This window comes from Scyliorhinus torazame, chromosome 11 (assembly GCF_047496885.1).
Source record: "Scyliorhinus torazame isolate Kashiwa2021f chromosome 11, sScyTor2.1, whole genome shotgun sequence".
NCBI classification, from domain to species: Eukaryota; Metazoa; Chordata; class Chondrichthyes; order Carcharhiniformes; family Scyliorhinidae; genus Scyliorhinus; species Scyliorhinus torazame.
In genome coordinates, this window is record NC_092717.1 from 64907905 (window position 1) to 64979993 (window position 72089).

The following is a 72089-nucleotide window of genomic DNA, read 5'->3' on the forward strand; positions in this document are numbered from 1 at the left end:
GCAACGAGGTCCCTCTCTCGAGTGAGTACTGAAGCAAAATATTCATTCAGGGCCTCCCCCATTCCCTCAGACTCTAGGCAGAATTTCCCTCCACTCGCCCTGATCGGCCCTACTCTCACTCTGACCATCCTCTTATTTCTCACATAAGTGTAGAATGCCTTGGGGTTTTCCCTAATCCTTCCCGCCATGGCTTTTTCATGTCCCCTTCTAGCTCTCCTAAGTCCATTTTTGAGTTCCTTCTTGGCTGCCTTGTAACCCTCTAAAGCCGTGCCAGATGCTTGCTTCCTCAACCTTACATAAGCTTCCTTGTTCCTCTTGACTAGAAGCTCCCCACTTCTCTTGTCATCCAAGGCTCCTTCACCTTACCATTCCTTCCTCGTCTCAGTAGGACAAAACTATCCAGCACTCGCAGTAAGTGTTCCTTAAACAACCCCCACATTACTGTTGTGCATTTCCCCAAGAACAATTGTTCCCACTTTATGCTCCTCAGCTCCTGTCTAAAGCAGTATAATTTCCCCTCCCCCAATTAAAAAACTTCCCACACTGTCTGTTCCTATCCCTCTCCATGACTATGGTAAAGGTCAAGGAATTGTGGTCACTGTCACCAAAATGTTGTCCCACCGAGAAATCTGACACCTGGCTTGGTTTGTTGCCGAGCACCAAGTCCAATATGGCCTCCCCCCAGTCGGCCTATCTACATATTGAGTCAGGGGACCTTCCTGTACTCAACTGACAAAATCTGCTCCATCCAAACCATTTGCAGTAAGGAGGTTCCAGTCAATATTAGGAAAGTTGAAGTCACCCATGACAACAACTAAGTTACTTCTGCACTTTTCCAAGATCTGCCGCCCAATCTGTTTCTCTATCTCTTGGCTGCTATTGGGGGGTCGATAGAAAACTCCCAATAAAGTGACTGCTCCTTTCTTGTTTCTAACTTCCACCCATACTGACTGTAGACAAACCCTCCTCAACTAACCCCTTTTCTGTAGCTTTGATGCACTCCCTAATTAACAGTGCCACGCCCCCTCCTTTTTTACCTCCCTTCTGAAAACATCCAAACCCCAGAACATCTAACAACCATTTCCGCCCCTGTGACATCCATGTCTCCGTAATGGCCACAACATCATAGTTCCAAGTACTGATTCATGCTCTCAGTTCATCTCCTTTAATCAACTGTCTATCCTTCCTCTCAGACTTACTGCATACTATTTCTGCCTGTTCAACAGCTGCCCTATCCTCTGATCCATAGCTCTGGTTCCCATCCCCCTGCCAAACTATTTTAAACCCTCCCGAAGAGCTCTAGCAAACCTCCCACCCAGGATATTGGTGCCACTCCAGTTTACGTGCAAACCATCCTTCATGTACAGGTCCCACCTTTCCCAGAAGATATCCCAATGATCCACATATCTGAAGCCTTCCCTCCTGCACCAGCCGTCTAGCCACGTGTTCAGCTGCACTCGCACTCTGTTTCTTGCCTCACTTGCACCGGTAGCAATCCTGAAATTACTACTCTGCTTGGCCTGCTCTTTAGCTTCCAACCTAATTCCTTAAAATCACTTTTTAGATCCTCATGCCTACGTGCACCACAACTTCTGGTTACTCCCCCTCCCCCTGAAGGATCCTGTAGACTCGATCTGAGACACCCCTGGCCCTGGCACCCAGGAGGCAACATGAGGGCATTTAAAAGTTTATTGGATAAACATATGGATGATAATGGTATAGTGTAGGTTAGATGGCTTTTGTTTCGGTGCAACATCGTGGGCCGAAGGGCCTGTACTGCGCTGTAATGTTCTATGTTCTATGTTCTATACCTTCCGGGAGTCTCGTTCGCGATCACAGAATCTCCTATCCGTTCCCCTAACCATTGAGTCTCCTATCACTATTGCTTTTTTATTCTCCCCCTTTCCCTTCTGTGCCACAGAGCCAGACTCAGTGCCAGAGACCTGGCCGCTAGGACCTTCCCCCGGTAGGTCATCACCCCCAACAGCATCCAAAACGGTATAATTGATTTGAAGGGGAACGGCCACGAGGGATCCCTGCACTGTCTGCCCGTTCGTTTTCCTTCTTCTGACTGTAACCCAGTTACTCTTGTCCTGTACCTTGGATGTGGCTACTTCCCTGTAAGTCCTCCCTTTCACCCCCTCTGCCTCCTGGATGATCCAAACTTCATCCAGCTCCAGCTCCAGTTCCCTAACGCGGTCACTGAGGAGCTGGAGTTGGGTGCACTTCCCGCAGGTGTAGTCAGTGCGGACACCTGTGGTGTCCCTCACCACCCACATCCTACAGGAGGAGCATGCAACTGCCCTAGCCTCCATCACCTCTGATCTGAACCCGAAATAACCCGAAAAAATATACATATACTGCTACTATTCTCCCAAGGTAACCCTCTAAAATAAGTGATTCAGCGAAATGGTACAAAGATAGTTTGCTGCCCCCAAAAAACAAAACACAAAAATTAAAAATTAAAAAACCCCAAAACAAACAACTCTTACCTTACAGAATGTAGCTGCCCTGTGAACGAACTGGAACTCCGCCCTCCGTCTCCACTCCCAGTCATCTGCACTCTCTGTAAACGCCCGGCTCCCTTCACGCTCTTTGAGGAAATGTAGGAAATGAAATGAAAGGAGCACCTTGCTCCCTCCTCACCTAACTCCATCAGTCACTCTTTAACACTCTAATGCACCCAAATTCAGCACTCCCTCTGTCACCAAACTCTCACTTTAACACTCCAATGCACCCACATTCAGCACTCAGTGCAAACAAAGTCAGCACTGTAAGCTGATTCACATTTATACTGTCTGAATCTAGCCTCTGAAAACTGGCTTAATCCAATTAACTAATTAACAAGCTGCAGCTGCAAGTAGCTGCAAGTAGAGCTTCTGTTTAAAGCTAATTGAAAATTCACTATCTTCTAACCCAAATAGCAACTTTTAAGTTAATTTACCAAAATAAAAGAAAGACTAGACTTTAGATAAAAATAAACCCTCAATATCCCTCAGTCACCAAACTCTCACTTTAACACTCTAATGCACACAAATTCAGCACTCAGTGCAAACAAAGGCTGAGCGTTTTACGTGGCGTGGCTGCTGGCCCCTCACCGGTCAGAGGATCGGTGCTGGGGCCGCGACAATTTTTCCCCACCTAAAACGCCACGGATCTTCTGGACATAACCCCAAAATGGTAGAATTCAGCCCATAGTTTTAGGATAAGGGGTGACAGAGATGAGGAGAAATTACTTCCCTCAAAGGGTCGTGAATTTGTGGAATTCACTGCCCCAGAGTGCAGTGGATGCCGGGACATTGTGGGTTTCCTCTGGATGCTCTGGTTTCCTCCCACAAGGAGATAGGAGAGGTGCTAAATGAATATTTTTTGTCAGTATTCACACAGGAAAAAGACAATGTTGTCGAGGAGAACACTGAGATACAGGCTACTAGACTAGAAGGGCATGAGGTTCATAAGGAGGAGATGTTAGCAATTCTGGAAACTGTGAAAATAGATAAGTCACCTGGGCCAGAGGGGATTTATCCTAGGATTCTCTGGGAAGCTAGGATGGAGATTGCTGAGCCTTTGGCTTTGATCTTTATGTCGTCATTGTCTACAGGAATAGTGCCAAAAGACTGGAGGGTAGCAAATGTTGTCCCCTTGTTCAAGAAGGGGAGTAGAGACAACCCCGGTAACTATAGACCAGTGAGCCTTACTTCTGTTGTAGGCAAATTTTTGGAAAGGTTTATAAGAGATAGGATTTATAATCATCTAGAAAGGAATAATTTGATTAGGGATAGTCAACACGGTTTTGTGAAGGTTAGGTCGTGCCTCACAAACCTTATTGAGTTCTTTGAGAAGGTGACCAAACAGGTGGATGAGGGTAAAGAAGTTGATGTGGTGTATATGGATTTTAGTAAAGCGTTTGATAAGATTCCCCATGGTCGGCTATTGCAGAAAATACGGAGGCATGGGATTCAGGGTGATTTAGCAGTTTGGATCAGAAATTGGCTAGCTGTAAGAAGACAGAGGGTGGTGGTTGATGGGAAATGTTCAGTCTGGAGTTCAGTTACTAGTGGTGTACCAAAAATATCTGTTTTAGGGCCACTGCTGTCTGTCATTTTTATAAATGACCGGGAAGAGGGAGTAAAAGGATGAGTGAGTAAATTTGCAGATGACTCTGCTAAAGTCGGTGGAGTTGTGGACAGTGCGGAAGGATGTTGCAGGTTACAGAGGGACATAGATAAGCTGTAGAGCTGGGCTGAGAGGTGGCAAATGGAGTTTAATGCAGAAAAGTGTGAGGTGATTCATTTTGGAAGGAGTAACAGGGATACAGAGTACTGGGCTAATGGTAAGATTCTTGGTGGTGTGGATGAGCAGAGAGATCTCGGTGTCCATGTACATAGATCCCTGAAAGTTGCCACCCAGGTTGATAGGGTTGTTAAGAAGGCGTACTGTGTGTTAGCTTTTATTGGTAGAGGGATTGAGTTTCGGAGCCATGAGGTCATGTTGCAGCTGTACAAAACTCTGGTGCGGCCGCATTTGGAGTATTGCGTGCAGTTCTGGTTGCCGCATTATTGGAAGGATGTGGAAGCATTGGAAAGGGTGCAGAGGAGATTTACCAGGATGTTGCCTGGTATGGAGGGAAGATCTTATGAGGAAAGGCTGAGGGACTTAAGGCTGTTTTCGTTAGAGAGAAGAAGGTTAAGAGGTGGCTTAATTGAGGCATGCAAGATGATCAGAGGATTGGATAGGGTGGACAGCGGGAGCCTTTTTCCTCGGATGGTGATGGCCAGCACGAGGGGACATAGCTTTAAATTGAGGGGAGATAGATATAGGACAGATGTCAGAGGTAGATTCTTTACTCAGAGAGTATTAAGGGTGTGGAATGCCCTGCCTGCAACAGGAGTGGACTTGCCAACATTAAAGGCATTTAAATGGTCATTGGATAAACGTATGGATGATAAGGGAATAGTGTAGATGGGCTTTAGATTGGTTTCACAGGTTGGCGCAACATCGAGGGCTGAAGGGCCTGTACTGTGCTGTAATGTTCTATGTTCTATGTTCGAAGTCCCTAAAGACTTGCTTGTTAGGTGAATTGGACATTCTGAATTCTCCCTCAGGTGTACCCGAACAGGCGCTGGAGTGCGGCGACTCGGGGATTTTCACACTAACTTCATTGCTGTGTTAATGTAAGCCTACTTCTGACAATAATAAAGATTATTATTGCTATAAAGATTATGAAATTTAAAGAGATAGAGAAATATTCAATTAGTAATGCAGAAAAGTGGAGTTGAGGCCAAGATGAGATCAGCCATGATCGCATTGAATGGTGGAGAAGGCTCAAGGGGCTGAATTGCCTACTCCTGCTGTTAGTTCTGATGTTATAATGCCGGTTTGTTTGCAGCTCAAGTAGTAACCCAGGGATTATTACCTTTGTGGTTCTACTTTTTTTATTTTCTGCCTTGCTGCTTCTCCTCCCTCAGCAGAACCTTAGTCCTACGTATGTGGTTGGCACCTACATTCACCATGGAAACTGGATCCTTCCCCTCCTACTCAAGTTCATCTACAGCCTAGAGGAGACAATTTGAACCCAGGCACTGGGTAGGCAACATAGCCTTTGGGACTCAGCTCTTGACGTAGATAAATGCATCATTCACAGAAGTGGCACCCCAAGTTAGCAACGCTATAAAAACGAAAACCTGAGGGATAAAACTGAAAATAGTTAAACTTGTATTGAACCATGCTTAGGCCACACTTTGAGTGCTGCCTGCTGTTCTGATCACCATATTCTGTAGATGATATAGTGATACTGGAGAGGATGCTGAGCAAATGTAGAAGGATGATACCATAAATGCATGAGTATCCATTAACGGGAAGGATTGACAGGCTCAGGTTTCTTTTCTCTCGAAAAATGGCTGAATGTGACATAATAGAGGTTTTTCATTTTATGAAAGTGCTTGGTTGTGTCGATACAGAGAGAATCATCTCTGTGGAAGAGGCTATCAATATGATATTCACAAGAAACGTTTATACCCAGAGTGTTAAGAATAGGGAAGGGAGTGGTTAAAGCAAATATCATTTCAAGGGGGAACTTGACAAATATTTATAGGAGAGGTTTTCATTCTAGATTCAAATGGGGAAAAATGGGAGGAGGCTGGAGTGGAGTCATGGACTAATAGAGCTGAATCACCTGCCACATCGCCAATGTAATCTTACCTAATCCTGTGTAAAACAGCAAAATGAAGCCATTGTTGTATATCACAGCAAGACATGAAATAATCTGTTTCTAAACTACTGCTGTTTGTCTTGGTGTCTATAAAAGTAATTATAATATCGCACCTACATGAAGTGAATGTGGCAAAGTACCATCTCATCAGGAAAAAATAATTCAGTGTCAAATTTGATGCATAAATCTATAAATGGTGAAATACTTGCATTAATTGCTTTCTAACACATGTGAAAGTATTTCAGTCTGTTTTTCATATTTTACCCACCAGTAAGGAAGTATTCAAAAGGTAAACGTTTAAGAAATCTGCAACTTTACATACACGCTGTGATTAAACAAAATTACAAACATCTTTGCACTTTTTTCCTCCAGCATGTCTTCCACTGAAATAGGACGTGGAGTATCCGCTACAATAACTGATGAGACCAAAAATGGGCAGAAGGATGACGAAACATTACTAACTTGCTGCTTCTGATGCAAGTAACTTACAAACTTGGTGATGCCTGCTCAGTACCAACTATCAGTATGTTGTACAGTGCAGCTGAATGGCTGTATACATGAGCAGGGAGTACAAAATCATCAGAGGCCAGCACCATTTAAGGCCACAATTAAAGGTCAACTTGTACTTCTGAAACAGGACGTGCATTCTGACTATAGCAGATAGCTAGGACATAGATGGGGGAGTGTGTCTGAGTAGGAGGAACACTGTGGTCAGGCTGGCAAGGCACATAAGTCAGGGTCACAAACTGTCACATGAGACCCTGGCTGGAATCAATACTGGCCATCCGCGAGAGCACTCAAGTGAACGCATAAACTTGTTATCACTACATAGAACATAGATCATTGAACGATACAGCGCAGTACAGGCCCTTCGGCCCACGATGTTGCACCGAAACAAAAGCCATCTAACCTACACTATGCCATTATCATCCATATGTTTATCCAATAAACTTTTAAATGCCCTCAATGTTGGCGAGTTCACTACTGTAGCAGGTAGGGCATTCCACGGCCTCACTACTCTTTGCGTAAAGAACCTACCTCTGACATCTGTCCTATATCTATTACCCCTCAGTTTAAAGCTATGTCCCCTCGTGCCAGCCATTTCCATCCACGGGAGAAGGCTCTCACTGTCCACCCTATCCAACCCCCTGATCATTTTGTATGCCTCTATTAAGTCTCCTCTTAACCTTCTTCTCTCCAACGAAAACAACCTCAAATCCATCAGCCTTTCCTCATAAGATTTTCCCTCCATACCAGGCAACATCCTGGTAAATCTCCTCTGCACCCTCTCCAAAGCCTCCACGTCATTCCAATAATGCGGTGACCAGAACTGTACGCAATACTCCAAATGCGGCCGTACCAGAGTTCTGTACAGCTGCAAAGTGACCTCCTGACTCCGGAACTCAATCCCTCTACCAATAAAGGCCAACACTCCATATGCCTTCTTCACAACCCTTTCAACCTGGGTGGCAACTTTCAGGGATCTATGTACATGGTCACCTAGATCCCTCTTCTCATCCACACTTCCAAGAACTTTACCATTAGCCAAATATTCCGCATTCCTGTTATTCCGTCCAAAGTGAATCACCTCACACTTCTCTACATTAAACTCCATTTGCCACCTCTCAGCCCAGCTCTGCAGCTTATCTATATCCCTCTGTAACCTGCTACATCCTTCCACACTATCGACAACACCACCGACTTTAGTATCGTCTGCAAATTTACTCACCCACCCTTCTACGCCTTCCTCTAGGTCATTGATAAAAATGACAAACAGCAACGGCCCCAGAACAGATCCTTGTGGTACTCCACTTGTAACTGAACTCCATTCTGAACATTTCCCATCAACCGCCACCCTCTGTCTTCTTTCAGCTAGCCAATTTCTGATCCACATCTCTAAATCACCCTCAATCCCCAGCCTCCGTATTTTCTGCAATAGCCTACCGTGGGGAACCTTATCAAACGCCAGGGGCCAGGGTTTGGGCCAGGGTTTAGAGAACACCAAAGTATATCATGGAGTTCATCTGACCCACAACTGTTTATAGATTTTGATTACGAGGAGCATAAAAGCCTACCTTTCAGGTGTTATTCAACAGAGGCCTTAAGAACTTTTAATCAAAAACAAAGTTTATTCTATGAATTCAGTTAACATTTCTATAAACACACACAGTAATCATTTTTATCAACTACAAACATAAATACCCCACACAGCTACAGTTCTCTCTCTACATGTATATATATATATAACCCTTAATAAACTCCCTTTCTGCTGTTTCAACTTGATAACAACATCCAACAAAACCAGTAACAACCCTTTTTACCAAAAGGTTTGAATTCTTTACATTAAACAGTTATCACTTTTAAATTATCAAGTGATCTGGACACCTTTTAACATGCAGAGAGAGAGAGAGAGAAGAGAAGCCTTTGTCTGAATCCAGCTTCCAACTGTATAAACCGAAAGTAAAACTCAGAGCCACAGCCAGCTCCCAGCTCAAAACGAAAGTAAAACCCAGTGCCACAGCCCAGCTCCAACCACACAATGACATCACTGAAGCCATGTGATAATGCATAACATTTCTTAAAGGGACACTCCCATGACACAAACCACATGTTTTTTTGGCTGCGCGTCGTTCGTTGGCAGTGAGATTCAATCTTCCTACTGCTTGTCAATATGATATCCCATTGTAACTACCTCCCGTCACGGCTAGCGTGGCTGTACTGCCGGCTGGAAAACTGAATCACAACGACCGGAGAATTCTGGGCCAAATATTTTGGGCAGGATTCTCCGTCCCGGAACGCCTGGATCACATTCCCCGGTGGGACGGAGAATCAGGCATTGGAGCAAAATCAGTATCGACGTCGGACACCGATCCGCTAATGGTGGGAAAGAGGTCCACAAATGTACACTGGTGGGGGGATGTGAATTACTTAACAGGCCCATGCTTTGGCCCTCTGTGATTCTCTGGTCCCCGTGGCCAGGAATCACAGCATTGCGGATTACTCTACCAGTGTGGCCCTTGTGTAGTGGAGCTTGTGGTGGGCCAAGGGGATAATCCCCCCCCTCCCCCCCTCCCCCCCCCCCCCCCCAGGAGTTACCCCCTTGTCCGACCGCGAGATCCATCATGCCAGAGCCATATTGGTACAGACCGTCCGAGCCCAACTGAGGGCAAGCACCCCCATAAACCTTCCTCTGGACTCCTGTATGGACCACTATATTAGGGGACCCCCCTCACCCACCCCGGACCCTTGTAATAGGATAACGACAAGCCTTTTTCGTTACATGATACTAAATCTAAAATAGTCTGCTCCTGGTTGGCTCCATAATATTTTGCTTTAAGAAACAATTCCTCATATACTACTCACTTTGTTTTTTATATTCACCCAGATTGATGAAACATTTTGGCCCTTAGAGCCAATAGAATTTCTTAATACAGCCTTGATGCTATCTTTAACCAATAAAGCAACTCCACCTCCTGTTCCAACCCAGCTATCCTTTCGGAACACTGAGTACCCTAGGACATTTAAATTCCAGTCCGGTCCTCCTACAATCATGTTTCAGTATCATAGAATTTACAGTGCAGAAGGAGGCCATTTGGCCCATTGAGTCTGCACCGGCTCTTTGAAAGAGCACCCTACCCAAACCCACACCTCTCCCCTATCCCCATAACCCAGTAACCCCATCCAACACTCAGGGCAATTTTGCACACTAAGGGCAATTTAGCATGGCCAATCCACCTAACCTGCACATCTTTGGACTGTGGGAGGAAACCGGAGCACCCGGAGGAAACCCACGCACACACGAGGAGAACATGCAGACTCCGCACAGACAGTGACCCAAGCCGGGATTCGAACCTGGGACCCTGGAGCTGTGAAGCAATTGTGCTAACCACTATGCTGCACAGTAATCAGGCAAGGGCAAAGATCTCAGAAACTATATATGAATTATTGGTTAATTTACTTGTGTTGGGACTCCGGGGTGTGTGGAGCTGGAATCAACTGCCCACTAATCCAGGGTGTCGTAACAGGCTGGCCAGTTACCCTGACATCAGTCATCAGGGAAATGCAAGAATCTATCATTAAGGAAGTCTTAGTAATGCACTTTGAAAAGCATAGTATGATTAAAATAAGTCAACCTGGTTTTACAAAGAGAAAATCCTGTCTGACAAATTTATTAGAGCCTTTAATGATACTAGTACTGTTGAAAAATGGGACTCAGTAGACATTGTCGAGGTGGCTTTCTAAGTGGCATTCAACAAAGGGCCACACAAAATATTAATAAATAAGATAAGGGCTGGAGAGGAAGTGATGTATGATTATGGATAGAGGATTGGTTAACAGAAAGGTAGCAGAGAGTAGGGATAAAAGAGGAATTTTCAGTTGGCAGGCTATAACTAATGGATTGCTGTAAGGATCAGTTTGCTGACAGTGCAAAGATTCAAGTGCAATCTGTGACAAGGACAAAATGAGGCTGCAAATGGAAAGACAGGATAAGTGATTGAGCAACAAGGTGACATTTGGAGTATAACTTGGGGAAATGTGGGGTTATTCACTTCATTTGTAAGACTAGAAAAGGAAAGCATTTTTCAAAAGGTATTGAGTATAAGAATTGGCAAGTCATGTTGCAGCTGTCTAGAACCTTAGTTAGGCCACACTTGGAGTATAGTGTTCAATTCTGGTCGCCACACTACCAGAAGGATGTGGAGGCTTTAGAGAGGGTGCAGAAGAGATTTACCAGAATGTTGCCTGGTATGGAGGGCATTAGCTATGAGGAGCGGTTGAATAAACTCGGTTTGTTCTCACTGGAACGAAGGAGGTTGAGGGGAGACCTGATAGAGGTCTACAAAATTATGAGGGGCATAGACAGAGTGGATAGTCAGAGGCTTTTCCCCAGGGTAGAGGGGTCAATTACTAGGGGGCATAGGTTTAAGGTGAGAGGGGCAAGGTTTAGAGTAGATGTACGAGGCAAGTTTTTTACGCAGAGGGTAGTGGGTGCCTGGAACTCGCTACCGGAGGAGGTAGTGGAAGCAGGGACGATAGGGACATTTAAGGGGCATCTTGACAAATATATGAATAGGATGGGAATAGAAGGATACGGACCCAGGAAGTTTAGAAGATTGTAGTTTAGTCGGGCAGCATGGTCGGCACGGGCTTGGAGGGCCGAAGGGCCTGTTCCTGTGCTGTACATTTCTTTGTTCTTTGTGTGTAACATTTAATGTTACTGGGATGTACTCATACAAGGAACACAGGATGAGCATGCAATATGGAAAGCAAATGGCATGTTGGCCATTATTACAAGGGATTGGAGTACAGTGAAAAGGAAGTCTTCCAAAATTGTATCCAGCTTTGGTCAGACCACACAATGTGCAATTTTGGTTTCCATATTTAAGGAAGCATATTATTGCATTGGAGGTAGCAATGGGAAGGTGCATTAGATTGGCTCTTGGGATAAGAGGTTTGTCCTGGAATGAGGGGTGAGTAAATTAGGTTTTTATTCTCTGGAGTTCACATTTACATCCTCCCGCTGGCGCGCAATGATCAACCTCGATCCCGGCACTAGTGGGGAAATTGAACCATTGCGTTCGGATCCCGAATTTCCCCCAGGGCCCGATTCTCCATCCCATTGGAAAACACACTTTGGGTGCCCTGGGACAGAGAATCCAGCCCTCAGTGTTAACACCGGCACTGAATTGCATGCAGTTCATGTTCCCAGTGGGACCACTATTTCGGGAGAAATTCAGGACATGCTAATGGGCCAGCAGTCTTCTCACGTGAATCTGGAGCAATTCTCATTCCTGTCAGTATCGGATTCGCTGGGCAGGAATTGGCACTAGAGACGTTGACAAGTTGGAGATGCTTATAAACACTCCACTCCCCACACACGCATATCCAACCAAAACGATAGCTCCATGAAGACCAGCAATACGTTTCGCAGACGCGGAGCTTAATAACATGTTTGATACGGTGGAGGAGAGATGGATACTCCCTTCCCCAGGGTGGGCAGGAGGCCTAGGCAGAGTTGACCAGGGCAGTCAATGCTGTGAGGCTCACCAGGCGGACTGGCATGCAGTGCCGCAAGAAGTTGAATGGCATTCTTAGGACAGCTCAGGTAAGTCACTACCTCTGTTCCCCTGGCATCACTCTTGTCCCTCACACCTCACATCACACCTCCACTCCCATAGAGGCCAATCAAAACACGCCTTCCTGCATCTCCCTCACATCCCAGCCTGCACCAAACACCAACACCTGCATTGTTCCCTTTGGCCAGGTGCCATGCACACATGCCACCAGCTGCAGACCCCCCATGCGGAAACACGTCCATGCGTTTCACGAAGTCCTTTATGTGTCCCCTAGGAAAAGACGGCCCATTACAGCAGGAGCAAAAGAAGGCTGGAGAGGGTCTCCCAGTGCTCAGGGCCCTCATCCCCGCCAAACAGAGGGCGATGGCATTATCCAGGGAGGTGCAGGAGAAGGCTATCTCTGAGGCAGAGGTCAGAACTTGGCAACCAAGTGAGCCCCTAATGCAAATGCAAAAAAGGGGCTTTTCACAGTAACTTCATTGGAGCCTACTTGTGACAATAAGCGATTATTGTTATTATTAAGTGAGTCATCACTCTCCCCCAGACCACTTCTATCCAAGATCTCACCATGTGACTTGTCTTTTCTCTTGCAGGATCACCATCAGACCATGCCGGCCTGCCTGGGGTACCTCAGCCCCAACCACAACACCAGCACACCTCGGAGGACCAATCCTTCGATGACACTGCATTGACACTGCATTGACACTGCGATGACACTGCGATGACACTGCGATGACACTGCGATGACACTGCGATGACACTTCTCAGCACTGCATTCACCCTCCACCATCACAGAGATTATCACCTTGATGGGGTATTTTAATAAAGAGGCTCCTGGATCACCTTCTGGTGCGCACGTTACACATACTGCAGCACATCAGGCGGAGGTACAAACTCCCCAGGGGGCGGACAGTCAGAGGGCTGCTACGGTCAGGTGGAAAGTGAGCATTCCTGACTGTACTCCGAAATTCATTCTCTGCAGAGGGGGAAAGAGAAGACACATTTGCAAAATGTGTATTCCCTTGCCCATCCAGATCCAACAGGCCACATGATGACCCTGAGTTGCACTTCAGCTCCACCCTCCTCAAGTCCACCCCAATCCCAGCACCACCTTCAGCCGTTCCCCCTCCGCCCGTTATGTTGCCTTCCACACTGCATCCTGTCCCCAATCCTCACCAACCATCCCTGTCAAAAGTGGTACATTGCCACAGCCAGTGTCAGCAATAGCTTCTGCAGCCCATGTCCGTCATTCTAGTGGGGTCTATGGTGGGTGTCCTCATTGGGTGGGCCGTGTATTATCTTGTGAGCAGGGTGGCAACCTGATTGTGCGATGGAGTGGGTCACGGTGCACCACCAATCACTCCCATGCTTAGAGGCTTTTGTGTATGCAAGTCAACAAAGAACAAAGAAATGTACAGCACAGGAACAGGCCCTTCGGCCCTCCAAGCCTGTGCCAACCATGCTGCCCGACTAAACTACAATCTTCTACACTTCCTGGGTCCGTATCCCTCTATTCCCATCCTATTCATGTATTTGTCAAGATGCCCCATAAATGTCACTATCGTCCCTGCTTCCACCACCTCCTCCGGTAGCGAGTTCCAGGCACCCACTACCCTCTGCGTAAAAAACTTGCCTCGTACATCTACTCTAAACCTTGCCCCTCTCACCTTAAACCTATGCCCCCTAGTAATTGACCCCTCTACCCTGGGGAAAAGCCTCTGACTATCCACTCTGTCTATGCCCCTCATAATTTTGTAGACCTCGATCAGGTCTCCCCTCAACCTCCTTCGTTCCAGTGAGAACAAACCCAGTTTATTCAACCGCTCCTCATAGCTAATGCCCTCCATACCAGGCAACATTCTGGTAAATCTCTTCTGCACCCTCTCTAAAGCCTCCACATCCTTCTGGTAGTGTGGCGACCAGAATTGAACACTATACTCCAAGTGTGGCCTAACTAAGGTTCTATACAGCTGCAACATGACTTGCCAATTCTTACACTCAATGCCCCGGCCAATGAAGGCAAGCATGCCGTATGCCTTCTTGACTACCTTCTCCACCTGTGTTGCCCCTTTCAATGACCTGTGGACCTGTACTCCTAGATCTCTTTGACTTTCAATACTCTTGAGGGTTCTACCATTCACTGTATATTCCCTACCTGCATTAGACCTTCCAAGATGCATTACCTCACATTTGTCCGGATTAAACTCCATCTGCCATCTCTCCGCCCAAGTCTCCAAACAATCTAAATCCTGCTGTATCCTCTGACAGTCCTCATCGCTATCCGCAATTCCACCAACCTTTGTGTCGTCTGCAAACTTACTAATCAGACCAGTTACATTTTCCTCCAAATCATTTATATATACTACAAAGAGCAAAGGTCCCAGCACTGATCCCTGTGGAACGCCACTGGTCACAGCCCTCCAATTAGAAAAGCATCCTTCCATTGCTACTCTCTGCCTTCTATGACCTAGCCAGTTCTGTATCCACCTTGCCAGCTCACCCCTGATCCCGTGTGACTTCACCTTTTGTACTAGTCTACCATGAGGGACCTTGTCAAAGGCCTTACTGAAGTCCATATAGACAACATCCACTGCCCTACCTGCATCAATCATCTTAGCGACCTCCTCGAAAAACTCTATCAAGTTAGTGAGACACGACCTCCCCTTCACAAAACCATGCTGCCTCTCATTAATACGCCCATTTGCTTCCAAATGGGAGTAGATCCTGTCTTGAAGAATTCTCTCCAGTAATTTCCCTACCACTGAAGTAAGGCTCACCGGCCTGCAGTTCCCTGGATTATCCTTGCTACCCTTCTTAAACAGAGGAACAACATTGGCTATTCTCCAGTCCTCCGGGACATCCCCTGAAGACAGTGAGGATCCAAAGATTTCTGTCAAGGCCTCAGCAATTTCCTCTCCAGCCTCCTTCAGTATTCTGGCGTAGATCCCATCAGGCTTATCTACCTTAATATTTTTTAAGACACCCAACACCTCGTCTTTTTGCATCTCAATGTGACCCAGGCTATCTACACACCCTTCTCCAGACTCAACACCTACCAATTTCTTCTCTGGTGAATACTGATGCAAAGTATTCATTTAGTACCTCGCCCATTTCCTCTGGCTCCACACATAGATTCCCTTGCCTATCCTTCAGTGGGCCAACCCTTTCCCTGGCTACCCTCTTGCTTTTTATGTGCGTGTAAAAAGCCTTGGGATTTTCCTTAACCCTATTTGCCAATGACTTTTCGTGACCCCTTCTAGCCCTCCTGACTCCTTGCTTAAGTTCCTTCCTACTTTCCTTATATTCCACGCAGGCTTCGTCTGTTCCCAGCCTTTTAGCCCTGACAAATGCCTCCTTTTTCTTTTTGACGAGGCCTACAACATCTCTCGTTATCCAAGGTTCCCGAAAATTGCTGTATTTATCCTTCTTCCTCACAGGAACATGCCAGTTCTGAATTCCTTTCAACTGACACTTGAAAGCCTCCCATATGTCAGATGTTGATTTGCCCTCAAACATCCGCCCCCAATCTATGTTCTTCAGTTCCCGCCTAATATTGTTATAATTAGCCTTCCCCCAATTTAGCACATTCATCCTAGGACCACTCTTATCCTTGTCCACCAGTACTTTAAAACTTACTGAATTGTGGTCACTGTTACCGAAATGCTCCCCAACTGAAACATCTACCACCTGGCCGGGCTATTTCCCCAATACCAGGTCCAGTACCGCCCCTTCCCTAGTTGGACTGTCTACATATTGTTTTAAGAAGCCCTCCTGGATGCTCCTTACAAACTCCGCCCCATCTAAGCCCCTGGCACTAAGTGAGTCCCAGTCAATATTGGGGAAGTTGAAGTCTCCCATCACCACAACCCTGTTGTTTTTACTCTTTTCCAAAATCTGTCTACCTATCTGCTCCTCTATCTCCTGCTGGCTGTTGGGAGGCCTGTAGTAAATCCCCAACATTGTGACTGCACCCTTCTTATTCCTGATCTCTACCCACATAGCCTCACTGCCCTCTGAGGTGTCCTCCCGCAGTACAGCTGTGATATTCTCCCTAACCAGTAGCGCAACTCCGCCTCCCCTTTTACATCCCCCTCTATCCCGCCTTAAACATCTAAATTCTGGAACGTTTAGCTGCAAATCCTGCCCTTCCCTCAACCAGGTCTCTGTAATGGCAACAACATCATAGTTCCAAGTACTAATCCAAGCTCTAAGTTCATCTGCCTTACCCGTAATACTTCTTGCATTAAAACATATGCACTTCAGGCCACCAGACCCGCTGTGTTCAACAACTTCTCCCTGTCTGCTCTGCCTCAGAGCCCCACTGTCCCTATTCCCTCGTTCTCTCTCAATGCTCTCACCTTCTGACCTATTGTTCCCGTGCCCACCCCCCTGCCATACTTGTTTAAACCCTCCCGTGTGACACTAGCAAACCTCGCGGCCAGGATATTTATGCCTCTCCGGTTTAGATGCAACCCGTCCTTCTTATATAGGTCACACCTTCCCAGGAAGAGCTCCCAGTGGTCCAGATAATGGAAACCCTCCCTCCTACACCAGCTGTTTAGCCACGTGTTTAGCTGCTCTATCTTCCTATTTCTAGACTCACTGGCACGTGGCACAGGGAGTAATCCCGAGATTACAACCCTAGAGGTCCTGTCTTTTAACTTTCTGCCTAGCTCCCTGAACTCCTGCTGCAGGACCTCATGCCCCTTCCTGCCTATGTCGTTAGTACCAATATGTACAACGACCTCTGCCTGTTTGCCCTCCCCCTTCAGGATGCCCTCTATCCGTTCGGAGGCATCCTGGACCCTGGCACCAGGGAGGCAACATACCATCCTGGAGTCTCTTTCACGTCCACAGAAGCGCCTATCTGTGCCCCTGATTATAGAGTCCCCTACAGATGGGGGTGTTTGCTGGGAGTTCAGCTACAGTGTGATGTATGTTCTAGGTTGTGACAACCTGTCTGGTGGTAGGATGGATGGGAGCAGTGGGGAGGCAGGGCTTGGGGACAGCTGGTAGTCTTGCAGTGTGGGATATCTGATAGTGTCGCAGGTGAGAGGGCAGTGTGCTGGGGAGGGTGCCAAAGGCCAAAGTGCATGTGTTCTTTGTTTGGGGTGAGCTTTGCTATTACCCTGCTTCCCCTGCAGTGGGGCTGTGCTGATGATTGCACTGAGGAGTGGCAGCACCTGGAGAGCCATTGATTGAGCTTGGCCACGCTCATCCCAATGATGGGTCAGCTGGAGTCTGAGGGTTTCCAGAGGGGCAGCCTGGGTAGCTCCAAAAGGACCAGAGGCTCTGTGAACATTTACAGGATACAGTGAGCAGTCAACAGAGTGAGCAGCCAGGGGTCTGTAACTTGTACCAAATGGGCACATTTAAAATAAATACTGCAACAATGGTGGTTTGAGCCAGACCTCCCCGATCCTGAGGGAGACCTCAAATTCACGGAGCTGTCACCCAGTTCCTCCCCGCTACTCCACCCGGCCCTGGCATCCACCGCCCAGCAAGCGGTACAATTTTTAAGTTTTTCAAACTTTTCTTACCTTCGCTCTCCCCCTCAGAAGTCATGGAGCCCAGTCCTTGTTTGTTCTGGAGTAAACCATGCCCACGTGACTTCCGTCTGAGAGGGGCAGAGCATCGCAGGGACCCAGAGCATACTGAGTCAAATGCGCTAATCACATTTAAATGCATACAAGTGCCAGTTTTGCATTCTGCCGCTGGTGAGGCGAGCAAACCTCATTATCGCTACCAGCAAGGGCCAAAGCATGGCGCTCAAATCAGCACCAGGCGCAGACCTTGATCTAGGTCAAACACCCAATTCTCCGTCAGAGTGTGGTTCGTGTTTTTGACTTCGCAATTTGGCAGACCACATTTTCAAGAGCCAGGTCCAATATTGCACCCTTTCTCATTGGACTAGATACAAACTACTGTAAAAAAATTCCATCCTTCCCCTCAATTCAACCTTCACTTTCTCAAGTGTTAAAAACTCCAACATATCCCCCTGCCACGCCAGGGCACAGGGTGGGGAAACTGACCTCAACCGCAACCTGATCCGCCTTTGGGCGATCAGTGAGGCGAAGGCTAAAACATCTGCCTCCACACCCGCTACCCCGAATCTGGCCTCCAGAGGGCCCAGCTCAAGCCTCACATGTACCACCTTCGAAATTACCCTGAAAAGTTCCCTCCAATACCCCTCCAGCTTTGGACAGGATCAAAACATGTAAACGTGGTTTGCGGGGACACCCCCCCTCCCGCAATGTTCACAATCATTCTCTGCCCCCTTAAAGAGTCGGTTCACCCTTGTCTTTGTGAGGTGTGTCCTATACACCACCTTTAGCTGTATCAGCCCCAAACTCACGGACGAGGTTGAGGCATTCACCCTCTGGAGCACCTCACACCGCAACCCCTACCCCATACCCTCTCCCAACTCTTCCTTCCACTTTGGCTTAATCCCCTCCAGCGGTGCCTTCTCTTCTCCCAGAATCGCCCCATAAATTGCCGACACCACCCCCTTCTCCATTCTCCCTGTCATCAACACCTCCTCCAGTGTGGAGGTTGGTGCCACCGGGAAGCTCTGTATCTCCTTCTTAGCGAAACCTGCATATACATGAACATTTCCCCCTGCCCCAATCCATATTTCGCCTCCAGCTCCTTCAATCCCGCAATCCGGCCCAGACAAACAAATCCTTTAATGCCCTGACTCCCTTCTCCTCCCATCTCCGAAAACTCCCATCCCACTTCCTTGGCTCAAATCTGAGATTGCCCTGAATCGGCATTTTCCTTGACCCCCATCCCCAGACTAAAGTGCTGCCGCAACTTACTTTAGATTTTCAACGTCGCTACCACTACCGGACTCCCTGAGTATTTCCCCGGGGCCATCGGGAGCGCGCCCCCTCGGAGCCAATGCCCCGACCCCCTGCACAGACGTTCCTTCATTCTCACCGACTGGGAGTCTCCCCTCTAACCCAGCTCCTCACCTTCTCCGCATTTGCTGCCCAGTAATAATATAGTATATTCGGAAGACCCAACCCCCCTGACTGCCGTCCTCTCTGCAACAGCACTGATAGAAATCAGATTTTCTGGTTAGCTATAGATGAGGTAGATAGGGGGTTTAAATAAGAAATCATAGGGAATAATTGACTGAATCATATTAACCATGAGAGTAAGAGAAGCTGACTAACTGGGAATTAATCAGATAAGACTTAAAATGTTCATATTTTGCAAGTTGTGTAAACTGCTGGAGACTGCAAGGTCAAATAGCAGAAATACCCTTTGTGTTAAAGAACTGGGCTGAGGTCCCAGTTCCGTTTCCATGGTAACGACCAGTCAGTCCATGGTGACAAGTCCTGGTGGGAAATGTGTTTCGCTCAGACAATGTCATGGAAAATTACGTAAAATCATTTATCTCTCAAATTGACAGGCAGTTTGGTCGAATTGAGTGAATTATAAATTAGTTAAAGCCAATCACAGCTGTAAAGAGGGATGAATTTTAAGATAGTAATCTCCTTAAAAGATCAGTTGCCGGGATGAGAAAACACTTCTTCTTTTCCGGAATCACTCTACCCTATTTTCTAAAACCTATTCTGCTTGCTTTGCAAAATCGCCATTTTCTTTTGTTTTAAATCACTCAGTCATTTTTGTACTGTGCATCTTGATTTGAAGAAATTACCAAGAAATATAATGTTGTATTTTGAATTCAACTACTGTATTTGCTAAAGACAATCGATCTGACTAGCTTGCTGCAGGACTAGTTGGAACTTTGTCTTAATTTTATACTGAAATTGAATCACCAGTAGTCACTAAAAAGCTGACAAAAAAAGTTTCAAATAACTTTGCCAAAAAGTACAGTCTGGAATCGCTGTTATTTGGGAACTAAGAAGGGATAATGCATATCCAGGGTTCCGAATAGATACAGAGATCCATCAAACACCTTCCTAATCCTGGCCACCTCCCCCCACCCATATAAATGAGGTAATCATCTTTTCAACCTTCTTGAAAAATGCCTTTGGCAGGAAGATCAGCAGGCACTAAAAAATAAACAAGAATCGTGGAAACGCGTTCATTTTAATTGCCTGTACCCGATTTGCTAGCGACAGAGGGAGACCATTCCACCTTGTCAGATCCGCTTCACCCTCCCCAGCAAACTAGTAAAGTTAATCTTTACCCCAACCCCCCAACCCCATGCCATCTGCACCCCCAGATATCTAAAGTGAGTCCTGCCCTACGGAATGGTAGCCCCCCCACCCCTGCCCCACTTCTGGCCACGACACCACAAAATATTCACTTTTCTCCAAGTTTAGTTTATATCCCGAAAACGACCCAAATACTCGAAGCAACTCCAACATGCCCACTCGGTTACGATACATACGACAGCAAGTCGTCCGCATACAAAGATATCTATGCTCTGCAGCCCCCACCCCCCTCCCACCCCGCTCTATCCATTTCCACACTTCCAAACTCCTCAACGCGATGGCCAATGGCGCAATTGCAAGCGCGAACAACAGGGGGGACATAGGACATCCCGACCTGGCCCCACGGTGCAGAGCAAAATATCCCGACTTCATGTTATTCGTGCGGATACTCGCCCTTGGCTCCCTATACAGCAGCCTTACCCAATCTACAAATCGTGGTCCAATCCCAAACCGCTCCAGAACTGCCATCAAATACCCCCAATCTACTCGGTCAAACACCTTCTCGGCGTCCAATGCCACAACCACGTTCAATGCCCTCCCAATATTCGAAAAGTGCTACCGCCCCTTCACAAAGCCCATCTGATCTTCACCTATCACCTTCAAGAGGCACTCCTCCAACATACCCGCCAATACCTTCACCAACACCTTTGCGTCCACATTCAAAAGTGATATTGGCCTATACGATCCACATTCTGTCGGATCCTTATCCTTCTTTAGCAACAGGGAGATCGATGCCTGTCCCAACGTCTGTGGCAACATCCCGTTCCCTATCGCCTCCTCAAACATCCCCACTATCAACTTATCTTTAAATTTCTTGTAATACTCCACCGGAAACACATCTGGCCCTGCTATCTTCCCCGACTACATCCTCCCAATCGCATCTTTTATCCCCTGTTCCGCTATCACCCCATCCAATATGTCCCTGACACCTCCCCCAACCTTGAGTATTCCAAACCATCCAGGAATTCCTGCATCTCCCGATCCCGACCTATACAATCTCTCGTAAAACTCCTCAAACATCCTATTAATCTGATCTGTAGCCACCATCAACTTCCCTGCCCTATCCAGCACATGAACAATTTCCCTCGCCACTGCCTCCCTCCGAAGCTGGCCTGCCAACATGCACCCTGCCTTCTCTCCATATTCTTAAACTGCTCCCCTTGCCTGCCTCAATTGGTGCACCGCCTTCCTTGTGACAGCCGGTCAAAACTTGCATGTAACTCCTTTCTCTTTTCCAACTTTGCTGGATCCCCATCTTCTGCATTACTCCTGTCTACCTCCAACTTCTCATCTACTACCCTTTGACGCTCCACCCTCTCCTCCTTATCCACCTTTGCCTTAAACGAGATCACCTCCCCCCTCACCACCACCTTTAGAGCTTCCCAAACAATTGCCTGCAAAACATGCCTCGTCCAATTGAACCCCACATATTCCTCGATTACTTTCCCAATCTTATCGCAGAACCCTCGGTCCCCCAGCAGCCCCACTTCTAATCTCCACCCCGGCCTCTGCACTGCCCCCCTCTCCAACACCATATCCACCTAGTGTGGTGCATAATCCGGTACGCAATTGCCAAGTATTCCGACCCCTTAACCCTAGCCAACAGCGCCTTCCCTGCCACAGAAAAGTCAATTCGCGAATAAACCTGGTGGACTGAAAAGAAAAAAAAAGAGTCCTCCAGCTACCCCGGGTGAAGAAACCTCCAAGAGTCCGACCCCTCCCATTTCTGCCATTAGTACAGCCAACTCCTTCGCCCCCCTTTCCGACGGGAAGCGAGCACGGCCGTGAACTGTCCAATCTCGGCTCCTGCACCAGTCCCCACCCACTATCAATTCAGGAGAATCCAAGTCGGAGATGGCCCCACACACCTTCTTCACAAATGCTACATCATCCCAGTTGGAAACATGTACGCTTACCGGCGCCACCAGCCTCCCCTCCAATGCCCCTGTCACTATCACATACCTGCCTCCCTGGTCGGAGACCACTTTCTCCATCTGGAACCGTACGCTTTCGCTAACCAGGATCGCTGCTCCTCGAGCCCTACCATTAAATCCCGAATGAAACATCTGGCTGACCTAGCTCTTCCTAAGCCTCACCTGGTCCTTCATCCTCAAGTGAGTCTCCTACAGCATCGCCACATCGGCCTTCACACCTTTCAGATGCGCCAGCACCCTTGATCTCTTGACTGGGCCTCAACCCCCTCACGTTCCATGTAATTATCCTAACCAGAGGTCTCTCACCCGCCCCTCCCTTTTTATCCATCATCATCGTAACACCAAGCCCTGCCCCATGAGGCTGACCCGCCCCTATCCATTGTTAACATCCTCCTCTCCTCCCAGAATCCCCCCTGCACTTCCTCTCAAAAAACTCTCACCCAGTATCGCTCCCCACCCCTCCCTTTTCACACTTCTTAGACCCAGCTAAACCTGCTCGACCGGCTCCAATGTCTGCTGCCCCTCCCCCCAACTCATCTCCGTTCACTTGCCGTCTTAAGTTAGCTAGCGCGGGGGCCCCCACTCAAGGTTTTCCCTCCCCTCCCGCCCAGTCCCAGGAAAAAACAACCAAACCCAAACATCTCAATAAAATAACATAAAACCGTCGCAACAAAGAATGACAATCAAAAAACTTAAACTCTATAACAGCGTGAAGTAAATAAAGAACAATGTAGATCAAAAAACAAAAGATTTAAAATATTTACACACTGTCCCAACTCTCCATTCGCAATCCACAACCCCTCTTCAGTTCCAATCTTCACCAGTTCATACCATGAGAGCTCCTCACCCTCCCCCATCAATTCCGCCAACATCTTGGCGAAGTACTCCATCAGCCCCGAGCCCTCTCCCCTTCAGGCAAGCACACAATCCTTAAATTTTGCCACCTCGAGCAGTTCTCCAGGTCCTCCAGCTTTGCCTCAACCACCTTCCGCAGCCCATCCCCTAACGAGGTGAGCGGATTGCTGTGCTGCGACATGGCCTCCTCCACTCCCTTCATCTTCTTGCCCTGCTCTCTCACCCCAGCCGATGTCTTCGCCACAGCTACTCTCACCGGGGCAACTGCCTCCTCCCCCATATTCAAAGCCACCACCATCTCCTTCCTCAATGCCTCCAAATGCTTTGCAAACTGCTTCTCCCGCTCAAAAGATATCACCTGAGTCATCCTCTCTGCTGTGAACAGTGCGGCCCCACCCGGCAGCCCAGACTCCGCCATCTTGCTCGCTCCCTGACTGGCTCTCTCATTCGACGATGAACGCTCACTCCCTCCCTTCTTCATGGTTGTTTTTCTTAATCCTTTTGACATCCTTTGCCTGCCTTGAACATTCCGTCATTCAATCATTCGCAAATTTCCCCCAAGGCCGGACTTTAAAACTCCTAAAAGCACGCCTCAAGCAGGAGCTACCCAACATGTGACTTCCCCTCCACGTGCCGCCACCGGATGTTGCTGCACATTCACATACATGCTCAGTAATCCTGATTTAGATGAAATTACTTTCTTCCTCACTCTAACTTCACCTATTAACTGGCTGGGAGCAGCTGTGGTGTTAAATGAATATTTTGCATCCATGTTTACCAAAGGGATAGATGCTAAATATTAACAGGTGGATATTAATAATCTTGATCTTGGTATGCGGGGACAGTTTCAAAGTTTGTGGATAACACAACACTTGGAAGTATTGTAAATTGCAAAGAGGGCAGTGTAGAACTTCAAAAGGTTGGTGGAGTGGGCAGATAGTTGGCAGCTGAAGTTCAGTATGACGAAGTGTGAGGTGATGCATTTTGGTAAAAAGAACATGGAGATACTATGTAAAATAAGGGGTACATTTCTGACAGGGGCAGAGGGTATAGGAGTTCCAGCAAACGGAGCTCCTCAGTGTACAAAACGGAGCTATGTGCAGCCTCGGCTGCACGTTCCCCGCTGAGGCGTCCTATCTAAGGCGAGTGCTATTTTATAGGTTGTGTTTCTTGGTGCTGCAAGTGCAAGGAAACACATGGCTAAATACGCTCACTATGGGACTTTGTTCCCATTTAGTTAAATCAAATGCAAATGATGTGAGAAAAAACTTTTTCACATGATGAGTGGTTCGGTTCTGGAATGCACTGTTTGGAAGTGCGGTGGAGGCGGATTCAATCGAGGAATTCAAGAGTGCATTGGATGATTATTTGAGTAATAATAATAATTTTTATTGTGTCACGAGTAGGCTTACATTAACACTGCAATGAAGTTACTGTGAAAATCCCTAATTGCCACACTACGGCACCTGAGAGAGAATTCAGAATGCTCAATTCACTTAACAAGCACGTCTTTCGGGACTTGAGGGAGGAAATCGGAGCACCCGGAGGAAACCCATGCAGACTCCACACAGACATTGACCCAAGCCAGGTATTGGACCCGGGACGTACGGCTGAAAGGCAGAGGAATGGCACTAAGTCATTATGCTTGATTGGAGAGCTGGTGCAGACACAAGAGGCCAAATAGTCTCCTTCTTAGCCATAACAATTCTGTGATTTTGCGATTCTGCTTTTGAAAAATATGTTCCTTGATTTGGATTTAATGTTGGCTTTTGTCTTTGCAGTGAATAAGATATTTGGAATAAAGGAAGTTAATCAGATGATGGTTGTTAAGAGGAAAGTTAACGTTTTAATGAATGTTGGTGAATGGAAAATAGGACAACTCAATGAGCTGATATCTGAAAATGTGGACTGGTATGTGCTATTATGACTGCTGCCTCAAAGTGGGCGATGGGGAGGGGTGGTGGCGTGGGAGCAGCTGGAGGCGGCGGCATGTAAAGGTACTAGTCTGGGAACTTTGATAACGGCTCCTTTGCCGTTCTCGCCGATCCGTTACTCCACAAGTCCGGTGGTGGTGGCGACACTGCGGATCTGGGGACAGTGGTGGAGGTGGAGGGAGCGTCGGACTGGACCCCGATATGTAACAACAACAGGTTTGTCCCGGGTAGGATGGATGGTGGGTTCCAGAGCTGGCAGAGGGCAGGCATCAGAAGGATGGGAGATCTGTTCATAGACGGAAGCTTTCCCAGTTTGAAGGCGCTAGAGGACAAATTTAATCTGCCGCCAGGAAACGCCTTTAAATATCTGCAAGTACGAGCCTTTCTGAAAATACATGTAGTGGCCTTTCCGATGCTGCCGCCACTGAGGATACAGGACAGGGTGGTCTCCGGCATGTGGGTGGGGGAGGGAAAGGTGTCGGATATCTACCAGGAACTACAGGAGGCGGAGGAAACCCCGGTGGAGGAGCTCAAGGGCAAGTGGGAGGAGGAGCTAGGTGAGGAGTTGGAAGTGGGTCTGTGAGCAGAGGTCCTGGGCAGGTTTAATTCCTCCTCACCATGTGCCAGGCACAGTCTAATTCAATTTAAGGTGGTCCACCGGGCACACATGACGGCAGCGAGAATGAGCAAGTTTTTTGTATGAGGTGCAAGGGCAGCCCTGCAAACCATGTCCACATGTTTTGGGGATGCCCAGAGCTTAGAGAGTTCTGGCAAGGGTTCGCGAGGGCAATGTCCAAGGTGCTTAACACACGGGTGGTGCTCAGTCCAGAGATAGCGATCTTTGGAGTGTCAGAAGACCCGGGAGTTCAGGGGCGAAAGAGGCAGACATCTTGGCCTTTGCCTCCCTAGTAGCCCAGAGACGGATTTTATTAATGTGGGGGGACTTTAGTGTAGAGACTTGGGTTAACAACATGGCTGGGTTTCTCAGCCTCGAGAAAATAAAGTTTGCCTTAAGAGAGTCTATGCTCGGGTTCTCTCGGAGGTGGCAGCCGTTTGTCGATTTTCTCGGGGAAAATTAAAATGTCAGCAGCAGCAATCCGTAGTGGGTGGGGGGTGGGGGTGGGGGGTGGGGGTGCTTCATTGAGATGGTGTGGGAAGACTGAGTCGCGTGGGGTAATGTCTATTTAATTGTTATTGTATATTCCCTTTTTGCACTATGCTAATGTTCACTCCAGTTTGTTTTGTTATTATTGTTACTACTGCTTTATTATGAAAAATTCGGCAAAACCTAAATAAAAATACTTTTTAAAAAATGACTGCTGCCTCACCTTTTTCCACCCTATTCCAAAAGCTGTTTTCGCTACTTTGTTGATCCCCTTAGTCTGAAAGGCAACCCCCGAGACCACCTTTATCTGCAACCAGGCTACTTGCAAAGCAAAGAACAACAGTAAGAGCTGCAAACCGTTTCTTTGTGCATTCAAAGAGAACTTATAAGAGCAAGCAAAGCAAAAATATCAAGAAGTCAAGCAATGGCAGAATTAACAAAGCGGCAAATAACAAGACTCGAGACCTCACAATAACATTGTTGACTCTTTCAAAAGCAAAACACTGTGGATATTGAAAATCTGAAATAAACAAACAAAATTCTGTAAATAAACAGCAAGTCCAGCAGCATCTCTGGAGAAAGAAGCAGAATTAATGTTTCAGGCTCATAAATACCCTTTGAAATGGCATAGTAACCCATTCAGTTGTATCAAACTGCCAGAGAAAATTTGAATAAGAACTTCCTTCCTAACAGTATTCTGAGTGGCCTTTTTTAACATTGTCTGCAGTGTTTCAAAAGACAGCTCTCCACCACTTTCTCAGGGGTAATTAAGGATAGACAATAAATTACGGTCTTGCCACAGATGCTCCGATATTATGAATGCATTCTAGAAAAAACATGACCAAACAGACTGATGATCAGCCTGTAAATCCTTCCAATACACCTGATGGCAGATGGTAAAGAGTGGGAGAGTTCCTTGTCAGCCATATTGCTGAAGGCAACTGCAGTACTTTGCAAACTTAATCATGGACAAATCTAATGCAAGACCATGGTAAGCAATGCCCTCTCAGGGCATGGTCGCTGGGGGAGGATGATTAGGGTTATGTTGCGCTGCACGAGGTCAGTACATAATGATTTAAGAATGAAAAACAGGTCCTGAAAAAAGTACAAGACCAAATTTGTAGACACTATTCTAACTTTCAAACATCATTGTTGTACTGCTGCTACCAAGGTGGCCTTAGTAGACCTCTTGGTGAATGATAAATAGTCATTATGCTGTTGAATTTAGAGGCCACATATTTAAATAAGGCAATTAACTGAAAGTTACCTCAGGACATTTTACTGTTTAAAAGTCCATATATAAATTCAAATTCTTGTTGGTGCTGTCCCATTTGCTAATCCACACCCCCTGCCCCCTCTCCCCCTTCCCCACACATAACCACATTATTTTTCTCTCTCACTAGTTTGTGTTTCTCTCTATAAGTTAGTCTCTCCATCCTGTTCTTGTATCTCTCTCCCTCTTCCTAATTTGTTTTCCTTCATAAACGAAAAAAATGCTGGAAATACAAATACCAGCATCTGTGGACAGAGAAAACAAGTTAATTTTGCTGGAAAAACCTCCTCCCGAACAGCTCAAGGACTTCAGCAATTCAAGAAGACAGCACCTACTTAAGGGCAATCACAGGTGAGCAATAAATGTTTGCTTTGCCAGTGATGTTCTCATCCCAGGTATGAAAGTAGCAGTGCCAAGAAAACCAATTGCCTATCCCAGTAGACTGCTTCCAAAAGAGTGAGGAACCAAACTCCTGGACCAACGATACTTCAAATTTAAAATTTTCATCCTTCTGTTCTTATCTCTTCATTGCTTCATCCTCCGAATCTCTCTACATTCCTCCAGGCGAGATAGTGGCAGAGTGGCAACATCACTGGATTAGTAATTCAGAGACACCGGCTAATGCACTGGGGACACGGGTTCAAATTGCCACCATGGCAGTTGGTGGAATTTTAATTTACATAATAAATCTGGGGCTGGATTCTCTGTTTTTGGGACTATGTCCCCATGCCGTTGTAAAAACTGTGGACTTTCACGCCATAAAAACTGGCGAGAAAGGGCCATATATTCCTAGTCCTGCAGGGGGCTAGCAGTGAACTAGTGTAAAACTAGCAGCTTTTGCTACAGATACAGGTCCCCGCACTTCCGGGTCAGAAGCAGCGCATGTACACGTTGGCGGCCTCCAGCGGCCGCGCCATGCTCCATGGCAGACTCAGACTGCGGGGCTGGACACTGAACATAATGCCCCTGATCGGCCACACGCCTAACCCTGACCGCCGGCCCAAAAATTGCCCAGCCGCGAATAAGTAGTTTCAAATTCCTAGGGGTGCACATCTCCAAAAATCTGTCCTGGTCCACCCACGTCGACGCTACCACCAAGAAAGCACAACAGCACCTATACTTCCTCAGGAAACTAAGGAAATTCGGCATGTCCACACTGACGCTTACCAACTTTTACAGATGCACCATAGAAAGCATCCTATTGGGCTGCATCACAGCCTGGTATGGCAACTGCTCGGCCCAGGACCGCAAGAAACTACAGAGAGTCGTGAACACCGCCCAGTCCATCACACAAACCTGCCTCCCATCCATTGACTCCATCTACACCTCCCGCTGCATTGGGAAAGCGGGCAGCATAATCAAAGATCCCTCCCACCCGGCTTACTCACTTCTTCTTCCATCGGGCAGGAGATACAGAAGTCTGAGAACACGCACGAACAGACTCAAAAACAGCTTCTTCCCCACTGTCACCAGACTCCTAAATGACCCTCTTATGGACTGACCTCATTAACACTACACCCTGTATGCTTCATCCGATGCCAGTGCTTATGTAGTTACATTGTATATGTTGTGTTGCCCCATTATGTATTTTCTTTTATTCCCTTTTCTTCTCATGTACTAAATGATCTGTTGAGCTGCTCGCAGAAAATTATACTTTTCACTGTACCTCTGTACACGTGACAATAAACAAATCCAATCCAATCCAATCCAAGTCCCCCATGCCCTCTGATCGGCCCGCCCCCGACTAGGGCGCCACGGACTGAGTCCGCAGCTGCCACGCTAGTATTCTGACTGGTAGGACCATGTTAGATCCACGCCGTTGGGACTTCGGCCGGTCGGGGGTGGAGAATGGCAGGGCGGGCCTTTGCAATGGCCGCAGGTAGGTTATAAGCGACGCCCGATTCCATGCGGGTGAATGGATTTCGGCGTCGGGGTGCGGAGCATCCAGCCCTGGAATATAATGCTAGTCTCAGGAATGGTGACCATAAAACTATCAAAAAATGTTGTTAAAAACCCAACTGGTTCACAAATGTCCTTTCGGGAAAGAAATCTGTTGTCCTTCGGTCTGACCTACATGTGACTAGAGATCCACAGCAAGTGATTGACTCTTAACTGCCCTGAATTAAGTGCTAGCAAGACATTCAGTTCAAGGGCAATTAGGTATAGGCCTTGCCAGCAACACCCACATTCCATGAAAGAATAAAGGAAAAAAATCCCTGAAGAGCTTTACATCTCCCGAATCTGACTTATCCCTGTTCTCCTCATTGGTGGCCTGTCTTGTTCAGCCAATCCCAAAAATTATCCTAAATTGCTGCCGAAACCTGCTTTCTGCCCAACTTCTTTCTCATCCTTTAAGACTGTTTTTAAATTCTACCTCTCAAGCTTTTAGTTACCTCTTGTAATATTTATCTCACTGTCAATTTTTGTCTGATTACATTTCAGAGATATACCTTGGGGACATTTTCCTACATGAAGACATGATATAAATGCAAGTTGTTTTTGTCTTACATCCAACTGAGTTTACAAATTAGTTTAATCTTTAATTTTAAAAAATACATTCAATTGAACCTAAATTCAAGTTTTTGGTATCTTCCTCCGCAAATGTGCCCACAAGGGATTGCTGTCTACCGCTAATGAGTCTACTAGGAGGCTCATCACAGCTTGTTAATAATAAATGAAAAACCCCGAGGTGACTTGGTACCCACAGTAATGTCAATGCTAGACGCCCTATATTCAGGCTGTTTTCAGGGTTTTATGGGTGAAGAGAGGCAAGTTACACAGATTACTCAATAAACACGAATAATGAGAAACCCATTGAATTTCAAGCTGTGAATGGAAGCTGGAACAAGTTGCTGGCAGCAGTTGAAATCATTATGTGACATCATGTCCTGTTTTGTCACCATGGAGACAGCAATCAGCTCACAGAGCATTTTATCAGCAAGATATGGCAAACATCAGCTTTGAAATGTTCTGTAAAGTTCATACAATCCAAAATGATCTTACCTCTCAGTCATGTCACCTCTTCAGTACATTGCGGCAATTATCATTCAATTAATGTAATTCACCAATAATTTACTTGTTATTGCTACTTTGATTTTATAATGGGCTCTGTTATAAAAGTGTAGTGAATATTTAAGGGCAATTCAACACACAATCTAACAGGTTTGCATTCTCCAATAGTAAGATATCTCATTAAAAAAAAAAATCCCACACTGGCAAGGCTTAATTAGAGTGCTTAAATATTCTTGCAAAACAGATTAAAAGATGAAAAGCAGTCGTAGTACCTGTTATTGTAATTTTTCAGAATGTTATGCAAACATATTTGCATTAGTATAATGCGTTATAACCAAAGAAAGTCACTTTCTGCAGTGGAGCGACGTTCATGTAGGTGGACAGCATTATCCTTTGGATTTTGGTAGCAGCCTTGCATCTCATAAGACAATGGTTTGAGCTATGGTGGTCAACCCTTCTTTAAGCATCACCTGATGTGATGACTGGTATAATTAACACTTAATTGCTACTAAGAAACTATTATATCTATTTTATTGCAAACAGGAACACATCTTATTATTGTAGCTCACTGTTCACTGCAACTAGAGTTGTGAGGCTTTTTCAAACCATAAACCTATTTACAATTGACCCAATCTCTTTACCATTAATCATCCAAATTACAAAACATAAGGTCAATAAAATTAAGCCAGTCAATATTCTGCACCAAATCTTGGTTACTTTTCAAATGAAATGCAAATACTTCTAAAATGTAAGATGAATTTAAACATTTGAAGAAAACACATGCACACAATATAACCTGCAATACGAGCTCTCAAACTCTTAACACTCAAAGTCTATTCACTTACGTATAGTGAAACTAAATCCATCAATGTTGAAAGTAGCACTCCGGCATTTTTTGAACCCTTGTTTTCTACTACTTGGTTCAGTCATATTCAGATTTCTGTAATCCTGGTGCAACCGTGTCAGAAGTTCTGGCTCTGGAGCTTGCAATTAGCTATTGCTACAATTCAGCTTCTATCAATGCTCACGCCTGACCTCACATATCTCCTAACACTGGAAAACAGGCATCAAGCTGCATCTCCACCCCTGATGTACTCACTGAACGGCTGGCGTACTATAGACAGTCTGATTAATCCACCCCACCAACAACCTCAATCACATTGTAGCAGTTGCTTTTCATTTATCATCACATTTGACAGGAATGACAGACAGAAAGATGTTTTGTGGAACTAATTACAGATGTTATCTTGTTCGTATTTATTGAGAATGTATTATCATCAAGGTTTACAACTATAAAGTGAAACCTACTTCTGTTAGCTTCTCCATCAATATATTTTCTTTTTACACATAGAACAAGCATATCATTAATACTTCCAGAAATAGCTCATTCCATCATTCCATAGCTGAATAATATTTTGGGGAAAATTAAATGGCTGAATTGAACTTATATGCAGGTTAGTATGAAGAAAGAGAGTTTATGACCTTGACAATAATTTAAGCCCTTACAATTGAACTAATTGAAAGAAACACAGCAAACAGATTCTCCCGATACTGTTGTCATTCTCTAAAATCTGCTAGATGGTTTACATTTATTTCTGAATAAAATTAAAGGTCAGAATTCTTACGATCATTAAAATATACTTTTAACAACAAATGTCATGCAGAGCAATTTTTGATTTCTGAATCAGTCTGCTCTGATAACACAGAATCACACAATTTTACAAATCAGCAGGGAGTGTTTGCCTCTTTGCATGAACAATTTAATCCATTCTCAGTACCACCATCTTTTACCATTTTCTGCTTCAAATATTTACCAATTTAGCCTTAGAAGACGCAATCAGAGGAATGTTAAACTCATAAAGCGGAACATTTTTGATTGGACAAATCATACAATCATAGAATGGTTGAACACAGGAGGCCATTCATCCCATCAGGTCTATGCTGATAATGATCCAATTCTCTTTTGAAAGCCCCTCCAGCACACTCAAGGGCCGTGTAGTACAGATCCTAGCCACTTGCTGCATGAAAAAGCTTTTCCTCATGTTGCCATTGTTTCATTTGCCAATTATCTTAAATCTGTACCCTCAGGTTCTCTATCCATTCATAAATGGAACAGTTTCTCCCTAATTACTCTCTCCAGATCCCTTATGATTTTCAATATGTTTATCAAAACTCCTCTCAGCCTTTTCTTCTCCAAGGTGAACAGTCCCAACTTCTCCATTCTATCTGAGTAACTGAAATTCATAGGCTGGATTCCTCATCAGCAGGATCCGCCACTTCGCCGGCAGTGCACTCACACCCACGGATTTCCTGACGGGATGGGGGTGCCTACAACGGGAAACCCCATTGGCCGGCTGCCAGGATGGAGGATCCCGCTGCTGGTGGTGCACATCAGAAATCGGGCAATGGGACGGGGAATCCCGCCCCTCATGTCTGGAGCTATTCCAGTAAATCTTTTCTGCATTCTCTCCAATACCTTCACATCCTTCCTAAAGTGGGATGGACAGAATACTCCAGTTACAGCCAGACTAGTGTTTATGCAGGTTTAACATAACTTCCCTGTATTTTTACCTTATGCGACCACCGGTAAAACCCTGGATGCTGTCGTCTTTCACTGTTTTCTCAACCTCTTCTGCCAGCTTCAATAGTTAATGCACATATGCACTCAGGTCGGTCTGCTCCTGGATCATCTGTAAAACTGCATCCTTTACTTCCTATCGCTTCACACTTCTCTGCATTACATTTCATCTGCCACTTGTCTTTCAACTTTTCTACACCATCCTCCTCATCGTTCACAATACTTCCAAGGGCAGAATTTAATGTTCCCCCACCTGAGGGTTTTTAGGCAGGGATGGCTGTAAAATGTTTCAGATGGCCTTCTCACCAGATTCCCACCCCCTCGGGCCTCTCTGCAATTTTGTGCTGGCTAGGCGAGGCCAAGGTTGGCCTGCCCGCTCTTGCTCCAATTGAGGACCTTAAGTGGCCATTTAATGACCTCTTAATGGCCGTTTCCTGCCCAGGCTCAATTTTCAGGCTTGTGGAAGTAGTTATGGGGGAGAGGAGAACATAAGAACATAAGAACTAGGAACAGGAGTAGGCCATCTGGCCCCTCGAGCCTGCTCCGCCATTCAATGAGATCATGGCTGATCTTTGTGGACTCAGCTCCACTCTCCGGCCCATACACCATATCCCCAAATCCCTTTATTCTTTAGAAAGGTATCTATCTTTTTCTTAAAAACGTTTAAAGAAGGAGCCTCAACTGCTTCACTGGGCAAGGAATTCCAGAGATTTACAACCCTTTGGGTGAAGACGTTCCTCCTAAACTCGGTCCTAAATCTACTTCCCCTTATTTTGAGGCTATGCCCCCTAGTTCTGCTTTCCCCGACCAGTGGAAACAACCTGCCCGCATCTATCCTATCTATTCCCTTCATAATTTTATATGTTTCAATAAGATCCCCCCCCCCGCATCCTTCGAAACTCCAATGAGTACAGTCCCAGTCTACTCAACCTCTCATCATAATCTAATCCCCTCAACTCTGGGATCAACCAAGTGAATCTCCTCTGCACTCCCTCCAGTGCCAATATGTCCTTTCTCAGGTAAGGAGACCAAAACTGAACACAATACTCCAGATGTGGCCTCACCAACACCTTATACAATTGCAGCATAACCTCCCTAGTCTTGAACTCCATCCCTCTAGCAATGAAAGACAAAACCCGATTAGCCTTCTTAATCACCTGTTGCACCTGCACACCAACTTTTTGCGACTCGTGCACCAGCACACCCAGGTCCCTCTGCACTTTGCCGGGGGTTGTCTCTGCTCCCTTTTTGAACAAAGGGACCACATTTGCTGTCCTCCAGTCCTCTGGCACTATTCCTGTAGCCAATGATGACATAAAAATCAAAGCCAAAGGTCCAGCAATCTCTTCCCTGGCCTCCCAGAGAATCCTAGGATAAATCCCATCAGGTCCCGGGGACTTATCTATTTTCAGCCTGTCCAGAATTGCCAACACCTCTTCCCTACGTACCTCAATGCCATCTATTCTATTAGCCTGGGGCTCAGCATTCTCCTCCACAACATTACCTTTTTCCTGAGTGAATACTGACGAAAAATATTCATTTAGTATCTCGCATATCTCTTCAGACTCCACACACAATTTCCCATCCCTGTCCTTGACTGGTCCTACTCTTTCCCTAGTAATTCGCTTATTCCTGACATACCTACAGAAAGCTCTTGGGTTTTCCTTGATCCTTCCTGCCAAATACTTCTCATGTCCCCTCCTTGCTCGTCTTAGCTCTCTCTTTAGATCCTTCCTAACTCTCCATCGCCCCAACCGAAACTTCACACCTCATCTTCACATAGGCCTCCTTCTTCCTCTTAACAAGAGATTCCACTTCCTTGGTAAACCACGGTTCCCTCGCTCGACGCCTTCCTCCCTGTCTGACCGGTACATACTTATCAAGAACACGCAGTAGCTGTTCCTTGAACAAGCTCCACCTATCCAGCATGCCCAACACTTGCAGCCTACTTCTCCAACCTATCCCCCCAAGTCACGTCTAATGGCATCATAATTGCCCTTCCCGCAGCTATAACTCTTGCCCTGCGGTGTATACTTATCCCTTTCCATCACTGCTCCCTTTCTCCGGCCCCTATCAATGCAGCATCACTCTCATAGACACACCTCTTCCTGCTTTTTCCATGCGGTCTCAAATCCCTTTGTCTCTACCCGCCAGAATCAAAGTGCCTTATTTCTACATTACATTAACTAGTATCTCTAAAGTAACTATTTTATATCACATTGAAAGAACATCCATACAGGCTCAATCCAGTAACATTAGCACAGGTACAAACGTAGACTGACAGCAGGCTTAAGGATGAATCATCAAAGTGAGTTGCAGAGATTGGAGCTCACATATTGTGATGGTACCAAAACTGATAATGATTGTGTGTGGACTATCAAAAGTCAACACAGTTACAAAGTCCTATTCTGCGTTTTAAAGACTGTTGAAATGGTGGAACAAACAAATTTTATTCCTAAACTTGACTTACTTAAAGGATATAGGCAAATACCTTTATCAGAGAGGGTGAAGGAAGTTTGCGATGCCAAATGATCTGTATCAGTTTAAAGTCATGCCATTCGGAATGAAGAATGCGTCAGCAACATTCCAAAGATTAACCAACTTCTGCACTAAACAATTTTGCAGTGTACATTGATGATTTGATGGTGTTCAGTCAAACCTGGAATGAGCATTTGGAACATTTAAAGGAATTATTTGATTGACTACAGGATTGGTGGTAAATTTGGCTAAAAGTTAATTTGAAAATGCTCAAGTCATATTCTTAGGTTGTACAATTTTATTTTCAATATAAATTTAGAGTACACAATTAAATTTTTCCAATTAAGGAGCAATTTAGCCTGGCCAATCCACCTACCTTGCACATCTTTGGATTGTGGGGGTGAAACCCATGCAGACACGAGGAGGATGTGCAAACTCCACATGGACAGGGATTGAACCTGGGACCTCAGTGCAGTGAGGCAGCAATGCTAACCACTGCGCCACTGTGCTTCCCCCATCGGCTGTATAATTCAAGATGCTCAGTTGGCCCACGGAATATGAAAACAAAAGGTACTGGGGAGTTTCCAATACCATCAGTGAGGAGATAAGTTCTAAGATTTCTGGACATGAGTGGATTCTACCGGAAATTCATGCCAAATTTCAGCAGTGACTGTAAGTTCTGAAAAAACATAGGAAATTTCAGTTCACATGAAGATTAAATGTCAGGAGGTGCTCAATAATCATAGAATTTACAGTGCAGAAGGAGGCCATTCGGCCCATCGAGTCTGCACTGGCTCTTGGAAAGAGCACCCTACCCAAGGTCAACACCTCCACCCTATCCCCATAACCCAGTAACCCCACCCAACACTAAGGGCAATTTTGAACACTAAGGGCAATTTATCATGGCCAATCCACCTAACCTGCACATCTTTGGACTGTGGGAGGAAACTGGAGCACCCGGAGGAAACCCACGCACACACAGGGAGGATGTGCAGATTCCGCACAGACAGTTACCCAAGCCGGAATCGAACCTGGGACCCTGGAGCTGTGAAGCAATTGTGCTATCCACAATGCTGCCATGCTGCCCAAATCTGAAAACTGTGCTAACCACTGCACCAGTGTTGTTGATACCTAATTATGACAAGCAATTTAAGGTGTCAATTGATGCAAGTAATGTGGGTGTTGGTGCTGTAATGTTGCAAGAAGATGACAAAAGAATCAAAAGGCCCATTGGTTATTTTTCTCATAAACAAAATATTCATCAAAACAATCATCGAGAAGGAGACATTGAGTTTGGTATTGGCGTTAAACATTTTGACATTTATGTTCATCAGAGACAAATGTCTGTACAGACTATAACTCATTAAGGTTTTTGGGAAACTGTAAGGATCAAAATGCAAGACTGTTTAGTTGGGGCTGGTTTAGCTCAGTGGGCTAGACAGCTGGTTTGTACCTCAGAATAAGGCCAGCAGAGTGGGTTCAATTCCCCTACCACCTTGAGAATTCTGAATTCTCCCTCTGTGTACCTGAACAGGTGCCAGAATGTGGTGACTCGAGGCTTTTCATAGTAACTTTATTACATTGTTAATGTAAGCCTACTTGTGACAATAAAGGTTATTTATTTATTTATGGAGTTTATTGCTATAACCATTTAACTTAAAAATTATACATGCATGCATGAAGAGAAAATGTGATTGTCGATCTTTTATCACAACTTTGAAGTATGAGAAGACTGGAACGTTTGAAGGTGGGAAAGAAAGACTGAAGTGGACTATACTTATGTATATATTTGCAGGTTTAAATGTAATATGATATGTATCTTATAGAGTATTAGTTGTGTTTAGTAATGTGTTTAGAAAAAGGCTTTGGAAAAATTTAATAATTTTTTAACATTGTTGGTTCATTTTTTTAAGAGGGGGGATGTGTGATAAATATAGGAATTTCAGATATATTATATTATAGGTATGATAGGTATTTGTCGCAGTAAGGGTTAAAAGCTTGGGTTAGTGTGTGTATGACTGCTGCAATCATGTTTTAAAAGAAATCCTCGTTTGAAAGGTTGGGAACCAGGAATGTAATTAAAGCATCGTAAAACGCTTGGGTTAATGGAATGTTGTTTGGATTAAGAGTATTCCCTGTGGAGTTAATTATATTTCAGCATGGTAAAATGATGTAGTTGCTGGGTGGAGCTAAGGCATCAGGCATTTTGCAGAAAACAGTTGTTGTAAGCTGAATGAAACTGTGACCAGAGGTCAAGCTGTTTGCTCTCACCGTAGTTCAATTAAAAGTGATTAACAGTCTTTAAATCAGTGCAGTCTTTTCTGAGAACAAGGGGAGCTGAAGACAGCAGAAACAGCTCCTGAGGAAATACAGCCAGAGTATCTGCATGGGTCTGGTAGGAGTCAGGTCTTATCTTTAAAGAAATATTCAAAATCTTTACCTCACTGCTTTGGGAATCATTTGTATCCATCTAAATTGCTAGACTCCTGATCTGACAAGGCAAATGGCATGGTGGCACTATGGTTAATACTGCTGCCTCACAGTGCCAGGTTCAATTCCAACCTTGGGTAACTGTCTGCGTAGAGTTTGCATGTTCTCCCTCTGTCTGTGTGGGTTTCCTCCGGGTACTCTGGTTTCCTCCAACAGTCCAAAGATGTGCAGGTTAGATGGAACGTTCAAAGAAAAAGATGGGTAGGTTAGGTTAAGGGGTTATTGGGATAGGGCGGTGAAGTGCGTTTGGGTGAAATACCCTTTCAGAGGGTTGGTGCAGACTTGATGGGCTGAGTGGTCACCTTCTTACCTGTAGGGATTCTAAAAGGGCACCATAAACTTTGCTTGCTCACCCCACCAACATACTCTGCAGGGGTAATGTCCACTTCTCTTTTGGCCACTCCCTAACGGTTGCTATTTCTCAACATCTCGAAAAACATTTCTACTTCTTTCTCTTCAAATTTTGGGAGAGTCTGTATAAACTTATACATGTCACCACTAAGTTCCATTCTCGGATTAGGGTCCCCTTCACATTCTGGCAGCCCCTATTCCTTTCCAATGCCGCAAGCTCGAATTTTCTCTCCCTTTCTCTTTCCTCTTTCTCTTTTCTGTTCTCTTTTTCTTCTCTCATTTTCTTTATCCTCTCTCTCTCTTTTGCCTGTTTTTCTCTCTTTCTTTTCTCTCATTTTCTCTTTTCTCTCTCTTCCTTTCCATTTCCATTTCTTTCTGCTTTATCTCTTTTTTTAAAGCCCTTTCATGCTTTTATTGAAACCAAGTTGTCTCTAGCTCCTTTTCCCCACCAGAAGAAGTCTTTGATGATACACTCGCTCATTGTCTTCCCTGGCCTCCTGGCACCGGCGTCAAATTTAAACGTTTAGCATTCGTATCAACTGCCTCCACCTTTGTAGCCTTAGCTGGTACCACCATTTGTAATTCACCTGCCAACTCGACAAGTTTGTCTTTGTGAAGCCCCATTAAGTGAACCAGAGTTATGCCTTCCACCTGGAGAAATTGCTTAGCAGCTTCCAAAGTCACCCTGTAATATTACTACAAACCTGGTGTCTCTTTATAATTTACTCTGTACCCCAAATTCGCCATCTAATGTTTCCAATCCCGGACAAGCCCCCAATTTATGTTCCAACACCCTGGGCGAGTGCGTGATCAGTTCCAGTCCCACAGACCTTGAAGTCCCAACATAAAAGAATTAACCAATCATTTGTGTATTTTCTGAGGTTTTAACCCTTGACTGTTCCAATGAGTGACAGGCACCAGATTTATAAGTAAAACATTAATAAACTTTTTATTTATAACAAGAGTAAAAAATGAACATATAAGGGAAATAATGGAACAATAGGGAAAGGATTACAAATATCAGGGATTAAAAGGGTATGAGAGATTTAAGGATCTTCTCTGCTGAGGTTGAGATCCTTGTATGCAAGGTATTGCAAACCATCATTGAATTTGAATCTTTTAAGGACTGCCATCCAGTAGAACTCCCAGATTTGGTCTTCCTCTGAGGACTCTCAGTCTCTCTGAGTTATTACTGGAGTTTTATACCTGAGAATTTACAGCAGATTTTAAATCCACTCTGTCCTTCACCAATTTGTCTGATCTCTGTGCAGAGATTCTGGCTGTGTCGTGAAGAGAGTTCTCAGACTGGACTTTTCCCAATCTTTCAGACAGAGGATTAAACTGCTACAGACCATGGTGGGAGAATCTGTTCACAGCATTTCAAAGAACAAAGAAGACCAAAGAACAAAGAAAAATACAGCACAGGAACAGGCCCTTCGGCCCTCCACGCCTGTGCTGACCATACAGCCCGTCAAAACTAAAATCTTCGACACTTCCGGGGTCTGTATCCCTCTAGAACATAGAACATAGAACGATACAGTGCAGTACAGGCCCTTCGGCCCACGCTGTTGCACCAACATGGGAAGTCAAAAAACAAAAGCCATCTAACCTACACTATGCCATTATCATCCATATGCTTATCCAATAAACTTTTAAATGCCCTCAATGTTGGCGAGTTCACTACTATTGCAGGTAGGGCATTCCACGGCCTCACCTCTCTTTGCGTAAAGAACCTACCTCTGGCCTCTGTCCTATATCTATTACCCCTCAGTTTAAGGCTATGTCCCCTCGTGCTAGCCATTTCCATCCGCGGGAGAAGGCTCTCACTGTCCACCCTATCTAACCCTCTGATCATTTTGTATGCCTCGATTAAGTCTCCACTTAACCTTCTTCTCTCTAACGAAAACAACCTCAAGTCCATCAGCCTTTCCTCATAAGATTTTCCCTCCATACCAGGCAACATCCTGGTAAATCTCCTCTGCACCCGTTCCAAATCTTCCACGTCCTTCCTATAATGAGGTGACCAGAACTGTACGCAATACTCCAAATGCGGCCGTACCAGAGTTTTGTACAGCTACAACATGACCTCATAACTCCGGAACTCAATCCCTCTACCAATAAAGGCCAACACTCCATAGGCCTTCTTCACAACCCTATCAACCTGGGTGGCAACTTTCAGGGATCTATATACATGGACACCGAGATCCCTCTGCTCATCCACACTTCCAAGAATTTTACCATTAGCCAAATATTCCGCATTCCTGTTATTCCTTCCAAAGTGAATCACCTCACACTTCTCTACATTAAACTCCATTTGCCACCTCTCAGCCCAGCTCTGCAGCTTATCTATGTCCCTCTGTAACCTGCAACATCCTTCCGCACTGTCGACAACACCACCGACTTTAGTGTCGTCTGCAAATTTACTCACCCACCCTTCTGCGCCCTCCTCTAAGTCATTTATAAAAATGACAAACAGCAACGGCCCCAGAACAGATCCTTGTGGTACGCCACTTGTAACTGAACTCCATTCTGAAAATTTCCCATCAACCACCACCCTCTGTCTTCTTTCAGCTAGCCAATTTCTGATCCACATCTCGAAATCACCCTCAATCCCCAGCCTCCGTATTTTCTGCAATAGCCTACTGTGGGGAACCTTATCAAACGCTTTACTGAAATCCATATACACCACATCAACTGCTCTACCCTCGTCTACCTGTTCAGTCACCTTCTCAAAGAACTCGATAAGGTTTGTGAGGCATGACCTCCCCTTCACAAAGCCATGCTGACTATCCCGAATCATATTATTCCTATCTAGGTGTTTATAAATCTTGTCTCTTATAATCCCCTCCAAGACTTTACCCACAACAGACGTGAGGCTCACCAGTCTATAGTTGCCGGGGTTGTCTCTACTCCCCTTCTTGAACAAAGGGACCACATTTGCTATCCTCCAGTCCTCTGGCAGTATTCCTGTAGGCAACGATGACATAAAAATCAAAGCCAAAGGCTCAGCAATCTCTTCCCTGGCTTCCCAGAGAATCCTAGGATAAATCCCATCAGGCCCCGGGGACTTATCTATTTTCAGCCTGTCCAGAATTGCCAACACCTGCAGTACCTCAATGCCATCTATTCTAATAGCCTGGGGCTCAGCATTCTCCTCCACAACATTCTCTTTTTCCTGAGCGAATACTGACGAAAAATATTCATTTAGTATCTCGCCTATCTCTTCAGACTCAACACACAACTTCCCATCCCTGTCCTTGACTGGCCCTACTCTTATCCTAGTCATTCTTTTATTCCTGACATACCTGTAGAAAGCTTTTGGGTTTTCCTTGATACTACCTGCCAAATACTTCTCATGTCCCCTCCTTGCTCGTCTTAGCTCTCTCTTTAGATCCTACCTCGCTACCTTGTAACTATCAAGCGCCCCAACTGAAACTTCACACCTCATCTTCACATAGGCCTCCTTCTTCCTCTTAACAAGAGATTCCACTTCTTTGGTAAACCACGATTCCCTCGCACGACGCCTTCCTCCCTGCCTGACCGGTACGTACTTATCAAGAACACGCAGTAGCTGTTCCTTGAACAGGCTCCACAAATCCAGTGTGACCAACACTTGCAGCCTACTTCTCCAACCTACCCCTCCCAAGTCAGGGATCGGTGCTGGGTCCACTGTTATTTGTGATTTATATTAATGATTTGGATGAGAATTTAGGAGGCATGGTTAGTAAGTTTGCAGATGACACCAAGATTGGTGGCACAGTAGATAGTGAAGAAGGTTATCTAGGATTGCAATGGGATCTTGATCAATTAGGCCAGTGGGCCGACGAATGGCAGATGGAGTTTAATTTAGATAATTGTGAGGTGATGCATTTTGGCAGATCGAATCAGGCCAGGACATACTCAGTTAATGGTATGGCGTTGGGGAGAGTTATAGAACAAGGAGATCTAGGAGTACAGGTTCATAGCTCCTTGAAGGTGGAGTCGCAGGTGGACAGGGTGGTGAAGAAGGCATTCGGCATGCTTGGTTTCATTGGTCAGAACATTGAATACAGGAGTTGGGACGTCTTGTTGAAGTTGTACAAGACATTGGTACGGCCACACTTGGAATACTGTGTGCAGTTCTGGTCACCCTATTATAGAAAGGATATTATTAAACTAGAAAGAGTGCAGAAAAGATTTACTAGGATGTTACCGGGACTTGATGGTTTGAGTTATAAGGAGAGGCTGGATAGACTGGGACTTTTTTCCCTGGAGCGTAGGAGGCTTAGGGGTGATCTTATAGAGGTCTATAAAATAATGAGGGGCATAGATAAGGTAGATAGTCAACATCTTTTCCCAAAGGTAGGGGAGTCTAAAACTAGAGGGCATAGGTTTAAGGTGAGAGGGGAGAGATTCAGAAGGGCCCAGAGGGGCAATTTCTTCACTCAGAGGGTAGTGAGTGTCTGGAATGTGCTGCCAGAGGTAGTAGTAGAGGCGGGTACAATTGTGTCTTTTAAAAAGCATTTAGATAGTTACATGGGTAAGATGGGTATAGAGGGTTATGGGCCAAGTGCAGGCAACTGGGACAAGCTTAATGGTAAAAACTGGGCGGCATGGACTGGTTGGGCCGAAGGGCCGGTTTCCATGCTGTAAACTTCTATGATTCTATGATTCTAATGGCATCATAATTGCCCTTCTCCCAGCTATAACTCTTGACCTGCGGGGTATACTTATCCCTTTCCATCACTAACGTAAACGTCACCGAATTGAGGTCACTGTCCCCAAAGTCTACTACCTCCAAATCTAACACCTGGCCTGGTTCATTACCCAAAACCAAGTCCAATGTGGCCTCGCCTCTTGTTGGCCTGTCAACATATTGTGTCAGGAAACCCTCCTGCACACATTGTACAAAAATCAACACATCTAATGTACTCGAACTATATCTTTTCCAGTCAATATTTGGAAAGTTAAAGTCTCCCATAATAACTACCCTGTTACTTTCGCTCTTATCCAGAATCATCTTCGCCATCCTTTCCTCTACATCCCTAGAACTATTAGGAGGCCTAGAGAAAACTCCCAACAGGGTGACCTCTCCTTTCCTGTTTCTAACCTCTGCCCATACTACCTCGGAAGAAGAGTCCCCATCTAGCATCCTCCCCGCCACCGTAATACTGTTCTTGACTAGCAGCGCCACACCTCCCCCTCTTTTGCCTCCTTCTCTGAGCTTACTAAAACACCTAAACCCCGGAACCTGCAACAACCATTCCTGTCCCTGCTCTATCCATGTCTCCGAAATGGGCACAACATTGAAGTCCCAGGTATCAACCCATGCTGCCAGTTCCCCTACCTTGTTTTGTATACTCCTGGCATTGAAGTAGACGCACGTCAAACCACCTACCTGCACACTGGCCCCCTCCTGCGAAGTCAAATCTGTGCTCCTGACCGCTATACTCTCAATCTCCCGTACCCTAAAACTACAATCCAGGTTCCCATGCCCCTGCTGCATTAGTTTAAACCCCCCCAAAGAGCACTAACAAATCTCCCCCCCAGGATATTTGTGCCCGTCAGGTTCATCCTGTCTGTAGAGGTCCCACCTTCCCCAGAAAGAGCCCCAGTTATCCAGAAATCTGAATCCCTCCCGCCTGCACCATCTGTTTGTTCTAGTTCTGAGCTTCCATCCTAGCTCCCTGAAAGCCTGCCTGACATCCTTGTCCCCTTTCCTACCTATGTCGTTAGTGCCAATGTGGACCACGACTTGGGGCTGCTCCCCCGCCCCCTTAAGGACCTGGAAAACACGATCCGAGACATCACGTACCTTTGCACCTGGGAGGCAACATACCAAACGTGAGTCTCTCACGCTCCCACAAAATCTCCTATCTGTGCCCCTGACTATCGAGTCCCCAATTACTAATGCTCTGCTCCTCTCCCCCCTTCCCTTCTGAGCAACAGGGACAGACTCTATGTCAGAGGCCCGTACCCCATGTCTTACCCCTGGTAAGTCATCCCCCCCACAAGTATCCAAAGCGGTATACTTGTTACTCAGGGGAACGACCGCAGGGGATCCCTGCACTGACTGCTTCTTCCCAGTCCCTCTTACAGTTACCCATCTATCGCCAATCTTTGGTGTAACTAATTCCCTGAAGCTGCTATCTATGACCCCCCTCTGCCTCCCGAATGATCCGAAGTTCATCCAACTCCAGCTCCAGTTCCCTAACTCGGTCTTGGAGGAGCTGGAGATGGCTGCACTTCCTGCAGGTAAAATCAGCAGGGACACTAACGTTATCCCTCACCTCAAACATCCTGCAGGAGGAACATTGCACTCCCTTCCCTGCCATCCCTCTAACTACCAACCAAGTTCTGGTTAATAAATAAATGTTTAAAAAATAATAATATAATATGGCACTTACCTCACACCAATGGGTCTTATTATTAGGTTAGAGGAGGAGGGCGGGTGGGAGACACTACACGTGTAGTGTCTCGGGTTTCCTCTCCACCAGAATTTATTGGTTGGGGAGTGGGACCTTCCCAGAAGTCCGTGGGTTGAACTTCCGGTTCCGGGTCGAACTTCCGGTTCCCGCCTTATATTAAAAAATAAAACAGAAAAGAAGAACAGAATCGGGACCAGGTAAGTGTTTTTTAAATCAAAAGCTTACCACCCGACAGGCCCCTGCACTCTGCTCCCGCCGAACTTCTGAGGACTGCTCCTGTAAGGCAAGTGCTTTTAAATCAAAAACTTACCTCCCGACAGGCCCCTGCACTCTGTTCCCGCCGAACTTCTGAGGACTGCTCCTGTAAGGCAAGTGCTTTTAAATCAAAAACTTACCTCCCGACAGGCCCCTGCACTCTGTTCCCGCCGAAACTCTGAGGACTGCTCCTGTAAGGCAAGTGCTTTTAAATCAAAAACTTACCTCCCGACAGGCCCCTGCACTCTGCTCCTGCCGAAATTCTGACCTCTATTCCCATCCTATTCATGTATTTGTCAAGATGCCCCTTAAACGTCACTTTCGTCCCTGCTTCCACCACCTCCACCGGCAGGGAGTTCCAGGCACCCACTACCCTCTGTGTAAAAAACTTACCTCGTAAATCTCCTCTAAACCTTGCCCCTCGCACCTTAAACCTATGCCCCCTAGTAATTGACCCCCAATCGCCTTTCAGAGAAAAAGCTGAGAGTTCTTTAAAGCTCGTTCAGGCTTGGATCTTTCATAGAACTGACAAAATGAGGCTTGCTTCTCCTGTTCCAGAAGTTTCTGAAAAGCTCCACCAATTCAAAATGAGAATTGTTTAAAAGACCCGATTTCAAATGAGCTGATTGGCTGCTTGCCAATCCATCAATATGACATCACGTGCTCTGCCAGTGAGCATACTGAATCAGAGGGCATCTGCCAGATCAGTCCACATTGTAGGTTGTAGTGGGGCGGACAGTGGACGGGGGGGGGGGGGGGGGGCGGGGGATTTCACCTGAAATCGAAAATCTGCTATTAAACAAAACCTGCAGGTTGCTGGACAGGGATTGAAAAAGAAACAGAGAATAGACAAAGGGTTTTAGCAGGATCCTTACAGTAATCTTTTATTCTGTGGATGGAAATCCAATACCCGTGGCTGTCAAGGTCACTTTGGCACTAAGTATTTATGCCTCCAGATCCTTCTAGGGCTCCATGGGTGATCTTTCTGAAGTCTCCCAGTCAGCTGCACACAGCTGTGTCAAGCTGGTGACTGACACTGTTCCACAGGTGAGAACATTCATACATTTCAGGATGGACCAAGCCAACCAGTCTGAGTGAGCTAGAGGCTTCTCTGCAATTGCAAGGTTCCCCAGATCCAGGGTACCATTGATTGTAACCATGTGGCCATCAGGGTGCCAACCGGCCAGCCGGGCGGCTTTGCCAACTGGAAGTGGTTTCACCCAATGAATGTTCAGATAGTTTGTGACCAGAGGACCCAAATTCTAAAGACCCATACTTCTACTGTGAGAAGTATCCTGGCAGCTCCCATGATGTCCAAATACTGCGCCACTCACAAGTCAGAAGACTTACAACACCAGGTTAAAATCCAACAGGTTTGTTTCGAATCACTAGCTTTCTGAGCACAGCTCCTTCCTCAAGGAGCTGTGCTCCGAAAGCTAGTGATTCAAAAAAAACCTGTTGGATTTTAACCTGGTGCTGTAAGACTTCTTATTGTGCTCACCCCAGTCCAATGCCGGCATCTCCACATCATGGCCATTCACAAGTGCCAAGGCTGCTCATGGCTCCAGTTCACCTTGACAGATGGTTGTTGGGTATCAAGGGGAATCCCTCGAAAGAGTGGCTGGTGATGCCACTCAGGCACCCAAGGACAGAGGCTGAGGAAAGATCCAATCACTACCATGTTTCCACAAGCATGGTGATGGAGAGGACAAAAGGTCTGCTGAAGATAGGGCTCTGATGCCTGGACCGTTCTCGGGGCTCCGTACAATATCTACCAGAGCGAATGCTGCTCATCGTTATTGTCTGCTCTTCACAATTTTGCTCTCTCTAGCATGGGACCACTGGACCAGGAGGATGCTGAGGCAGATGCACCTCGAGGAATATAATGATGACTCAGATGCAGAGCCCTGGGCAGGCAGATGGTGAGGATGAAGAGGCTGAAGTAAGGAACCATCAAGGAAGCAGGGGCCAGAGAGGTCTTGATTCTTAAGCTAGCATACCAAGGCTTGTCTTTCATAGAATTTACAGTGCAGAAGGAGGCCATTCGGCCCATCGAGTCCGCACCGGCTCCTGGAGAGAGCACCCCACCCAAGGTCTTTGATCTGAGACCATGGATACACAATACGTCCAAATCATATGTACGAGTCCAAAGTTCAGTAATTATTATGGTCGAGTGGTTTTCTTGTTTGGTTGGTGAGTTGGTGATGTTGATGGTGGCATGTCCTTGTGAATGCCGTCAGTGTCCCTGTGCGTAAAGAACCAAGAAGTGGTCAAATCACTTTGTTGTCTGATGTGGACTTTTTTTTTCTTTCGATGCTTGTGATGGCGATGTATGCAATCTGTGTCGTCCTGCCATGGTATGTCATTGTACTGAGCTGAGCAGTAACAGTGCCACGCATTTGCAGAGTCATACCAGTCGTAGTTCTTGTTGTTGTTTTTGTCGTGCTTGTTGTCGACGTTGTTGCCTTTGGTACGCTTCTTGCGATTGTCTTTAATGTTGTTGTTGTGTTGGTTGGTTTTGTTGTTGTGTTTGCTGCCCATCCCAAACATTTCCCGCATAACCATGCCATGAGCCTAATGGGGCATCACTGCCAGAACAATAAGGTTTGCTGTCCCTAAAGGCACTGATGGGACTAACACCAATCGAATACACAGAACACTAATGTCTTGTGAGAAAGTAGTAATTTATCAGCATAACATTAATGTGAAAAAAAAAATCAGAACCATTTTAAACACTAATGATAAGAAAAGAAATAAGCCTCCAGTGCAACCCCATGCTGTGCTCACTGAGTCTTACGCTTATGTTTGTGGTTGCTACATCTAGGTGCTCCTCCCTCGCTGACAATGGCATTTGAGGCAGATTCCTGACAATGGTGTCGAGTTGGCATCAATGGCCTTGGCGACCGTCCTCTGGCCAGCAGGGCCTGAGCATTCGATTGGATGTTTTTTCCAGCACAATCCTATGAGTGCCTCATTCTGTCCCTGGAGCTAATATAGTCATATTACACAGAGTCAATGTCCATGTTGCCCAGTGAGATTGGTAGCAAATAAAACCCATTGGTGTGAGGTAAGTACCATATTGTATGATTATCATTATTATTATTTTTTTAAAAATTTAGTTGTTAGCCAGATCTTGGTTGAAAGTTAGAGGGATGGCAGGGAAGGGAGTGCAATGTTCCTCCTGCAGGATGTTTGAGGTGAGGGATGCCGTTAGTGTCCCTGCTGATTTTACCTGCAGGAAGTGCTGCCATCTCCAGCTCCTCCAAGACCGAGTTAGGGAACTGGAGCTGGAGTTGGAAGAACTTCGGATCATTCGGGAGGCAGAGGGGGTCATAGATAGCAGCTTCAGGGAATTAGTTACACCAAAGATTGGCGATAGATGGGTAACTGTAAGAGGGACTGGGAAGAAGCAGTCAGTGCAGGGATCCCCTGCGGTCGTTCCCCTGAGAAACAAATATACCGCTTTGGATACTTGTGGGGGGGATGACTTACCAGGGGTAAGCCATGGGGTACGGGCCTCTGGCACGGAGTCTGTCCCTGTTGCTCAGAAGGGAAGGGGGGAGAGGAGCAGAGCATTAGTAATTGGGGACTCGATAGTCAGGGGCACAGATAGGAGATTTTGTGGGAGCGTGAGAGACTCACGTTTGGTATGTTGCCTCCCAGGTGCAAGGGTATGTGATGTCTCGGATCGTGTTTTCCGGGTCCTTAAGGGGGAGGGGGAGCAGCCCCAAGTCATGGTCCACATTGGCACTAACGACATAGGTAGGAAAGGGGACAAGGATGACAGGCAGGCTTTCAGGGAGCTAGGATGGAAGCTCAGAACTAGAACAAACAGAGTTGTTATCTCTGGGTTGTTGCCCGTGCCACGTGATAATGAGATGAGGAATAGGGAGAGAGAGCAATTAAAGACGTGGCTACAGGGATGGTGCAGGCGGGAGGGATTCAGATTTCTGGATAACTGGGGCTTTTTCTGGGGAAGGTGGGACCTCTACAGACAGGATGGTCTACATCTGAACCTAAGGGGCACAAATATCCTGGGGGGGAGATTTGCGAGTGCTCTTTGGGGGGTTTAAACTAATGCAGCAGGGGCATGGGAACCTGGATTGTAGTTTTAGGGTACGGGAGAATGAGAGTATAGAGGTCAGGAGCACAGATTTGATGTCGCAGGAGGGGGCCAGTATGCAGGTAGGTGGTTTGAAGTGTGTCTACTTCAATGCCAGGAGTATACGAAATAAGGTAGGGGAACTGGCAGCATGGGTTGGTACCTGGTACTTCGATGTTGTGGCCATTTCAGAGACATGGATAGAGCAGGGACAGGAATGGATGTTGCAGGTTCCGGGGTTTAGGTGTTTTAGTAAGCTCAGAGAAGGAGGCAAAAGAGGGGAGGTGTGGCGCTGCTAGTCAAGAGCAGTATTACGGTGGCGGAGAGGATGCTCGATGGGGACTCATCTTCCGAGGTAGTATGGGCTGAGGTTAGAAACAGGAAAGGAGAGGTCACCCTGTTGGGAGTTTTCTATAGGCCTCCAAATAGTTCTAGGGATGTAGAGGAAAGGATGGCGAGGATGATCCTGGATAAGAGCGAAAGTAACAGGGTAGTTATTATGGGAGACTTTAACTTTCCAAATATTGACTGGAAAAGATATAGTTCGAGTACATTAGATGGGTCGTTTTTTTGCACAGTGTGTGCAGGAGGGTTTCCTGAAACAATATGTTGACAGGCCAACAAGAGGCGAGGCCACATTGGACTTGGTTTTTGGTAATGAACCTGGCCAGGTGTTGGATTTGGAGGTAGGAGAGTACTTTGGGGACAGTGACCACAATTCGGTGACGTTTACGCTAGTGATGGAAAGGGATAAGTATACACCGCAGGGCAAGAGTGGGGGGGAAGGGCAATTATGATGCCATTAGACGTGACTTGGGGGGGATAGGTTGGAGAAATAGACTGCAAGTGTTGGGCACACTGGATAAGTGGAGCTTGTTCAAGGAGCAGCTACTGCGTGTTCTTGATAAGTACGTACCGGTCAGGCAGGGAGGAAGGCGTAGAGCGAGGGAACCGTGGTTTACCAAAGAAGATGAATCTCTTGTTAAGAGGAAGAAGGAGGCCTATGTGAAGATGAGGTGTGAAGTTTCAGTTGGGGCGATGTAAAGTTACAAGGCAGCGAGGAAGGATCTAAAGAGAGATAGTTGATTTGCAGTCGATTTCGGCGTGAGAACAGCTGGTGAGTCAGTTTCAGCGGGAGCATTGCGGAAGTGGTTGCTGGGAGGTAAGTCTGTCCTTTAAAAGCACTTGTCTTTGCAGGGGCAGGCCAGTCGATTTCGGCGGGAGTGGAGCTGGCTGGTTAGTCAATTTCAGCAGGAGCTGAGAATTTTTTCTTTTTTTTAAATTAGTTTTTTAGGCGGGAACAGGAAGTCGACCCGCAGACGTCTGGGAAGACCCTCACCAATAAATTCTGGTGGAGAGGAAACCCGAGACACTACACGTGTAGTGTCTCCCACCCGCCCTCCTCCTCTAACCTAATAATAAAACCCATTGGTCTGAGGTAAGTACCATATTTTATTATATTATTATTATTTTTTATAATAAATTAATTTAGTTGTTAGCCAGATCTTGGTAGAAAGTTAGAGGAATGGCAGGGAAGGGAGTGCAATGTTCCTCCTGCAGGATGTTTGAGGTGAGGGATGCAGTTAGTGTCCCTGCTGATTTTACCTGCAGGAAGTGCTGCCATCTCTAGCTCCTCCAAGACCGAGTTAGGGAACTGGAGCTGGAGTTGGAAGAACTTCGGATCATTCGGGAGGCAGAAGGGGTCATAGATAGCAGCTTCAGGGAATTAGTTACACCAAAGATTGGAGATAGGTGGGTAACTGTAAGAGGGACTGGGAAAAAGCAGTCAGTGCAGGGATCCCCTGCGGTCGTTCCCCTGAGAAACAAGTATACCGTTTTGGATACTTGTGGGGGGGACGACTTACCAGGGGTAAGCCATGGGGTACGGGCCTCTGGCACGGAGTCTGTCCCTGTTGCTAAGAAGGGAAGGGGGGAGAGGAGCAGAGCATTAGTAATTGGGGACTCTATAGTCAGGGGCACAGATAGGAGATTTTGTGGGAGCGTGAGAGACTCACGTTTGGTATGTTGCCTCCCAGGTGCAAGGGTACGTGATGTCTCGGATCGTGTTTTCCGGGTCCTTAGGGGGGAGGGGGAGCAGCCCCAAGTCGTGGTCCACATTGGCACTAACGACATAGGTAGGAAAGGGGACAAGGATGTCAGGCAGGCTTTCAGGGAGCTAGGATGGAAGCTCAGAACTAGAACAAACAGAGTTGTTATCTCTGGGTTGTTGCCCGTGCCACGTGAAAGTGAGATGAGGAATAGGGAGAGAGAGCATTTAAACACGTGGCTACAGGGATGGTGCAGGCGGGAGGGATTCAGATTTCTGGATAACTGGGGCTCTTTCTGGGGAAGGTGGGACCTCTACAGACAGGATGGTCTACATCTGAACCTGAGGGGCACAAATATCCTGGGGGGGAGATTTGTTCTCTTTGGGGGGGTTTAAACTAATGCAGCAGGGGCATGGGAACCTGGATTGTAGTTTTAGGGTAAGGGAGAATGAGAGTATAGAGGTCAGGAGCACAGATTTGACGTCGCAGGAGGGGGCCAGTGTTCAAGTAGGTGGTTTGAAGTGTGTCTACTTCAATGCCAGGAGTATACGAAACAAGGTAGGGGAACTGGCAGCATGGGTTGGTACCTGGGACTTAGATGTTGTGGCCATTTCGGAGACATGGTTAGAGCAGGGACAGGAATGGATGTTGCAGGTTCCGGGGTATAGGTGTTTTAGTAAGCTCAGAGAAGGAGGCAAAAGAGGGGGAGGTGTGGCGCTGCTAGTCAAGAGCAGTATTACGGTGGCGGAGAGGATGCTAGATGGGGACTCTTCTTCCGAGGTAGTATGGGCTGAAGTTAGAAACAGGGAAGGAGAGGTCACCCTGTTGGGAGTTTTTTATAGGCCTCCTAATAGTTCTAGGGATGTAGAGGAAAGGATGGCGAAGATGATTCTGGATATGAGCGAAAGTAACAGGGTAGTTATTATGGGAGGCTTTAACTTTCCAAATATTGACTGGAAAACATATAGTTCGAGTACAATAGATGGGTCGTTTTTTGTACAGTGTGTGCAGGAGGGTTTCCTGAAACAATATGTTGACAGGCCAACAAGAGGCGAGGCCACGTTGGATTTGGTTTTGGGTAATGAACCAGGCCAGGTGTTGGATTTGGAGGTAGGAGAGCACTTTGGGGACAGTGACCACAATTCGGTGACGTTTATGTAAATGATGGAAAGGGATAAGTATACACCGCAGGGCAAGAGTTATAGCTGGGGGAAGGGCAATTATGATGCCATTAGACGTGACTTGGGGGGGATAAGGTGGAGAAGTAGGCTGCAAGTGTTGGGCACACTGGATAAGTGGGGCTTGTTCAAGGATCAGCTACTGCGTGTTCTTGATTAGTATGTACCGGTCAGACAGGGAGGAAGGCGTCGAGCGAGGGAACCGTGGTTTACCAAGGAAGTGGAATCTCTTGTTAAGAGGAAGAAGGAGGCCTATGTGAAGATGAAGTGTGAAGTTTCGGTTGGGGCGATGGATAGTTACAAGGTAGCGAGGAAGGATCTAAAGAGAGAGCTAAGACGAGCAAGGAGGGGACATGAGAAGTATTTGGCAGGAAGGATCAAGGAAAACCCAAAAGCTTTCTATAGGTATGTCAGGAATAAGCGAATGACTAGGGAAAGAGTAGGACCAGTCAAGGACAGGGATGGGAAATTGTGTGTGGAGTCTGAAGAGATATGCGAGATACGAAATGAATATTTTTCGTCAGTATTCACTCAGGAAAAAGGTAATGTTGTGGAGGAGAACGCTGAGCCCCAGGCTAATAGAATAGATGGCATTGAGGTACGTAGGGAAGAGGTGTTGGCAATTCTGGACAGGCTGAAAATAGATAAGTCCCCGGGACCTGATGGGATTTATCCTAGGATTCTCTGGGAGGCCAGGGAAGAGATTGCTGGACCTTTGGCTTTGATTTTTATGTCATCATTGGCTACAGGAATAGTGCCAGAGGACTGGAGGACAGCAAATGTGGTCCCTTTGTTCAAAAAGGGGAGCAGAGACAACCCCGGCAACTATAGGCCGGTGAGCCTCACGTCTGTAGTGGGTAAAGTCTTGGAGGGGATTATAAGAGACAAGATTTATAATCATCTAGATAGGAATAATATGATCAGGGATAGTCAGCATGGCTTTGTGAAGGGTAGGTCATGCCTCACAAACCTTATTGAGTTCTTTGAGAAGGTGACTGAACAGGTAGACGAGGGTAGAGCAGTTGATGTGGTGTATATGGATTTCAGCAAAGCGTTTGATAAGGTTCCCCACGGTAGGCTATTGCAAAAAATACGGAGGCTGGGGATAGAGGGTGATTTAGAGATGTGGATCAGAAATTGGCTAGCTGAAAGAAGACAGAGGGTGGTGGTTGATGGGAAATGTTCAGAATGGAGTACAGTCACAAGTGGAGTACCACAAGGATCTGTTCTGGGGCCATTGCTGTTTGTCATTTTTATCAATGACCTAGAGGAAGGCGCAGAAGGGTGGGTGAGTAAATTTGCAGACGATACTAAAGTCGGTGGTGTTGTCGATAGTGTGGAAGGATGTAGCAGGTTACAGAGGGATATAGATAAGCTGCAGAGCTGGGCTGAGAGGTGGCAAATGGAGTTTAATGTAGAGAAGTGTGAGGTGATTCACTTTGGAAGGAATAACAGGAATGCGGAATATTTGGCTAATGGTAAAGTTCTTGAAAGTGTGGATGAGCAGAGGGATCTAGGTGTCCATGTACATAGATCCCTGAAAGTTGCCACCCAGGTTGATAGGGTTGTGAAGAAGGCCTATGGAGTGTTGGCCTTTATTGGTAGAGGGATTGAGTTCCGGAGTCGGGAGGTCATGTTGCAGCTGTACAGAACTCTGGTACGGCCGCATTTGGAGTATTGCGTACAGTTCTGGTCACCGCATTATAGGAAGGACGTGGAGGCTTTGGAGCGGGTGCAGAGGAGATTTACCAGGATGTTGCCTGGTATGGAGGGAAAATCTTATGAGGAAAGGCTGATGGACTTGAGGTTGTTTTCGTTGGAGAGAAGGTTAAGAGGAGACTTAATAGAGGCATACAAAATGATCAGGGGGTTGGATAGGGTGGACAGTGAGAGCCTTCTCCCGCGGATGGATATGGCTGGCACGAGGGGACATAACTTTAAACTGAGGGGTAATAGATATAGGACAGAGGTCAGAGGTAGGTTCTTTACGCAAAGAGTAGTGAGGCCGTGGAATGCCCTACCTGCTACAGTAGTGAACTCGCCAACATTGAGGGCATTTAAAAGTTTATTGGATAAACATATGGATGATAATGGCATAGTGTAGGTTAGATGGTTTTTGTTTTGGTGCAACATCGTGGGCCGAAGGGCCTGTACTGCGCTGTATTGTTCTATGTTCTATGTTCTAAAACATGGAATAAAGAAACACCTGGACCAGGTGCGGGCCTCAGATTTGTTTCCTCCTCTGGAGCTGACTCAGACCAGCATACCAAGGACCATGCAGAGTCCTCCCCGACAAAACTATTCACTCCACTCCGACACCACTGGTGAGGACATCGGACTCTGATATGGACACCGTGGATGATGCCGCATCTGTACTTCTGCCACATCTGGTCACATCGGAAAAGACGGGCGCCTAGCCATTATACCCCCCTACTTCGGAGGCCGAAGTGGAGGAGCCGGACCCGGCGCAAAAACAAAACAGGAAACCCATGAGTCACGAGGACCATGGGGGCTCCTCGGACTTTGGGGGGGAAGGGGTGTAATGACTTAAGCCAGGCATTTGAGATTGGCCAATTAGAATACGAGTTCCCTGATTAATGGCACAATCGGGGAACTCCTTTCTGTGTATATAACAGGGAGTGTCTGATCCTCTGCACTCCCGGTGTAGACAGCAGACTGAATGGACATGGTTGTTCAGCTGTTGGGTTTGTAAATAAAAGGAATTTGGTGACGGGACTTCTGCCTCCGTGGCTTTTGTTTCGGTGCAACATCGTGGGCCGAAGGGCCTGTACTGCGCTGTATCGTTCTATGTTCTATGTTCTATAGCACCACAATGGCTCAGTTAACGATTCTCCTACTTGGATTTGACTCTCCTGTTAATCCTGTTATAACTACTCAAATTAACTAACCAGTCTGCTACAATCCACGTGGTGGGTGTGATGTGTTTCAATCAACCCTGTCTGTACTCACTAAGTGTCTCCACTGGAAAGAGAAAGATCATGTGTGCTGTGTCCTTATATATGGGTGTGTGTAATGCCCCCCTGTGGTAGTGTTACCTCTGGGTGTGTCGTGACTGCCCATTGGTCGTGTCTTATCTTACTGCCTATTGGTTGAATGTCTGTGTGTCATGATGTCTCTGGTGTTTCCTCTGGTGACTAGCTAGGTGTAGTGTGTTCACATTAACCCCTTGTGTATTGACAGTGATGCATATCACCACATCCCCCATTTTTTCGTGTCACATATTTTCTGTACAGTGTTAAAGAAAATTGAACAAAATAGGTAGATAAGTGATGACATGTACAAATCATGATGAGTGATGATTACACAATAAGTCCAAATCATATGTACGAGTCCAAAGTTCAGTAATTATTATGGTCGAGTGGCTTTCTTGTTTGGTTGGTGAGTTGGTGATGTTGATGGTGGCATGTCCTTGTGAATGCCGTCAGTGTCCCTGTGCGTAAAGAACCAAGAAGTGGTCAAATCACTTTGTTGTCTGATGTGGACTCTTTTTTTCATTCGATGCTTGTGGTGGCGATGTATGCAATCTGTGTCGTCCTGCCATGGTATGTCATTGTACTGAGCTGAGCAGTAACAGTGTCCCGCATTTGCAGAGTCATACCAGTCGTAGTTCTTGTTGTTGTTGTTGTTTTTGTTGTGCTTGTTGTCGACGTTGTTGCCTTTGGTACAGTTCTTGTTATTGTCTTTAATGTTGTTGTTGTGTTGGTTGGTTTTGTTGTTGTGTTTGCTGCGCTCAAGGACCACACTCTGTGGATAGGAACAGTTACTCATGTCAGTGTCCTTTGTGGCATCTGCTGTTTCCTTGAGCGAGCTGTCACTGAGTTCGCGGCGCTCCCCGTCTGGAGTCATGTCTGGCTTACTTGAAACAGCTTTGGCTTGTCGATGCTCCCCCTCTGGAGTCTGGTCTGTTTCACCTGAGTCAGATTTGGTTTCTTGACTCTCCCCGTCCGGGGTCATTGCAGGTTCACTTGAGTCAGCTGAAGTTTCTTGATGCTCCCTGTCCGGAGACATTTCAGGTTCACTTGAATCGTGTGAGATTTTGTGATGCTCCCCGTCCGGAGTCAAAACATTCAGGAATGCATTTGCTTATGGAGAGGCTCGAGCAAATGAGGTTTGAAATAACGTGGTGTCACCGGAGTCACCAGTAGTCTCACTGTGATTGTCGAGTGCCTCTGTACATTCTAGCTGAGGTCTGTCACGTTGCACATCTGGTATGGGAAGTGGGATGCCACCGTCACTTGTCGCACATACAGTGGGTAGAGCCTCAGTGTCTTCTTATCGTTCACATGAGCTGGGTAGACTGTCAGAGTCTTCTTCTGGTGGATCAAACAATCTGGGTGGACTGTCATAGTCGCTTTGTTGTTCACGTGAGCGTGGTAGACTGTCATAGTCTGCTTGCTGTACACTTGAGCGTGGCAGACTGTCCTAGTCTTTCTGTTGTTCACTTGAGCGTGGCAGACTTTCATCATCTGCTGGTGGTTGCTCAGAGGAGGTTGCTAGACCCTCATGGTCTTGTTCATGCAAGGACTGCGCTCTGGAGTCTTGCAGTCCTTCCATCGTGGCGTCTGTCCACGAGCTCACTGTGGAGGCTTGCGTCACTGGAGTCACTTTCTGTGTGGAGACGTGCAGTTGTCTCGCTGTGGAGTCTTTCATCGCTTTCTGTGTGGAGGCTGACACCCTTTGTGGTGCGTGGACCACTCTCTGTGTGGAGTCGGGGACCCTTCGCGGTGCGTGGACCACTCTCTGTGGGCTTGTACCGCTCTCTTGGTGTCAGGCCGCAGCATCATCCTGCACTCACGAGTCGGGATGTCATATATGCTGGGCTGAAGATCCTCAAATCCGAAGAACACATCCGGGCCTGTGTCGGATTCTTCACTGTAGAACATATCTCGTTGTGGTTCGGATTTGGTACTGGGGTCGCCATCTCCAATGATGAAATAATTGTCTGAGTCGTAGTCTTTGAGGATTGCATCATCTCTTTGGGCTGTGCTAACTGCTTGTTGCAGGGTTCTTCGGAGGTCACTTTCAGCTACTGGTTGAAGTTCAGGCATTGTGCTGTCGTTCCAGGTGAAAGAATCTTGTTTTGAGGCTTAAAAATTGTTTTTTCTTGTTTTGGGACATTTCCCCTTTAAGTGGGCGTGGTCCAGGGCCTCTGACTTCACAACGCTTGTGACGTAGAGCGTAGGAAGCGATTGCGCATGCACAGATTGCTGTTCCTTTACTTTACGCATTTCTCTCAACTGCGCATGTGCATTTTCCAAGATGGCCACCAATCAAAATTGTCGTTCGCTGCTCGCCCACCCCAGCCTCGTGGCTAGTATTGGTGCCTCTTTTACCATTTTCTGTTGGTTTCTTTGTCTTTTCCTCGCAGTATTGTTCGAACTTGTCCAGGACTGTCTGGAACTCACTTTTGTCTTGCTCTTTGGAGAACTTGAATGTTTTGAAGATTTCTTCTGCTCTTGCACCCGCGATGGTGAGCAGAAGCTCTGTCTTTTCAGCATCGGCCACGTCTTGTAGGTCAGCTGCTACCAGGAAGATCTCAAACTTTTGCCTGAATGCCCGCCAGTTTGCACTGAGATTGGCGTGGCACCTGAGCCGCTGTGGAACCGGAATCTCGAACATCTTGCCTGGATCCTTTTGCTGGTTGTCACTGTTAGCTGAGTTGAAACTATATGGATTTAAACAGTCACTCCTTGGTACCATGTTTTGTTATGCTCTTGACGTCTTGAATGTCTGTGTGTCTAGCTAGGTGTAGTGTGTTCACATTAACCCCTTGTGTATTTACAGTGATGCATATCACCACAGCCATGATGTGGAGATGCCAGCATTGGACTGGGGTGGGAACTGTAAGAAGTCTCATAACACCAGGTTAAAGTCCAACAGGTTTATTTGGAATCACTAGCTTTCGGAGTGTAGCTCCTTCCTCAGGTGACATGGGTAATCACAGACCAACACGGAGACCGGCTACAACGCTGTCCACGCAGTGACCAAGGGTGTGCTTCAGCATCCTGAAGATGAGGTTCAGGTGCCTGGATCGCTCTGGAGGAGTCCTCCAGTATAGTGCTAAGATGTTTCCTACATAGTGGTAGCCTGCTGCGTCCTCCAGAACATTGTGCAGCAAAGGGGCAGCATGTTGGAGGAGGGGGTGAACGACAGGCCTCATCCGACGAGAAGGATTGCCAGGATGCACAGGACATAGAGACTGGGCAGTGACAGGAGCCATACGTGTGCGCCAGGGCTGGCATGCACGGGACGCTCCAATCACCTCCAGGTTCCCTGACTAGGAGGCCTGGCCAATGGCATGAACATCCCATCCAAAATCCTCCTGGCCAGGCCGACCAACCCCTCCCATGACCACCCTCCCTACACCATCAATGCCCTCCATGATTCCTATCTGGGTTCTCCCAGTGAGCCAGAGAGAGGACAGCCAGGAGTGAGACAGCAAAGAGTGAGTTTGGGAATTTGAATCGAGGTGGGAATTGAATTGAATTGAATTGAATCAGTAAGGCAGCTCCTTTTAAATTTCAGGAGTTTAAATTAATTTAAATTAAGCTAGTATTGTGCAGTGTAGGTTAACAAGGGCTGCCCCACCCACTCACATAACTGGTTGGCAGTTAAGTGTCAGTCACTTTAATCTACTTTGATCTGAAAGCAGGTGGGGGAGGGGAGTCAATTCAGGACAGTTTGAAAAGAGCCACTTGTAAACTCACTCCCAGTGAGCCAGAGAGAAGACAGCCAGAGTGAGACAGCAAAGATTGAGTTTGGGAATTTGAATCGAGGTGGGAATTCAAAGCTGGGTTGGGAGGAGGTGCTTTTTGTGACTGGTAAATAGTGTTTCTGTTTTTCTGTTTCTTTTCATTGGTATATTTATTAATTTTTTGCTTCGTTGTTTATTTATTTATTTAAATTTTTTGGGGCGGAAATTGAAATGTTGAAGTTAACCGAAGGTTTAAGACATGGCAGGAGATCTCAGACCCGTGTCATGCTCCTCGTGTGTGATGTGGGAGCTCAGGGACACGTCCACTGTCCCTGGCTCCTTCACGTGCAAGAAGTGTGTCCAGTTGCAGCTCCTGTTAGACCGCTTGCCGGCTCTGGAGCTGCGGATGGACTCACTTTGGAGCATCCGTGATGCTGAGGACGTCGTAGATAGCACGTTTAGCAAGTTGGTCACACCGCAGGTGAAAGGTACTGAGGGAGATAGTAAATGGGTGACCAAAAGACAGAGCAAGAGTAGGAAGGCAGTGCAGGTGTCCTCTGCGGTCATCTCCCTGCAAAGCAGATATACCGCTTTGGACACTGTTGAGGGAGATGGCTCACCAGGGGAAGGTAGCAGCAGCCAGGTTCATGGCACCGTGGCTGGCTCTGCTGCGCAGCTGGGCAGGAAGAAGAATGGCAGGGCTATAGTGACAGGGGACTCAATTGTAAGGGGAATAGACAGGCGGTTCTGCGGACGCAATCGAGACTCCAGGATGGTATGTTGCCTCCCTGGTGCAAGGGTCAAGGATGTCTCGGAGCGGCTGCAGGACATTCTGGGGGGGGAGGGTGAACAGCCAGCTGTCGTGGTGCACATAGGCACCAACCATATAGGTACAAAACGGGACGAGGTCCTACAAGCTGAATTTAGGGAGTTAGGAGTTAAACTAAAAAGTAGGACCTCAAAGGTAGTAATCTCAGGATTGCTACCAGTGCCACGAGCTAGTCAGAGTAGGAATGTCAGGATAGAGAGGATGCATACGTGGCTCGAGAGATGGTGCAAGAGGGAGGGATTCAAATTCCTGGGACATTTGAACCGGTTCTGGGGGAGGTGGGACCAGTACAAACCGGACGGTCTGCACCTGGGCAGGACTAGAACCGATGTCCGAGGGGGGGTGTTTGCTAGAGCTGTTGGGGAGAGTTTAAACTAATGTGGCAGGGGGATGGGAACCAATGCAGGAAGTTGGAAGGTCGTAAAACAGGGACAGAAATAAAAGGCAGTAAGGGGGAAAGTGTAAGGCAGAGAAGCCATAGTCAAAAACCAAAAACGGTGACAGTACAAGGTACAGTGACTGAGGGGAGCTCAGTGAATAGGACCAGGAATACTAAAAGAAATAAAACGGGAAGTGAAAACATTAATGGTAAGCGACGCGGCAGGTTGTTATAGGAAGATATGGGTTCAACGACAAGGAAAATTTGGAGAAAGGTTAAGAGGAAATATAACTTAGGAGAGGTTACTGATCGAGGTGTTAAGATTCAGAACAGAGGTAAAAAAGCCAACATAAGTGTACTTTACCTGAATGCTCGTAGTATTCGGAATAAGGTAAATGAGTTGATGGCGCAAATCATCGTGAATGACTATGATTTAGTGGCCATTACTGAAACATGGTTAAAGGATGGTCACGACTGGGAGTTAAATATCCGAAGGTATCAAACTTTTCGGAAGGACAGAGTGGATGGTAAGGGAGGTGGTGTAGCTCTGTTATTTAAGGATGACATCCGGGCAACAGTAAGGGATGACATCGGTGCTATGGAGGATAAGGTTGAATCCATTTGGGTGGAAATCAGGAATAGTAAGGCGAAAAAGTCACTGATAGGAGTAATCTATAGTCCACCAAATAGTAACATTATGGTGAGGCAGGCAATAAACAAAGAAATAACAGATGCATGTAGAAATGGTACAGCAGTTATCATGGGGGATTTTAATCTACATGTTGATTGGTTTAACCAGGTCGGTCAAGGCAGCCTTGAGGAGGAGTTTATAGAATGTATCCGCGATAGTTTTCTAGAACAGTATGCAATGGAACCTACGAGGGAACAAGCGGTCCTAGATCTGGTCCTGTGTAATGAGACAGGATTGATTCAGGATCTCATAGTTAGGGATCCTCTCGGAAGGAGCGATCACAATATGGTGGAATTTAAAATACAGATGGAGGGTGAGAAGGTAAAATCAAGCACTAGTGTTTTGTGCTTAAACAAAGGAGATTACAATGGGATGAGAGAAGAACTAGCTAAGGTAGACTGGGAGCAAAGACTTTATGGTGAAACAGTTGAGGAACAGTGGAGAACCTTCCAAGTGATTTTACACAGTGCTCAGCAAAGGTTTATACCAACAAAAAGGAAGGACGGTAAAAAGAGGGAAAATCGACCGTGGATATCTAAGGAAATAAGGGAGAGTATCAAATTGAAGGAAAAACATACAAAGTAGCAAAGATTAGTGGGAGGCTAGAGGACTAGGAAATTGTTAGGGAGCAACAGAAATCTACTAAAAAAGCTATAAAGAAGAGTAAGATCGATTATGAGAGTAAACTTGCTCAGAATATAAAAACAGATAGTAAAAGTTTCTACAAATACATAAAACAAGAAAGAGTGGCTAAGGTAAATATTGGTCCTTTAGAGGATGAGAAGGGAGATTTAATAATGGGAGATGAGGAAATGGCTGAGGAACTGAACAGGTTTTTTGGGTCGGTCTTCACAGTGGAAGACACAAATAACATGCCAGTGACTGATGGAAATGAGGCTATGACAGGTGAGGACCGTGAGAGGATTGTTATCACCAAGGAGGTAGTGATGGGCAAGCTAATGGGGCTAAAGGTAGACAAGTCTCCTGGACCTGATGGAATGTATCCCAGAGTGCTAAAAGAGATGGCTAGGGAAATTGCAAATGCACTAGTGATAATTTACCAAAATTCACTAGACTCTGGGGTGGTCCCGGCGGATTGGAAATTAGCAAACGTGACACCACTGTTTAAAAAAGGAGGTAGGCAGAAAGCGGGTCATTATAGGCCAGTGAGCTTAACTTCGGTAGTAGGGAAGATGCTGGAATCTATCATCAAGGAAGAAATAGCAAGGCATCTGGATGGAAATTGTCCCATTGGACAGACGCAGCATGGGTTCATAAAGGGCAGGTCGTGCCTAACTAATTTAGTGGAATTTTTTGAGGACATTAACAGTGCGGTAGATAACGGGGAGCCAATGGGTGTGGTATATCTGGATTTCCGAAAGCCTTTGACAAGGTGCCACACAAAAGGTTGTTGCATAAGATAAAGATGCATGGCATTAAGGGGAAAGTAGTAGCATGGATAGAGGATTGGTTAATGAATAGAAAGCAGAGAGTGGGGATTAATGGGTGTTTCTCTGGTTGGCAATCAGTAGCTGGTGGTGTCCCTCAGGGATCAGTGTTGGGCCCACAACTGTTCACAATTTACATAGATGATGTGGAGTTAGGGACCAAGGGCAATGTGTCCAAGTTTGCAGACGACACTAAGATAAGTAGTAAAGCAAAAAGTGCAGAGGATACTGGAAGTCTGCAGAGGGATTTGGATAGGCTAAGTGAATGGGCTAGGGTCTGGCAGATGGAATACAATGTTGACAAATGTGAGGTTATCCATTTTGGTAGGAATAACAGCAAAAGGGATTATTATTTAAATGATAAAATATTAAAACATGCTGCTGTGCAGAGAGACCTGGGTGTGCTAGTGCATGAATCGCAAAAAGTTGGTTTTCAGGTGCAACAGGTGATTAAGAAGGCAAATGGAATTTTGTCCTTCATTGCTAGAGGGATGGAGTTTAAGACTAGGGAGCTTCTGCTGCAATTGTATAAGGTGTTAGTGAGGCCACACCTGGAGTATTGTATTCAGTTTTGGTCTCCTTACTTGAGAAAGGACGTACTGGCACTGGAGGGTGTGCAGAGGAGATTCACTAGGTTAATCCCAGAGCTGAAGGGGTTGGATTACGAGGAGAGGTTGAGTAGACTGGGACTGTACTCGTTGGAATTTAGAAGGATGAGGGGGGATCTTATAGAAACATATAAGATTATGAAGGGAATAGATAGGATAGATGCGGGCAGGTTGTTTCCTCTGGCGGGTGAAAGCAGAACTAGGGGGCATAGCCTCAAAATAAGGGGAAGTAGATTTAGGACTGAGTTTAGGAGGAACTTCTTCACCCAAAGGGTTGTGAATCTACAGAATTCCTTGCCCAGTGAAGCAGTAGAGCTCCTTCATTAAATGTTTTTAAGATAAAGATAGATAGTTTTTTGAAGAATAAAGGGATTAAGGGTTATGGTGTTCGGGCCGGAAAGTGGAGCTGAGTCCACAAAAGATCAGCCATGATCTCATTAAATGGTGGAGCAGGCTCGAGGGGCCAGTTGGCCTACTCCTGCTCCTAGTTCTTATGTTCTTATGACTGACTACGGGGTGCGGGCCCTGGGTTGATAGAAGCAGCGGGTCTGGTCCATGGGGTGGAGGATGATGACGATCCACTCTGCGATGAGCTCTGATGCACCGTATTGTTTGCCAATATTTGACTCCTGCCCACAGTACCACTTTCCACCTTAGTGCGCCTGGGTGAATCCTGCATCTGAGCTGGCCATTCCATCAAACAGTCCCACCGAAACCTTTGAGTCATGGATGTGAGAACAGGGTACAGGATGGGGGTGGGGTTGGGGTTGAGAAGGGGGTAGGTGAGGGTACCAGGGCAATGTGTGGTGTCTGACCTGGGGGCATCGACTGGGCCAAGTTCTGGAGTTCCCCTGCAATGTCCAGGTGGCCCAGGTTCATAGTGTCCTGTGACAGGACTGCCCTGTCCTGTGTCTCGGCCATTGCACACACAGAGTGCCCCAGGCCATGGACATGCTGACCCATGTCCAACGCCTTCACTCTCTAGGACTCCATTGCAGACTCCACCTGTGCATTGTTGACCTGAGTGGCACGCATGGTCAGCAGCACCACCTGCTCCTGGAGGCAGTTGATCTCCTCCAACAGTACATGCAGGCGCTGGGTGCTTGCTGACTGCCCCTCATGTAGTCCCTGGCTCTGTGTCTGCATCTCTTTTGTCGATGGGGCCACCCTTTCCAGAAGCCCGAGACCCGTCTAGATGGCAGCTAGTCCCTGGCATCGGGCTGCCTGATGACCATCCGCCCCCTCGGGGAATGGTGTGGTGATTGTGTAGGGTGGGGAGGGGGTGGTGTGGGGGTGGTGTGAGGGTGATGTGGGGGTGATGAGGGTCTGTGGTGTGGTGGTGGTGAGGGGGTGGTATGTGGGCAGTGAGTGGGCTGTGTGGGGGTGGTGTGGGGGAGGCGGGGTGGGGGCCATGCCATACGTGCCATAGGGACACCGCAACTCAGTGGGGGCTCGATGCCGACCTCTGCCTCAGCGACTGCCCTCTCTCCTCATTCCAGGCCCACCAATCGGGACAAATGGCTGCAGCTCCACGTCGTTGATGAGCCACAGGGTCGGCTGTCCCCTTCAGTCTTCTCTCTCTCTCTCTGTGGGGGTGGGAGTGGGGGTGGGGTGGGGTGGGGGGACCAGGTCGACAGAAAGCGTACAGTGTCAGGCAGTTGGACGCATGGAGCACAGGGGCTGGGCAGCTGGTGGCTTTTGTGGCCAGGCCAGCCGGTGGCATGTATGGTTGCTGGCATGTGGTGCAGTGTGGGGAATGAGCAGACTGCTGGCAGGTGGGATTCAGTAACCTTGTAGTTTGGGGGTGTGGGGGACAGGGGTTGGTGCCAGTGTGATGGTGCTGCCCACTTACACTGGCCGCCCTGAGGAAGGGGTGCAAGCTTTTCCGGCACTGCTGTCCGGGTCCTAGCGGCGGGGCCCATGGCTTTTGCCACCAATGCCCAGGCCAATGTATGGCGGCTGCTGGCTGCCTCTTTTCCACCCCAGGGAACAGGGTGGCCCATCTCTCCTCCAGAGCATCCAGCAAGGCCTGTGTGATGTTCTTTGGTTGTCTAAATTAATATTATTAAGGTTGTAGTGTTGCTCCAAAGAACATGCAGACTTGTACTAAATCAAAGCTAATTTATTTATCCTATGCTGTAAATTGTGAATTCTTAAGTGTGCTGAAAAAGCTAAGTAATAGATTAAATAATTAAAATACACAGAGCTACTGAAAAACATGACTGTCTCCAACGGTCTCTAATAACTCCCTCACCAAGATCACGTGGCCTACCGTGTGGCACGTGAGATGTGCTCTTACTACATCTAGTGGCCGGATGCTGTAATTACACATTATTCTACATGATCATTCATGTTGATAAGGATGATGTACTCGATATCAATACATCCCTCTTTTTTTACAAATTTTGAAGTTTACATTATTCAAAATGTATATTTACAATTACATTTACTTAGATAATGATCATGTTCCAATACTCAGTACTCAGTACTTGATATAGATTGCTGTGGAATCAGTGTCGCAGCCTGAACATCCTCATTGAGATTTGTTGTTGTCTCTTCATGTGGATTTGTATTCGTCGTTTCTGTTGCTTTATAATAATATAATAATCTTTATTGCACAAGTAGGCTTACATTAACACTGCAATGAAGTTACTGTGAAAAGCCTCTAGTTGCCACATTCCGCCGCCTGTTCGGGGACACAGAAGGAGAATTCAGAGTGTCCAAATTACATAACAGCATGTCTTTCGGGACTTGTGGGAGGACACTGGAGCACCCAGAGGAAACCCACGCAGACACAGGGAGAACGTGCAGACTCCACACAGACAGTGACCCAAGCCAGGAATCGAACCTGGGACCCTGGAACAGTGCAAACCACTGTGCTACCGTGCCACCCTTTATGATGAATGTCTTCCTCATTCACAATTGGTTGATATCTTAAAGGTTCAGTCATCTTGTCTTTGAGTAAGGCTCTTCTATTTCTTCTTAGAATAGTACCTTGTCCTGTCAGGATTATGTAAGATTGTGGACCTGCTTGTCTAACGACTTCAGCAATCCTTGACCATTCAGTTGGTGTATCAACTCCAACCATATAATCTGACTCCAATTTAGATAGTTCTTTACTCAAGCTATCATTGTATTTCTTTTGAATTTTTTTCTGGTGTTGCATATGATTGCATTTGTTTCTTTGCCTTTTTCAGGTGCCTTCGCAATTGTGGTTCTTAAGGATCTGTTCATCAACAGTTGCGCTGGTGATGATCCATGACTAAGTGGTGTAGCTCTCTATGGCAATAGTGCTAAAAATGGATCTGAACGAGATCCCACCGCTTTCCTTAGTAGACCCTTCACAATCTGGACACCTTTTTCGGCCTTCCTGTTTGATTGCGTATAGTGTGAACAAGAAGTTGTGTGCTGAAAATCATATGCTCTCGCAAACACCGACCATTAATAGCTATCGAAACAAGGACCATTATCCGTCATCACGGTTTCAGGAATTTCGTGACGAGCGAAAATTTCCTTTGTGCTCTTTATCATGCACGCTGCACTCGAACTTGCAAGTTTGATCATCTCTGCATAGTTGGAATAGCAATCGATCACTAGCAAACATTCTTTGCCTTGTAAATAGAACAAGTCAATTCCTACTTTCTTCCAAGGATGATTTATTTGTTCGTTTGGCGTCATTGGCTGTTTCTGTTGTTGGTTCTGAAATTGCTGATATGTTGCACACTTTTCAACCTCCTATAGAGTCGCATCCTTCTGTGTCTCTGAATATATCAATCTTGACTTCCCATCCGAAACTGGCAATATTTCCATGATCAAGTCAACTTTCCTGTATGACTTCCATGATCTCTGATTACTCTTCATTCTCTGTTGCTCTGGATAAAGCATCGGTAACGACTAAGTGTTTTCCTGGTAAATACGGCAAGTTGAAGTCGTACCGTTGAAGACACATCAACATCCTTTGGATCCAACGTGACATTTCATTCAGATTTTTAAAAATTATTTCTACCAAAGGTTTGTGGTCCATTTGGTAGTCATAGAGGAAGGTCATAGAATTTACAGTGCAGAAGGAGGCCGTTCAGTCCATCGAGTCTGCACCGGCTCTTGGAAAGAGCACTCCACTCAAGGTCAACACCTCCATCCTATCCCCATAACCCAGCAACCCCACCCAACACTAAGGGCAATTTTGATCACTAAGGGCAATTTATCATGGCCAATCCACCTAACCTGCACATCTTTGGACTGTGGGAGGAAACCGGAGCACCCGGAGGAAATCCACGCACACACGGGGAGGATGTGCAGACTCCGCACAGACAGTGACTCAAGTCGGAATCGAACCTGGGACCCTGGAGATGTGAAGCAATTGTGCTATCCACAATGCTACCATGCTGCCCGATACATAATTATGGAACTTATCCAGACCTGTTACTAACCTAAGACACCCCTTCTCGATCTGGGTGTAATGTGTCTCCGTTGCAGTCATCGTAAGCTAAGGGTCTCCATGTTGCATCTTTGTCCAGTTGCAGCAACACTGTTTCCAGGCCATTCTTGCTCGCATCAGTTCATATTTTTGTCACTCTTCGGGTGAAAAAATGGCAATCCGGGTGTTGTCGTTAAAACCTTTTTTAAGTCTTCTCAATCTTTGGAATGGTTCTCATCCCATTCAAATGGAACCGTCTTCTTTATTAAATTTCTTACGTTTGTCACCCTGGATGCCGTTACTGATAAACTTTCCGATGAAGTTCGCCATGCCTAATAGGCATAATACTGCTTTCTTACGGCAGCATGGTGGCGCAGTGGTTAGCACTGGTCCCAGGTTCGATTCGGCTCTGGGTCACTGTCCATGTGGAATTTGCACATTCTCCCTGTGTTTGCATGGGTTTCGCCCCCACAACCCAAAGATGTGCAGGATAGGTAGATTGGCAATGCTAAAATTTGCCCCTTAATTGGAAAAAATGAATTGGGTACTCTTAAATTAAAACAAAAAGACTGCTTTCTTATCTGTGGTTGAGGCATGTTCACAATGGCTTTAACTTTCTCGGAATCCGTCTGTACTCCCTTCACTGAAAGTCTGTCTCCCAGTAATATTATCTCTTTAACTGCTATCTGGCATTTTTCTTTGTTCAGCTTTAATCCAAACTGCTTTATTCTATTCATTACATTCCATAGCCTTTTATTGTGCACTTCCATTACAGATGCCCATATGACAATGTCATCTACGTACACTCTGACTTCTGGGAGGTTTTCGACAATGTGCTCCATCACCCTGTGGAACACTTCGGATGCTGATGTTATGCCAAATGGCTTTCTTAGGAAACAATATGGACCAAATGGAGTATTAAATATACAGTCTTGTGCTTTCTTGGTCTAGTTTTAATTGCCAGAATCCTCGCGATGCATCTGACTTGCTGAAGATTGTAGATTTGCTATCTCACTGGTGGTCTCCTCTGGTTTTGGTATCGGGTAATGCTCCAGATTAATGTTCATATTTAAATCTTTGTGATCCATACAGATGCGCAATTCTCCATTCTTCTTCTTGACACACACCATCGAGCTAACCCATTCTGTTTGTTCCTCGACTTGCTCAATCACTCCCAGTCTCTGCATCCTCTCCAGCTCAAACTTTAATCGTTCTGTCAATAGCGCTGGAACTCGACTTACATTTTCCTTTAATCGTATTTTATATTCGAATGGCAAGACATCTATTCCGGTAAATACTTCTGGGAATTTGGTGGCTATGGCTTCCAATGTCGAGTACTGGTTGTCTTTCATGCACTCAACAGTGTATACTCTTTGTAATAACTGTAATTTCTCGCTTGCTTCAGCACCTAATAAAGAATTTATTTGCTTGTACAATTGCAAACAATTGCAGTTTGCAGGTTCCGAAGATCGCTATTTGATTTCAGTTATAGTCTTTTTCAATATAGTTGCTGTCTTCTCTTACTGGTTTAACTTTTTTAAACATTTTTTTTACGTCATCTTGATTTATTAGATTCACTCTAGTGCCAGTATCTAGTTTCATATTAATTAGGGTTTTGTTGATTATTATCAGAATTGTCCAATCATCCGTATTTTTGACCACTGTGGCTTCTTTTTAAGTTTTTGTATTGATTTGGGAAGGGGGTCGGAATTGAATGCGCTAGCAACAGCACCGCTCCCGACGGCCCCGGAGAGATACTCAGGGAGTCCGGTAGTAATAGCTTCGTTGAGAATTTGGAGGCAGTTTCGACAGCACTTCGGGTTGGGGGCAGGTCAAGGGAAATGCCGATTTGGGGGAACTATAGATTTGAGCAAGGGAAGTGGGATGGAAATTTTTGGAGATGGGAGGAAAAACGAATTAGGACACTAAAAGATTTATTTCTTGGGGGTCGTTTTGCAGGATTGAAGGAGCTGGGAGTGAAGTATGGATTGGAGCAGGGGGAAATGTTTAGATACATGCAGGATTCGAAACTTTGCCAGAAAGGAGATACAGAGCTTCCCAGTAGAGCGGGCTTCCACATTGCTGGAGGAGGTGCTGACGACAGGGGGACTGGAGAAGGGGGTAGTATCGGTAGTTTATGGGGCTATTTTGGAGAAGGCGCCACTAGAAGGGATCAAGGCAAAGTGTGAGGAAGAGATGGGAGAGGGTATAGAGGAGGGAATCTGGTGTGAGGTGCTCCGGAAGGTGAACGCCTCCACCTCATGTGCGAGGTCAGGCTGAAACAGCTGAAGGTGGTGTATATAGCGCACCTTACAAGGGCGAGGATGAGCTGGCTCTTTGAGGGGGTAGAAGATGTGTGTGAACATTGTGGGGGGTCCCCGCAAACCACGTTCCTATGTTTTGGTCCTGTCCAAAGCTGGAGGATTACTGGAAGGAGGTGTTTAGGGTAATCTCTAAAGTGGTGCACGTGAAACTGGACCCGGGCCCTCGGGAGGCTATATTCGGGGTGTCAGACCAGCCGGGGTTGGAAACAGGCGCGGAGGCAGATGTTATAGCCTTCGCCTCGTTGATCGCCCCAAGGCGGATCCTGTTAGGGTGGAGATAGGGCGTTATTCATTATGCACTTGCGAGAATTGGATCATGTCAAACAGTTGGGGGCTGGGAGGGTTGGGGGGAGGGTGACTGTATGTGTTAATGGTGACTATGGGTGATTCCTGATTCCTTTTTGTCATTTGTTTATGTTAACATGTGAGCCAATGTCTGGGGTTTGGTGGGAGGATGGGATCGTTGTTATTGATATGGGGATTGACATTACATTCATTACTGATTATTGTTTATTGTTGGGTGTAAATTTGGGAGAAAATGTGAAAAAGGAGAATAAAAAATATTTTTTTTAAACAGTTTTTGTATTGAACCTTGGTAAGGCCACACTTGGAATATTGTGCACAATTCTGGTCGCCACGCTACCAGAAGGCAGTGGAGGCTTTGAAGAGGGTACAGAGGTTTACCAGGATGTTGCCTGGTCTGGAGGGTATTAGCTATGTGGAGAGACTTAATAGACTCGGTCTGTTTTCATTATAAGACGGAGGCTGAGGGGTGACCTGATAGAGGTCTACAAGATTATGAGGGACATGGATAGAGTTGATTGGCAGTTACTCTTTCCCAAGGTGGAGGGGTCAGTCACCAGAGTGCATAGGGTTAGGTCCGTGGGGCAAAGTTTAGAGGAGATGTGCGAGGCAGGTTTTTTACGCAGAGTGGTGAGTGAATGGAACGCTTTGCCAGGGGAGGTTGTGGAAGCAGATATATTAATGGTGTTCAAAAGGCATCTTGACAAACACATGGATAGGATGGATATAGAGGGATACGGCACAAGGAAGTTCTGAGGGTTTTGGCAAAGGTTGGTATCATGACCGGGACAGGCTTGGAGGGCCGAAGGGCCTCTACCTGTGCTGTATTATTCTTTGTCCTTTGTTTTCTGTATTTTTGATTCTTCATTGGTGTGGACTACACCCACAAAAAATATGTCGTCTAGTCTTATAGCCATATTTTCATCTACATATTGCTTGTTTTCAGTTAATCTATCTGTCACTGATTTCTGCATTTTATGGATTTCATTAACCTTTGTCGCTTGTTGCATCTTACTGGACATGCATTGTTATGCAAAATGGTTCGTTTTGTCACATTTGGCACATATTTTTCCATATGCAGGACATTTTTGTATGGGGTGAGTCTTTCCACACCTCCTACACGAAATAGTGGCTTCAACATTTTTTGCAAATGGCCCCTTTTTGATTGAACTGCAACACAACATTAATGTCATCACTGGAAGCTGCCGTTTTTGTGCCATTTTCATGAAGACGAATCTCCGTTATTCTTTTCAATGGTACTTTGCTTGCTTTGCATATTTTAATCGCATCAGCGAGCTTTAATTCGGACTCTCTTCACACACGCTCACAAAGTTTGGAGGCCATACACGATCAGGTCTCTGTCCAAGGAATCTTGTAGCTCTGCAGATTTGCAGGCTGCGCTATTAACTGCAGATCTGTGACAGAGCTATCTATTGTTCTGCCAGTTTTCTGCACACGCATTCGAAAAATATACCATTCAAAGGTCTCGATAGTCTGAGGGTTACAATGACGATCAAATTGTTCGATTACCTTCTTATAGCTTTTTTTATCCTCCGTGTCAAATTGAAAAGAGTTAAACAAATCAATTGTCTGGGGACCCGCTCTGGTTAAAAAAAGTGCGATTTTCCTCTCGTCTGAGGCATCTTGTAAGCCAAAAGCCTGTACATACAACGTGAACTACTGTTTAAAAACACCAAGTTTGCATCTATGTTACCCGATGTGGCAGGTAATTTGGAGTCTTTGCAGTCGGTCTTTTGATTTTTAGATTTTTGCACAACGTTTTCTTTTTTCAATCTTTTCGGTCGAATTGCGAGATCTAAATACTCCTTTCTTTCTGACATCCATGTCCTGGTACAACGTGATGTTCTTTGGTTGTTTAAATTAATATTATTAAGGTT